The sequence below is a fragment of the Vidua macroura genome, chromosome 2 (genome assembly GCF_024509145.1).
Source record: "Vidua macroura isolate BioBank_ID:100142 chromosome 2, ASM2450914v1, whole genome shotgun sequence".
Taxonomy (NCBI): Eukaryota; Metazoa; Chordata; class Aves; order Passeriformes; family Viduidae; genus Vidua; species Vidua macroura.
The window spans coordinates 73,394,279-73,464,967 of NC_071572.1; the positions used below are offsets into that span (position 1 = coordinate 73,394,279).

A 70,689-nucleotide genomic window follows, 5' to 3' on the forward strand; every position below is an offset into this window, starting at 1 on the left:
GGAGCTTGCATATTTTTGGCAGTTCCTAGTCTTCCATTACTTAGCTCGAGACATATTGCTTATTTGCCGATTTTAGACAATTGCAGGGCCTTCAGATCCCTAGCTCTGTTAATCACTTCCACTTCTCTGCAACGAAATAGTCAAGGCTGAGCTGTCACCCTGACTGAGCAGCTTCCCAGAGAAGTTCAGTGCTGACCTGACTGGCTGATGGAAATGTGGGACTAAGGAAAGCACACTGATGTGGCATGCCACAGAATCATGGAATCATAGAATGGTTTGGGTTGGAAGGGACCTTAAAGATCATCTCATTTCAACCCCCCTGCCACAGGCATGGACACCTCCCACTAGACCAGGTTGCTCAGGGCCCCATCCAGCCTGGCCCTGAACACTGCCAGGGACGGGGCACCCAAAACTTCTCTGGGAATGGCACACAGTGTTACTGATATCTGCCCAGTGCTGGTTACACTGCCTGTGTCTTCATGTGCCAGCAAGAGATTTATTTTCCTGAGAACAGGAAACAAGAATGAATGTAAAAGAAGGGGGACCTGTCAAAGGAGTGCCCCTTGGCTGGTGCTCTGGTAGCAATGCCTGTGCGGAGCTGCTGTTTATTTGGAAAGGTGGTTACAGATGTGAGGACGTGTTGGCAAGTCAGCACTTCTCATGCACTGTGGCACGTCCTGGACTTGGTTCAGGTTGTCAGAATCCTTCAGAAAACTCAAAGTCCCCAAGTGGACTCTATAGAAGCCAATGAGTCTCTGGCATGCACCCAGCAGGGTTGGGAGGCTGCGAGAGCAGGAGGCACTGCTGTGCTGTTTGATGAGGTGTGTGCCAGCTGGCTGTGGGGCACCTGCATTTCAAGTCTTTGTGAAACAAAGTCATCTCTGGGGGAGGGAAGAGAAGGGGAGGAACAGCAACTTGTACATGATGCATCAATGCTGCAGGCTGGGGGAAGTCTACTCCCTACTGCTGCATCAAGCAATTATAGTTGTCAGCAATGCAGAGCACGGGGGTGATGCTAATTCCAGTATTTTCTGATTTCTGAGGGTTCACTTGGCACCTTTAAGGATGCACCCTTGATGATGCATTACAAGCCGTGTAATTTTTGCAATGAAGCAGATTTGCACCCTTGTTTTCAGGGCTGCCACACAACAGAGTTTCCTGCAGCCAGTGTTCCTGTGCCAGCTGGGACCCAGCAGGCTGAGGGACACAGCTGTAACCCCCAGGCCCCCAGAGTCCCTGAGCCAGAAGTAGGGAGGTGTAACAGCAGGACAAGAATTTGCCGGAGTGATGTTTCTGTGTTGCTATCCAGTTGCATGTTAACCCTGAGCTTTGTAAGAGCCTGTCTGGTTTGTGACTTCATCTTCAGCAGATGAGCTCCTCTTCCTTGTTGTCTCAAATACTTTGGCTATTTCTCAGCATTTTCCATGCTGCACGTTCCACCACAAACACCGCCGGCAGCAGCAATGACTGAAAACCTCTTGGAAACTCCAGGACCGTGGCTTGCAGACCTTGTGTCAGCACAGTGAGTTAAACTGGGGGGTTTGGGGCAGGGAGAGGATGTCTGGTCAGCTGAAAACCCCATAGAGATGGAGGCCACTAAGATTAGGTGTGAATTCCAGTGGCTTGTCAAGCAGCATCCCCAGAAAGCATGTGTCTTAAATAATTTGAAATGTGAGCAGAGATGATAGAAAAATGCTTCCAAATCCAGCTGGATATGTGTTGCTAGAAATTAAACAGCATGCTGCTTAGGGAGGAGGCCACAAGCAGTTCTGCTTGTGTCCATTTTGGGGTGGTCTCAGGAAGGGGTTGACAGAGCCCCTGAGACACGCCAGGTTCACTGCCTTCCTTGCAGTGCACCAAAGGAAGGTGTGATACGTCCATTCCCTAAAACACACGCCTAAAGGAGAGGGTAGACAAGGGGGACACTCGCTCTGTTCACACGAGGAGTTGGACAGTCCTGAGGAGCCTCTCAGTAGAGGGGACAGCCCTGCCCAGAGGCCTCAGAGCCATCACACAGCAGACAAGCAAAGACCCCCTTCCTGTTCAGCACTAACTCTTCCAAACACTACTCCAAGATCCCAGTGCTGGGAAGGGAAGGGCTGTAGGTACTGGCCCATGCAGAGCAGGGCACAGATGCCCATCTGCACAGACAAAAGCACCTAGGAGTGTTCCGATTCAAACCAAAATTCTCTGAATTGCTGACTTTATTCACAGGTTAAATCATCTTCATTCTGCATTTGTACTTTATTTCAGTGGGTTTACTGTCATTGGCTGAGAAGTATGTGAATCTGCTGATAAATATAGACTTTACATTAAAATTGGCACTCTTTTTAACCTGGTAGATATGTTAATCTATTCACATTTGTACAAGCACCACAGAGCTATAACTTGCATTAATTCCAATACTTAATTTACATTTTATTTTGTTAGGAAATAGTGAATGAAGCATTTTTTACTTGACATTTAGAAAATGGAATATTTAATTGATTGCAAAAACAGCATTTAAAAATGGTTTCTTGAATTATTAATACAAACTAAAATGGAGTGGGTACATAAAAGCCTGCTTGAACAAACTGCTGTAGCCTTTTTAGGCAGGTTTGTTTCATGCAAGAACAACCTGATCCAACCACAATTTTATACCTAATGTGAGCAGGGGCTTGGACTACAAAGCTCCAGAGAGGCTTTTTCCCACCTCAGTCTTTCTGTGGTAAGTAAATGGGTTCTTCCAATGACTGCATCATTCAGGCTTTCAGAATGAGGAAATGTCAAGGTCTCACACTTCTTTTCCTTGCTTGTTGTCAGTGTGTAAAAAATAATTCCTTTCCTACTCCCAGTTGGGGTTTCAGTTTTGAATGAGTTGTTTCTTCAGTGGCAGCAACCCAGCCCACTGAAATTAAATTGCACACCTGCAAAAACAGACCGAAGTGGACACCTTGCTGAACATTTCTATCACACCAAGATGTAGGAGCTTGGTGTTTGTCACAGCTTTGCCTGTCCTTAAGCCTTGGGCACAAATGTGTTTTTTTTTAACACTAACACTCCTAGTTTCTTTTATGTATTCAGAAAAATAAACATAAATTAGCATAAATTAATCAAGATGTTTGACTATTTTTATAAATGAAATTCATTTTATTGGATAAAAACAGCTTTATTTCTCCTGATACTGTAACTAATAGGAAGCAGAGTTGGAGAAACTTCCTTCGGTTGTCTTTGGAAAGAAAGGTAGGACATTTCATTTCCTTCTATTAGTCTTTAACTCTTTCAGTGCTGCAGTCTCCCTTGCCTACAGCCAGATCTTTAGAGCAGATCAGGCCACTCAGGCTCTCAATGTCTTCACATTAGCAGGGAGAAAGTAGGGCTGTGGCTGATTATAAAAAGCAGAACAGCTCAGAATTCTTCAAACCTGGCAGGTCTGGGAGGAGATGGGCTTATTTTCAGTCTCTATGAGCAAGCTGTCTCTTGGGAATGTCATCCACTGCCAACCTGAGACCTCTGGGCTGATTTGGGCAACGTTTGAATTGAATGTACAATATGATGGTGAGAGAGTGTCCACCACACAGCTCTGAGTGGTGGTGAGGTGAGTTATACCTTAAGAGTGCTTAAAGAAAGGCTGAGTGTTGCTGAGCTGTGGGGTGAGTTTATTCACAAGCAGGAGAGGAAGGTGGCCCCACTGGTGGAAGGTGACAGTCGTGGCTGGGATGGCTTCTATGCACATCATGCCATGGACGTGGTGGTGGCAGAGCCTGAGGGATGGGAGCCTGAGGAGCACATCTGCTCCTTGGAAAGGGGAATACTTTGCTGAACATCCTCGTCAGCACATTTGCCCAGCTACTCAGGAAAGATGCCCACAGATGGGGCAATCAAACTGGGCAAGATAAATTGGTCATTTGTGTGCAGGACCAATTATTATTAATAAATGGGCTTAACAAGGCTGCAGAATTCTTCCCTCTCATCACGCTCTATGGCTCCAGCCTCCTGAAACTCAGACTTGACTTCACTCATCAACTAGGATATTTCCAATCACTCTAAAAGGGCAATTTCTCCAGCACCATTTTAGAAAGTGTTTATGTTGCACTGACAGCTGTTCCAGGAAATCTGCAAGCTAGCCAGTTCTGTAACAGAGTTCATGATTACTTTAACTGAGTATATTCCTGCTTTAAGCACTTCAATTCTAGGAGAAGTAAACTTCTCAGATCCCATTACCAGTACAGTGATCCAGGTAACTATTAACAAGGATCTTAAAAAAAAAAAAAATCAAGTAATTTTTGACTGATTTTTTTGGCAAGTTCCCATCAAACTGATTTTATTTTGTTGACCTGGATTTCTTGCTTGTTTTAGAGAGAAGCAATTTACTTCCCTGCTCTTCCAGTATTTCACATCTGGACTGTTGTGGCAGCCTTCTTGACATCATTAAGGACCAGAAGAGAGCTGGCTCTTTTCCAGCCTCATAGGTTTTCCTAAGCAATCCGGAGTCTGACAGAGATCAACCCACAGATGCCTCCGGGTGGCTTTCACAGGACGACAAACAACATTTATTGAGGACTGATGATCAAAAAAGTCTTTGCCCCAAGAGGTGCCATTTAAAACCGTTCTTTACTGTTTGCCAAGGAAGTACACCATCCCCATATGACACCAGCACCAACACAGACTAAATATTTACAGAACACTTCCCCTCCTCTCATTACAAACAATTCTGCTATCTGCAGTCAGTAATGGACAAGTGCCATGTTCAATTATATCAAAAACAAAAGGCATTCTAAAAAAAGCTGCTCATGTTTCCAGCCTTGTCACTTACAGGCTTTGTTCCCACTGGCTTCATTTTTGTACTTTGCATTTTCTAGCTTCTACTGGTTCTTTTCCTCCTCTGGTGATTAAATATTGCACAACTATTGCCCTTATTCCCTCTCTTCCAAGGTTAGCTTTTAATGTGATTTCATTTGCATTTATACTTGCAAGCCACTTTAAAATGCCCAGGTTTTATCCAAATTTTGGTCTAAGTTGTCTCATTGTGCAAGTCAGAGCATTCCCTCAGTGGCAGCAGAAGTCCCTGGAATGCTCCTTGCTGCTGGCTAGTGCTTCTAACACCTCTCTGGCCCACAGTTCCTAGAGAACTTGCTGCTAATGCTGGCCATTAAATCCCGTGTCCTATCCATCAAAACCAAGCTGCTTGGAGCAGTTTCCATCCTTCATGACCCCTGCCCCCTGCCCAAAGCCCATTTTCCAGTTCAGGCCACATCCACCATTTCTTCTGTCAGTTGAGCACCAGTGGATGTCTGAGTAACCCCCAGCTGAAGAGATGAGTCCTGCCACAGCCTGCTCATCCACTGGATTATGGCAGAGTCTCCCTGTTACTAAAACTGTAACAGAGACACAGCCAACATCTTCCAGAATGTGCTTCACCTCTGTTTAAGAAAGGAAGCCCCAGGAAGTGGTGTAATACAATCTGGGGATGGAGATTCACACTGTGGCAGGGGTACCTCAAACCATATAAGCCACAGCCTGGGGAAGAACTCATCTTTTTCTGTGCAGAATGAACAGAAAAACAGAATGAACATCCCTTCTTGAGGCAAAAGCAAAGACTGACTCAGTGCTAACTCACTTGAACAGAAAACAACACCAGCTTCTGAGCTGAGGGCTGCTAGGGTCCCCATGCAAGGTGGGAGTAGCACTGATCTTAAACCACAGTCCTCTGAACCCGAGCAGAGCTTTGGCTTCATAACAGCAAAATCCCCCATGGATCCTCATACAAGTAATCTGGGTGAGGAAAACGTTCCATGTTTCAGGTGAAAGGCTTAAACCTTCCTGGTGAGCAGATCACAGGGAGGAAGAAGACTTGGTTTGTCAGTCTCCAGGCTGTGCCAATGGAATTGATAAAGAGGAGCTTCGGTATGGGCCATCTCCTCACAGTTAACTGCAGACACTACAGACCTTCAGACTGCAGATCTTCAGGACTTGTTTTGGAGCCTAATGTTATGTTAGTAACAGCAGCCAAAATTTCTGGCAATAAGGTGATTGTGACCTTCTGGGAAGCAAGCTATCAGCCTGTCTGGAAAACCCATCTACCTTCTTGGAAGCATGTGGTTTGTCCTGATGGCTTATCTTCTCAGCTGTGCTGCCCAACAGACAGTGAGGGTCGCCTTTGCCACCTCCACTCCTCCTCATTTAAGAGAAGGCAACTGATGACGTAAATGATCAAACAATAGTGGGAATAAATGTTCACCTTGTGAGGGCATGACTGCATGAGGGATTGGTATTTTTCACAGCCACCAGAAAGCTCAGTAGCTTTCTGCAAGTACATTAGGTACATTTTCAAGCCTGACTTATGCAGAATGTCACTTCTTTGTGACAGGATTGCTACATGAAAAAGCTGTACCACATTTACCATTTACAATAAATGCAGAGCTAAGAGAGAAAGAAAAACTAGAGAGACCAATTGCTGCAGTTTATTTTGGAGGTGACATCAAGGCAAACAGAGCATTGGTTTCAATGAATTTTATTTCATTCTATATTATACAAGTGGGATCTGAATCCCCAAACTTCCCACCATCAATGTCATGGAGAAGCACCGCTACACAAGAGGAAGGCAGAATTTTGAAGCCGGAAGACAGACTGGACCAAGCTGTTTCTCCCCACGTGGTCAGAAATTCTTCCTCCTTCACACAGTGTGCTTCCCAGACCAGCAGGTTTACCCCAGGAATAAGAGAGACAAAGCTAGCTCTAAACATCCCTCTGCCTCCTCCTCTCCCCAACAAAAGAGGCTGCTCAATGCCAGCAGTGGAATGGTTAAAGACAGGGAGCACATCAGGTTTTCAGTCTCTCAACCAGCCCACTAGATTAAGAAGTAGCCTGTACTCCCTCTCTCCTGAAAAAGATCCAGGAAAATGAATGACCTAAAATGCTGAAGACTTACCTCCTTTCCTTCCCCCATCCCATAGCCTTGTTCTCTAAGCAGAGAACAGGCAATGAACTCTGAGGAGGCTGAAGGAAAGCCAAGGAAAATCAGGGGCTACCTGAATCCCTGGGAATCTGGTGGCTACCCTGGTGCCCTCATTCATTCCCTTTGAGGTTCAGAGACCTGTTTGGAATAGTACACAGAGAGGGCCTCCCTTAAGGACTCAGAAGCAACCAGGGATACAGAACACACAGGAACCACCGTGAGGGTACACACCATTCCAGGGATGGCCCAAACCACAAAGAGGGCAAGACTTCCCTTCAGCCAAGGCCCCAAGGGCTGGGGGAACTGGGACGAGGCCCTGGCAGGGGGAAGAGAGCTCCTGCAGCAGTACTGAGGTCTCATGTGAATTTACTTCTTCTTCCTCTCCTGGGAACAGCGAGGGCAGAACCTGTTAGAAAGGGAAGTACAAAGCCAACATTTAGGGCACGACATGAGCCTCAAGTGCATGGTCCCAAAAGACTTTTTCCAAGGTCCCTGACAAAGCCTTAATTCAAATTTTCCTTTTAATGATATCTTCTAAGTGTGTATATATAGTACTTTTTCCCCTGCCACCAAGGACCTCCCCTTTCCAAAGGTCAAATGGCCCCCCAAGTTGCTTCACTCACCATTTTCCTCTTGGTTTTGTTGTCAGACCCACACAGGCAAAATGAAACCATTCAATGGAACACTGTTGGGATGAAGAGCAGCCAGTTAAAGAGAAGTTTCCTTTTGAAATTGTAGCTTTTGGGCTACCAGAGTTTCCCAGCATTTAATCACAAACTCCCGAAATCCCTAGCAGTGATCAAGGATTGAATATTCACACCAAACCTACACACTGTTAGCAAGGAGAACTCCCCTTCTCCCTTGCTAAGTTTAGGGACAAGAAAACATTTTAAGGAAAACCCTGAAGAGAGAGGCACTTCAGAGATCATTGCCAGCCACACCTCTGCCCATCCCAACTACCTGAGGTAAGCCCTCTCCTTGTCACTACTTGCTGTCCCAGGGCCCACCCGAGCAGGACAAGACTTTCCATGCAAGACTCATCTCCACTCCCTTCCCCCCCATTTCCACCATGTGCAGGCTCTTACATCTGGGTTGTCACAGCCAATCATCTCCCCATAGGAGACCTGGTGGCAGAGGCAGTAAGTGGGTTCATTGGGGTCCACGGGCATATCCAGTACATCCGAGGGGTGCACATTTCCAAAGGTGACAGAAGGCATCCCATACTCTGTGCTACTGCAGGACAGGAATAAAGTAAGTCAGCAAAGTAACTGGCTTTGAGTACCTTCATGTGTCCCAAGACAGTGCCCTCGCGTGCCAGAGACGGATACTTCTCTTATTTAAGTACATACACCCAAGGGGACCTGCTTTCCCCTTCAACCCACACTCCCCTAAAAGAATAAAGAAGTTTACTTCCTCTTGCTTCCCAGGAAGGGACAGAGGATACACAGTTCCAGTCTGGGGATCTCAGGGAAGCCTGGCTAGGCCTGCCTTGGTCTGATTTCTAGTGCTGCTTCTCATTCCCTCAAGTCCCTTAAACACTTACGTGCGGACGAGCTTCAATTTCTTTTGGGCAGTTTTTGGTGCTTCCTCATCAGAGTTTTTCCCTTTAGAGCGAGCGCGGGCAGCTTTTTTCTCTTTCTGGGCTCGGCCCTCTGATAAGAAGAGAAAAAGGTGTTGCATCTGTCACCCCACCAAAACAGACACCTGACAGTGACAACTTCTGCAGCAGTAAAATACACTCCTGCTTTGAAATGTATATTGGCTTTGGCCGTGCACCCCATCTTAATTTATCTAGCAGCCTTGAATACGCTCACACAAGAAGAGCCCAGGTCACCATCTTTTTACCTGTCCTTCAGACTCCAGCGCAACAGTCTTTGATCTGCACCACTCCAGTGCCTGCCTTCATCCCCACCACTTCCATAGTCACTTGGCTGCCTCCTGAATCAATCTGCAGCCCAGTGGTGGTACTCACTCTTCTTGCCCTTGCTGGAAGAACTGTCATAGTCACTCGACTCTATCTGCTTCTCCTTCAGGTCTGCTTCAAAGCGAGCGAGGTCTGTGTCCAGCCGCCGGATGTGCTTATCGACCTGCAAAGACAGCAGTGGACAGGGGTTACCACAGGACAGAGCCCAGGAAGGCAGAGAGAGGACAAAGAGGGGACAAAGGGGCAGGGGGCTTGCACTAAAGAGCTGAGGAGCAAGAGTGGGCATGGCCTAAAAATGAGAGATGAGGGCCTTCCGAGATGGGTGGCTTTAATTCGGGTGTTCACATGATAAGCACGAGACACTTCCCTTCATACCATCTCGTAGGTCTGCATAGCCAGCTGAACCTTGTCGTCCCCAAATTCCTTGCACTTTCCATAGGCCTCTTGGATTTGCTTGAGAAGCCCCAGTTTTTCCTCTGAAGACAAAGTCCGTGCATTGCTGATATACTCCGTGGCCAACTTATCGATCTCTGACTTGAGGTCTGAAAGAAGTGAACCATTAAATACACAAACACCACACACACCACAGTGCCCTACATCGGGAGAGACTGAATGACTGGAGCAGCTCCAGGCCTCCTCCCCTGCCTGGGGATCCCCATGACAAAGGCAAAGCAAAGCAAAATTGGTCAAGCTACATACTTCTTGTCTTGGCAACAAAACCATCCCTGATCCTCACCTTCTGTCCTCTGATCCAGATCTCGCATGAGCTGGAAGTTTCTCTGTAATTCAAATGGCAGATTCTCAATACCTGCAGAGAAAGGAGAATACATGGAGAAATCAGGTTCTTGTCCACGATGCCAAGGCAGGAACAAAGCTAACCAGTAACACACACACCCCTGGTGCACATCAGCCTGCTTCCATTTGTTGCCAGCCCCAAAGGAGACGGACTATAATAATGTGATATATTTAATGCAGAAGCATAGTTCTAGAATACATATTAGTTAGCAGAAAACTGCTGCCATGCAGAAAGGTCCAAACTAAGAAAGCAGAAACCCAAAATCTGTAATGAGTGTCAGTCATTATAAATGTCTCCATCTGAAAATTCCACTCAGTAATGAAAAAAACACCACAACAGCTGGTAAATAAAGCCATTTAGTTATTTCTACACAAGGATGTAAAAATTAAGTTGATCAAATGCTAGTCCACTGAAAGTTGAGTCTGTTTAATGCATTCATTTAACATACAGGGGACAGGAGACACTTTGGGCAGAGCAAAGATCAAGTCTAAGATGGGATGGGGAACAGAAAGCAGTCTTAACCCCTTGTAACTTGTTGTGCCTTCTGCACTATCATCTCAGTGTGGTGTGTCCAACACCTGGAAGGATGCCACACATAGTGAATAATAAACATTTGTAGGGCTCTGAATGAGCAATGTGAAGTTGATAGTCAATTAATTTTCAATGCACTATGCTACTCACCCCTCAGGCATCACCAGATGCTCAACTGGCAAAGCTGGTAAAAACAATTCTCATTTTTCCATGCCTGTCTAATCAAAATGAGATCTAGTGTCACTGCATTAACCTGAAGTCTAAGCCTGATTACTATTACCTTTATACCTAATAAAAATAATAAATGTCTCTTGAAGGTTTAAAAAAGAAGGTGTTGGGGAAAGCTCTTCAACACAACAGAAGCATGTCTGAGTTTCCTGAACTCACTCTGCAGCTCACATGGAGTGCAACTGGAGGTGTGTCTGGCCATGACCAAAGCTGTCCAACACATCAGTCCAGGCAGCAATCTCTATTTTCTCTGCACATATTTCTACAGCAATTAATGCTTTTCCACTTCCCTGAAGAGCAACCAGTTGACAGGGAAGGTGCTGTATGCAAGAGGAAGGTTTTAACAAGTTTTAACAAGTACTACATAACAGGACGTGAAACTAATTCCTGTAAGAGTTAAAACCAACTGTGGGCCTTGCTAAGCACAAAAGTTGTTCCTTTTACTTAATTTTTGCCCAAACAATGTAATAAGAAGTTACATACAGAATCCTTAGGAACAATCAAGCTGCTGCTTCAACAGATTTCTGTTGCCATTTCTGATTTAGTTACCTGAGAAAAGCTCAGATAGTAGGTGTCCTTAAGTAACCAAGTACATCATCCACAGCACATACACATCATCCCTGCATTCAAGGACAGTTAGCAGCGCAAATTCAAATTCTGAAAAATTACTAAGTGGCAAAATTAAGTCTGTAGGCACATCCTGAATTTGATACTTCCATGTTTGTTCAGCATGACAAACTTCACACAAGGTTTAAGCAGCTGACTACCGCACTACTGCATTACATCCCTACGGTTCGAAAAAGCATCTCAGAACACGACGGGGACACAATGCTGAAAATTATTATTGCTTATAGAGGGAGCTTGTGGCAGGGATGAAAATCAGCTTGAGAATCTAGAGACCATGCCTTTTCCCCTCCTGCAATCCCCAGCCTCATCAACTCTAAACCTTTCAATTTATACAGCAAATGAAACATGGGTCATACTGCAGCACGCTTCTTTTCATTCCTCTCCAAAGCACCTGCTGCAGAAGACAAGACAGGTATCCTCTAGAGGAAAAGAGAAGCTCTTCCTGCACTGCACACAATATGTCAAATTTATATTGAGTTTATTAATCCTGGAAGATCACAGCTTCTAAATTCTGGACTTTGTGTTTTTTAGAAAAGATTAATGTAATTTCTTTTTCTCTTCTGAAAAGGACAGATGGTAAAAGCACAAATTCCACCAGGTACTGTCAGCTTTCCCTCAGCAGGGCTAGAAACCTTTAGATAGAGCAAGCTCCTGAGCCAGCACAAAAACCAGTAGGATGCTACTGTGTGGGCAGAACACCCCCACACGAGGTTAGGGTCACATTTCACAGTGATATTCTTGCACCAGGAAAAACTCAAGCAGCAGTTTGATTCGGCTACACAACCTGAAAGGAACTGTGCTCTAGTTTTTACAGCCATCACTGCAAAAATCTGCCACCATCACTGATGCCAGCACATGCCCTTGTCTGGACAATATTTGTGTGTCTTTCTTTTGCCTCTATGTGCCCAGCCTTGTCTGTTCAGCCTATGCCCCTCACCCTTGAGAGACCCTCTCTCCCCAGGGCCTGCTCCCTTCAATACCAGCCCCTCAGCCAGGCCAGTGGCTCCCCTGCTTCATTTCCTGCCTCGTTCCCTACCTCCAGCTGAGCAGAGCCCCCCACTCCTGGTGGCTCTCACAGTGTGGGGAGAGCTGTCACCTGGCTCTGGTTCTGGCTGAGCAAATGCTCAGCTCAGGCACTGTGGGCAGATCATTTATGCACATCTGAGCCGTGATCTTCCAGAGGCTCATTAGCTGGGCAGGCTTCCACTGGGGCTGACAAGACAAACCCCTGTCAGTTGAATTCCTTCCCTGATAAAACCAGCAAAATTATTTCCTAAAACCACAGCAAAACATTTCACTCTGCAAATCTATTACTGGACAAATGTTCTGCCACTGCTTCGTCAATAAATGGAGAAAATGAAACAAGTGACAGTACAGTGACTTTTTAATCAGAACTGCTACAAAGATACTTTATCTGTTCAACTGAACATGGAAGGAAACTGAGCAGACCATTACAAATTATGATCCACAGAGAGTCTGGCAATAACAAAAAGCATAACAAGATAAAGCTGCAGATAAGCAAGTTATAACTGAGCAACAACTATTTGTATGGTACATAACTTAATCTAGCTGTGGGGATGTTTTCTACTATCTGCAGCTTAATTCCAAAGCTCTTGCATAGCCTTAAACAGAAGTGATTCTCTGCATCACAGAATTTATCACAGGGGCTAGAACACCTGCTGAAATTGTTTGACCTGTGCTGTGCTGGTTATCAGACATTATCACTCTCTAAGTGCCATTAAAAAAAAAAAAAATAGATTTGAGTCTCCATTTCCTCATTCCTACCACCACACTTTTCCTCACTATTTCTAAAAACATTCATTTATTTATGTAATTTCATTTCCTCCTGCTTTTCTCCTTTTTTCCTCTACAATTAATTTTGCTCTTTCATCTTAGTAAGATTCATCTAAAATTATCATGACTAAATACTATCTATCATAAAATACCCACGTAATTCTCAGATCATGAAACTGATAATTGTAAAGAAACACCCTAGAGGCATCTTTGATCACTAGAGAAGAGTGATGATACGCAACAACAGACAGAAAAAAAAGGAAAAGCGAGGCCCTCTTTCCACACAAATGGCCCTGCAGCAGGAGAGGAACAGGAGGATGGTGAACATGTACAGGGAAGAAAGTGCTAGCAAGGCCAGCAGCTTGGCCCAAAGCATTGGCTGGCATTAATGCAACTGTGTCACAGAATGGGTAAGCCTGGAAGGAACCACAGTGGGTCATCTGGTCCAACTTCCCTGCTCAAGCAGGGTCATCCAGAGCACCTGGCACAGGATTGCCTCCAGACAGTTCTGGAATATGTGCAGAGAAGGCGACACCACAACCTTAATGGGGGAATCTCTTCTAGTGCTTGGTCACCCACATAGCAAAGAAATTCTTTCTCATGTTCAGGTGGAACTTCCTGTTCATCAGTTTCTGCCCATTGCCTCGTGTCCTAGTGGCTTGGCACCAGTGAGAAGAGCCTGGATCCACCCCCAACATCCTCCCTGCAAATACTTATAGACATTGATGAGCCCCCTCTCAGACATCTCTTCTCGAGGCGGAACAGGCTCAGCTCCCTCAGCCTTTCCACGCAAGAGATGCTCTAGTCTCCAAATCATCCTCATTCCCCTCTGCTGGATAGGCTCCAGGAGCTCCATGTCTCTCTTGGATTGAGGAGCTGAGAACTGGACACCGCACTCCAGAGGAGCCTCACCAGGGCTGAGTAGATGGGCAGGATCCCTGTCTCGACCTGCTGGCAATGCTTTTCCTAATGGACTCATTGCACAGATCCATACAGAAGCCTGGTGCAGCCCTACTGATTCCTCTCATTGTATGATTATCCCAAAAATCACTATCACAGCTCTCTCAGTGAATTTTTTTCATCCCTTTCTTTTCTTGTTTTCATTTCTGATCATAAGCTAAAATCTCTCTACCTACCTTCGTCTTTTCCCTTTTCAAATGTTATCCCTTCACTAAGCCCATTATTCTTTCATCTCTTATTCTCCTCTTTCCTTGTCATTGTTTCCCCTCATTCTTCCACACACATCCATAACCATGCTGTCTTCTCCCTTAAGAACCACACACTCTCTCTCCAAAAGTCAGAATCCAACACCACTTTTTTCCCTCTCCAATAATTATTATTTTATTAACTTATTTTTAGAAACACACATGGGCTGTCAGGTGCAGGCAACTGATATTTAAACTTCAGCTACTTAACTCAGATGTTAACTGTGACACACAAATGCAGAGAGCAAGCCTACACAGCCTGGTAACTTCAATTGTGCTTCAATCCTCCGCAGCACATCTGTGCTGTGCCAAACAATGGATTTGTGCTGCCCAAAGTCCTACAAAAAGGATCAATAGCACCAAGGACCATCCAAACACACAGTACCTTTCCCAAGACATCTGTTCACCCACCATGTTTAGATGTATGTTTAAATTTTATTAAAAAATGGGAAAAGACATTTTGAAACATAACCACAGTTGCTTTATTGAACAGCTTAGATTTCAGCAAACACTTTAGACACCACATTGCTGAAGGCAATTTAAAAAATTCCTGCTTGTGCCAGGGACTGCCACAATGACAGGGTAGTTCTTTGCCCCCCCAGGACTGCAAACTGGCTTAGATCTTGCTGGGGAAGCACATTGGACTTTTTGGTACTCCATGATTCTCATAATTTTGCAGCACTTGAAGTACACTGCAGGACAACTGGCTTGCAGCAATCTTCAGGAGCTTCCTTGCTCCCTCATTAGGGAGCAGGGTGTCTTTTATATCCCTCCTTTCAGAGTGTATCAACCTTTTAAACTACTGCTTCTACTCTGTCCTGCATTCTCAAGTAATCAATCATCTTCCTAGGCAGGTATTTATTGAAACTTTTACACAAGCACCTTTATTGAAATTGATGCTTGAGCACAATATATCCCTTTCCCTCTATTCAGAGACAGTTCAGCCCTGCTGCAATAAAACATTCTAACCTGTACCATTATCCTCACAACACCTTGGTAAGGGATAACCCCACCTACAGTTTTACAAAGAGGGTGCTTAGGTGCATGGCAGACTGATTTGGCCACAGCCAACCAGGAATTCTGTGGCCATATCACATATCCCAAGCTCTGGGCCAATGCACTGCACACCAGTCCACCCAAACACATCTGCTTCAGACACTGTCCAAAGAAATGGGCACCAGTCAGCAGTGACAGTCAAGGTCAGTGACATGGAAACCCAATACGCCCCCAAAGTGGGGGCTCATTTCTTAGGAAGAGAGGGCTCTTTCTGTTGTCCTATTACAGTAGCTCAATGCTACAGCATCCACAGACAAGACAGCAGGGAATGTTGGTAAGTGTCAGAAAAGGGATCTTTATTGTTAAAGATCAACCTTGATTTGAAAAGCTTGGAGGGCTTGGAAGACTGACACAATGAATGAGACTCACAACATTCCTGGCATTTCCAGCCTGCCACAGACCTCCAAAGGCAGGGACAACTATCAAGGAGACCACAGGGCTGTTTGCCAAAACAATGACATCAGATTTGCAGTTGGGTAAGTGAAGAACTACAGAGAAAACACAGCCTGCTTTGCCATGAAAAGCTATCTTGTATCAGCTCCAATATGAATATCAGCCAACAACAAAACCAATTCTAAATGAACTGGTCATTAAATGTATCAGCTCAGTGTGGGCTGTGCCAGTAGCTTTCACACAGAAACAAATGATGCCTATGAATCACCAAATTCTCTCCCCTGCATGAAATCTTTTGTAATTTTCCATAGATCATGTGTGGTGCATCACAGGTGGAACTAATCCAAAATCTCTGTAAGGTGAAAGGCATCTTTCACTACACTAGAACAGTGACAAGTAGAGAAATGATTTATTAAGACACTTGCATTTCTGAAGAATGATGTGAGAAACTGTAGAGGCAGGGACAAGGATATGGCTGCATGCTACACTGCGGAGGGGATAAGAGTAATGAAGGTAGGGAATGCAAGAGATAAAAGAACTGCTGGGGAAATTGGAACACAGCCAGGTCTGGGAAGGAAACAAGGGCTCGCCTACAGCAATTTCCAACATCACACCCATGTCCTCTAAGAGCTTTACGAGGATTATACTCATCACCCTCTCATCTGATGAATCCATACAGAAGAAAATCCAGGCAGATGTAGCCATTCTGAAAGAAAAATCCTATTTTACTAGGTTAGTTAATGTTATCAAGGAATGAAAGGACAGTCCCATGCCAGTTGTAGGAGAAAGATGACTTCCATGAGGACATATGCTGCTTCTATCGCTCTGTGCTTATGCTGGCTTAAGTCTTCTAGCAGTGACAAGCCCTGAACTGGTGCATCTCTATGTGCCTACTGACAAATGCAAATAGAAGGAGCAAAGGAAACTCAATGCCTCCCTAACCAGCATAAAAAAAGGGGAAAACCCAAGGTATATTGACTACATAGCACCATGTTAACTTACCAGTTGAGGTCGCCTCACTTAAGCCTGCCATCTCCATCACCCTCTGCACCGAGGCAGACATGTCCCAGTGCCTGCTCCTGGAACGTCTCCTGACTGGTGGCCTCCAAGGTACCAGAATTAATGTAATGCAGCCATCTGAGCAGCCCGGCCTGTGACATCCTTCTGCCTCTCCAGCTCACCAAGGTTACCTGCTACTCCTGCTGCTCATAACTCTCCCAAATGCTTATGTCTAATTTAGATGAAATGCTGGCTTTGATTCCTCAGGCAAGATGAAAACAGTTCTTGTTGTAGAGGGGAGGTACACACCTTGGTATGTTGCTATAAAAGATTATTCACGTGTTGTCACAAAGTACATGTACTTTATTCTGCCACCCATTAAGTGGGTAAACAGGGAAGCACTGAAGGCAGAAAACACAGGTGGTTGCACAGCAGCTCCCTCTACTATAAAGACAATCCCTACACTCATGGCAGGTTCACATATAAACAGAGACTTGATTTGGGACTGTTTTCTGTGTGTTTCAATGATGTCTTTCACAAAGGAGCTCTACAATCCTCTTGAAACTTCCAAACACGAAGAAAACTCAGGGTTTACATCTCACCTTCTGGAAAACCCGTATTAATCATATTATCCCTTTCTGCCCCTCAAAGCCTCCACAGCAGTGTTTCCAACCTCATACGAGGGCAAACACTGAGCCAAACACAGTAACTCAAGCTTGAGCAAGCACAAATTCTTCTCATGAGTCTTTATGCACATTCCATCTTTTAATCACAAAACACTGTTTTCTTCCTCCTTCTTCTATTCCTTTCTACATCTCTAACTCCTTTGCACCCATAGGTTTTCCCTTACTAAAGCTGCACTCTGTTACTGCTTGAGGGAGAGCACTTTTTAAATCTTGCTTTCTCCCCTCAAAACCAGGCATAAAATAGTTTAGAAACCAGGAAGAGGACAATATTTGAAGACATGGAAATCTTTTTATGTTTAAATTCAACCACTGGAGAAAAAGAAAAGTGAAACAAGACACATTCCTCTTTTCCCATTCCCTGAATCCTTTGGCTCAGTAAGTAGGATGAAGGAATGAAGGTGATCAGAGTAGACAAGATACGGAGTTTCTCTGTCAGGATGCTCATTACAGAACGAATGTGTGTATTTTTCTGTTGCAAAAGCAGCTGCCAAGAGCATAACACATTTAAGACAAAATTGCTTTGTAATTAACAGCTTAAAGCCAAGGAAAAGGGCATGCCTAATCCTAGGTCTAAACCCAGTTTCAAAATACAGCAAGGACTTGAAAGCTGCTGAAATACCTGACCTAAGAAGCTTCTAGACAATTTTTCCTAACTCTTCTTGTCTAGTCCACAAAAAATCATGGAAAAGAACTTCAAATGTCTAAAGTAGAGGGCTCGAAAGATATGAACTGAAGCAACTGGGGCTGTAGGCCTAACTTTGTCGGACTGCTCATGCATTTTAACATACAGTTTTTAATTACCTACTCACATGATGTTTCATACAAGGTGTTTCTCATTCCCAGTGACTGAGCACTGATTCAAAGTTTTATTTTATTCTCTCTGCTCACTACAGAGTCACACGCTCAGACTGAGAGCTCAATCTGGAACCTGACTTTGTAATCAGCTTTTCAAGGTGTTTACTATTGTGACAATAAAGTGTTTTCACAATGCTGCAGTGGAGTGGCCCATTTCCCTCACCAACAGAATGAAGGCCAAGAGATTTACTGAGGCCAAGAGATTAAAGCCAAGAAGGGCAGCTAATTACAAACTCTCCTCTCGAAATGTGCAAAAATGCTTCATAGCATGACTTTTCAGAATTATCTGTTCAAGGCAGACTCCAGCTGCAGCTATGAGAATTCTGCACATCTGCTCCTCTGACTAAAAATTTCCACTCATAATCTGAGGGAAGCACAATCCAAGCAAGGAAAACCTGTACAAAGTGGGACTCACAACATAAAAAATCCCCTCCAGATTCACTTTGTCAGAGTGATATTCAGTTGCTTCAAACAGGAGGCCTCCTTTTTTCTTCCTTTCTTTCTTTTCCTTCCTTTCACTTAATTCCTCACAAACCTTCCTTTATTCAAAGATATGAAGAGGTCCTACAAACAACTGCCCTCTTTCATCACACATTCCTCATTCATTCCCTGAGCAAATCCAGACAGAAAACCATAGGAAAGAGAATTTCAGTGGGAAGAAAAAAGACATTCAACTGAAAACTGTGTCTGCAAGAGCACTATACTACTAAAAGAATTCAGTTCCAAGACACAGATGTAAATTAAGAATTAGACACTTTTTAGAAGAGATGACCAAAAGTTCTGGACTATTTTATTTCTATCAAATTTCAGGAAGTTTTAGGATATAAGTGAACTACATTAAAACAGAACTGAATGTTTTTTAAACACTGAAATAATGTGAGAAAAAAAGGGGAGCAGCAAGTAGGAAACTGAATGCTGTCAATCAGTTAGCATCAAGAAGAAGAAGAAGACTTGTGTCTAAAATAGTGCATGCATTTTCACGGAGTCAGGAGTTCAGGCAGAAGGCCAGGAGAGGAGAGCAGGCTTAGAGAAGAACAATATGGGTAATTAGAAATAGATGCTATTACCTATCAGCAGCCTAACTTACTGAAGACTGTGATGGGTGCTCTTTGATGCCAAGTATCACAATACATATATGCTTTCCTGAAAGCAATCTAGAACAAGCACAGCAAGTGTCTTATGAGTAGCTAATAACAGCAAATAATGTTGTACCAGACAAAACTGAAAAAGGCCCTTTAGAGATCTAAGGGTAAGCAAAAAAGGCTAAACCATCACAGCAAGGAATGTTTTGTTCTTCCTAAAATCTTTGTAACCAGATACTTTTACAGACTTTTAGATTGTGCAAATCGCTTTCATTATTTTTTTTAGCAAGACACCTCAACAATAACAGTGGCTCTCTTGTATTAATGTCCACCTTCAAAAGGACAAGAATCTCTAATCCAATCACAGGACTGCAAATCTCAGCTGAGAGAGAAGACTTTGGCATTTCCTCTGCATGCCTGTACAAGAGAGGAAGAGGAGTTCCCAGGTTAGCTGATTTTAATTGACTGTGATGACATGATCCAGAGGTGTTTGACTTTGGCGGGAGCATTCTCCAGCCACCAACCTTCCCTTCTCTCCAACTGTGTACCTACAGTACCTCTCCACACTCAGCACTGCATCCTGCTCGTCTCTGCTCACCAACTGCAGATCCCAGGCTTTTGCTCCTTTATCTCTGCTCTGCAGCTCTTACCCAAAATACACCTCTGCCCTCCCAGCAGGGGAACCCTGCACCCCCCCCCCACCCTGTGCACTTACTTCTTGTCCATCTGCTTCTTTCTCCTCTTTCCCTGTCCTCCCAGCTGAGGAGCCTCAGTCAACTGCAGCCTTCTACAGCGGAGTGAGAACTGCACAAGAACACAAATCTTTGCTCCTCTCCAACCTGCCTCCTCATTCAACTCTTCTTCCTGGCTTTCACCTCCTTCCTTGCACCTCATAGATCCTTGCCTGTTCACAACTGCAGCTTCTTTTCAGCTTTCACTGAAATTTATTATAGTTCTTGAACATTTTTAGAGACATTTCCTTTCTTAAAGACAAAAGATGCAAGGAACGAGACACCCTGTGTCCATATCAGCACCTTATCATGTCTGTGCTGGAAAAAACCCGGTGTAGCAGGACATCTGAAGAGCCAAACGCTGGTTTTTTTTCCATGCATATGCAAGCAGACAGTGAGAGATTTAACTGGCTGGGTACAGTGAAGCAGAAGACACACTGCCAGAACCACCCAGCTTTAAACACACCATCCCATGAACATCCTCCCCTGTCTCTAGTGCCAACACCAGACCAGCAGAAAAATGTGAGAACAGCATTCCTCAAAGAACAGGTTATTCAATCTTAACTCATTAGCCCATTCATTGAGAAACAACTCCTCCGATGGACCTGCTCGGCTATTTTAAGAACGCGTGGGTAAAACATACACTGAAAGTCTCATCCCCAAAGGGCAGTTTGACGAAGTTTTAAGCACCTTAAGGCAGGATGGTAAAATAAGAAGTATCATCGGAGGGCTCTGATAACGTTGCCAACTCCATTAGCATTTACAGAGCTCCTCTTCGGCCAGTAAAGCAGGGCTGCATTTGTAAATTGACAGCGTAGAAAACTACCGTAACTACCGCCCCACAGATCCAAAAGTTATCTGTGGCTCGATATCTATCCCGGGAAACCACTGACAGCCAAGCTCCCGCTCCCGAGAGGCGGCTGGAGCTGCACCGGGCTCCTTTCTCATGGGACAAACCAGCCGCGGGGTCAGGGCTCCCGCAGCAGCTGCAGCCGAGCCCTGCCGCACGGACGGGGCCTCTCCTCACGGCCCGGGGACCGGGCGCCCGACGGCCGGGCCGGGCTGTACCCGAGAGGCGGGGAGAGCCCGCGGGCGCCCGGGGCAGCGCTCGGCGCCCGCGGGGCCCCGCCCCTCGGCCCGTCCGTGCCCCCTGGGCCAGCTCAGCCGCGGCCTCGGCCCCGCCCCGGCGGCTCTTACTGTCCAGGTAGTGCTCCAGGTACATCCCCGCCGCCATCTTCGGCCCCACACACCGGCGCTTCCGGCGGGAAGCGGACGCGCGCCGTCCCCGGAAGCGGCGCTGCCCGGCTGCGAAGCCGCTTCCGCCCGCCTGCCCCGGCACTTCCGCCCCGCTCCCGCCGCCATTTCGGGCTCTGCGGGGCTGCCCCGGGCGGTCCCCGCCGAGGGCAGCGAGGGTGACCGGGGCACTGGGGTATCGCTCCTACGGGAAAAGGCTGAGGGAGCTGGGCCTGTTCAGCCCGAGAGGTTCAGACGACTGAGAGGAAACCCCATCTATGTCTATAAGCGTCTGAAAGGAGAATGTGAAACTCTCCTTGGTGGTGCCAAGCACTAGGACAGAAACGGATGCACAGGAAGTTCCACCTGAACATGAGGAAGAACTTGTTCCTGTGCGGGTGACTGAGCACTGGGACAGGTTGTCCAGAGAGGTTGTAGCTTCCCTCACTGGAAATACTCCAGAAGCATCTGGAGGCAATCCTGTGCCGTGTGCTCTGGCATGAATGACCCTGCTTGAGCAGGGAGGTTGGAGCAGTGACACACTGTGCTCCCTTCCAGCCTGGCCCATTCTGTGATCTGGGCGAGGAAGCGCTGTTGACTCGTTACTATGGTTTTCCATTCACCTCGTAATCCACCAGTGCCGAGCAGCTGCTGCTGTGCCATGAGCGGAGATGGATGGCTCTCCGCTGCGACAGGACCGGTACAACGTAACACTTCCAACAGGCTAACAGAGGCAATTAAGTTAAACTCGTGACTGTGCTCTCTTTCTCTTCGTCATGCCAGAAACACCTTCGTGATCATACACGAGCCACTTGAAGGTTTAGAGCCGCTCGTGCTGCGGAGTTGAGGAGCCCTTCCCCAGCCGTTCTTTGCTTACATGCAGGGCGTGGTGTTGCGAAATCACGTGTTTACGGAGGATAACAAAATTATCTTACTTCTGTTGATCCTTAGGTTTTTCAAGAGGTCAGCACTCGTTTAGCATCCTATCCAGTTTAGGAGGCACTGGGTTTGATAAAGACTACATTTTATCCACCTTTCTCCTGCCTACTCACCTACAGCATCCTGATTTTTCCCGACAGTCTGTGTAATGAGAGCCAGTGCTCAGGACTGAATGTTCCCAGATTCTGGCCACAAGAAGTGGTCAGATTTATTTTTCTCTCTTTTCCTCTCAAAGATCTTCCAAGACACCATGCCTTTACCTTTATATATGGATATACTAGGATTAAGTCTTTGAGGAACCTGCACTGCAAGACTGAGGAGCTGTTATATAAAGGAACTGCAGCTGTTTGAACTATGAACCATCTTGCTGTTAAATTACTGGGTTAATTCAGAGATCCTCTGTGTTCTGACGATGGAGTTTTCCATTCCTCTTCCTACAGTCATTTAAGTTATTTATGACATATTTTTAATTATTCAAAACACATTTCTTAGTCTTTTCAGCTCCCATGTGGAGCAGCTGGCTTCAGTTAGCTGAACATTATTGTTAAGCCTCTTTAAAGTACTTCAAAATTCTCATATAAATTGCCTTATACTCTTAATTAAGGGGAAGGATGTGGCTGTTACATTAAAAAAAAAAAAAAAAAATCTGCTCCCTGTACCATGTCACAGTCCTAAACCACAATCTCCCAAACACATCCTGCTTGGGGCTACCAAGCTGAATGGAGCTGATGTTAAAAATCAGACATTCTTAGACATCACTAATTTGTTTAAGAGACCACCTGGGAAACCCATCTTATCCTCCAAGCCAAGGCTAGGAAGATGCCAGAAATACAATTTCCCTCTGGACTTCTTGCCACTGCAGATACAAATGATAGGGCAAAGAAGAGGCACTTGCCTAAAATCTAAATGGCAAATCTCAGTAAAGTGTACAAACATGTCTCTTAACTGCATGAACTGCCACTGTGAATTTGCAAAATAAAGGGGAGGTAGTTTTGTGTGCCTGTGTGGTCTCACAGCAATAGAAACTCTACCATTCCAGCAAAAACTAGTTCCCGGAAGGCTTGTCATTTTTGCTTTCTTTACAAAGTCAAAGAAAGGGTTTGCATCGCTCAGGGCTCCAGAAGCACCCTCACCCACAGAGGAAGTGTCAGCACGGTAGTTGTTGAGAGGAGGAATAGTTTTTTAAACACTTCTGCACGCTGAAGTCCAAGCACAGGCGCAGATGATTGTGCATGAAGGTGCTTTCCCAGCTGAAATAAGCTCTAGAGAACCAGGCCCATTTATGTCTAACCCTCACCCAGCCTCACATGCTGATCCTTTGGCAAGTGCTGTAGGAACAAAGCCTCACAGGCTAACCCCTGTGGTTATCACATTCCTCCCCCTCACCCCAGGTTGCTGCTACAGCTCTATCCTGCAGTTAATCCTGTAGGGAGCTCCTGGTTCCACAGATGACCTGCGGGATGAGCGGTGCTGCCCAGGCCTCAGCACCTCCCACAGGGAAGCTGCACGGCCTATGGAAGCAGTCTGCAGGAGTGGTTCTCAACCTTTATTGATCTACAGATGCCTGTGTGTTTTCCCTTGGAAATGTAAACATCTGCATACCAAATTCAAACCTCCAGATTTCAGTTAGCTTATAGACTTCTTAAATGTTGTCCATGGACTGTGAGGTGAAGGCCAGTGCTTGAGAGGGATCCTCATGCAGAACCCAGCAGGACAGCTATAACTTCTGACCCCTGTTCAGTTACCTTTTTGCTGTTGAGGTACATTCAGCTCTTCTCACTATTTAACATTCTCAGTTCAGAGGTCTCTGAACTTTTAATTTCCTATCTTCAGGAAACTTGAGAGGTACCCACACTTTGTTGTCACAAACGGCAAATAATTGATCTGCAGCACTTGGCCCCAAGGAGGTTAATTAGCATTACAAATGAAAGAGGATGCCAAAGGCCACAAATTATAACTGTGTCCATGTTTCAAAAACATACCCTACTTCAGTAGCAAAACTAGGCGTAGACTCTAGTTCTTTGGTGTCACGATTTCTTTTCTTGCATTTTTCCATTCATTACACAGACACTACATGAAATCGAAATGTTTGTAGGACCAAGTTACTACATCTCTCTAGTACTTTGGTGTTCTACTATACAGAAACAAGAAACCATGCACACAAATTTAATCTGTTGTACCTGAAAGGACGATTGAACAGGTACCTATCTTGTAGTTAAGGAAGTGTACAGAGCAATTTCATTCTATGTTCTGAAACTGCACTAGTAAACTTGGGCAGCTTTCAGGTACATTACCTGCAAAACATAAGAAGAAAATCCTAAACATGATATATATCCTTTAGTTGATATAAAGATGATAAAATAATCAATAAAAATATAGAAGACAGACAGAATCTCATAATTATATTCTATATTAGGAAGAAAGTTGGATGATGTAGACACATCCATGAGGTAATGAAATATTACCTATTGCCAATGAGATTTAGGAAGATGTTTAGTTCTACTCATTAAATAAAACATCCTAGAAGTTGCATAGCTAGAAACTGACAATCAGTAATTTGAAAAGAATTATCTGGTAAACAGATGGAAGCAATGGGCTTTCTTTTCCAAACAACTTTGAAGTTCTGAATGTGTTCCAGACCAGCCTATACTTTGACTTAGAAAGTATTTGCAAAGCAAGTGGGCTCATCCAGGTTGCTGTAAGGCAGTCAACCTAACACTGATGTGGCAAAATCACAGTGGCATTGACAGGGCTTGCACTAAGCTAAGGAAAGAAACATACTGCTGTTTGTTTTAATTTGAAGGAAAAGACCTAATTAAAAGAACTGGATATCCTTGTATGGCAGTCTAAGTTTGGTGGCTCAAGATAGCCATCTAGGCCTAATCTAGCAAGACTTTAAAGCTGGGTCACTGAAAGGGAAAAGAAAGGCAACAGATAAGAACTACATGATGGAGCCAAGCCTTATTGTGAGACACCTCAACCAGCTCAATTTAATTCAGCTGTTTGGAAAGATGAATACAGTGACTTGATCATGGTCTGTAATTTATTACACAAGAAGAAAGACTTCTTATAGCAGAAGACTTTAATGTACTCAACAAAGGCATAGCAAGACCCTATGGATTAAAATTTTAAAAAGTAATAATATAGAGTGGCAGTTTCAATGGCAGTGATAACTAACCAAAAAACTGGAACAAGGGACATGGTTGATTAACCATAAGGCTTTAAATTATAAAAGTCTTAAATCTTTCTTGAAGATTTAACTGAATTATAGACCAGCAATACTATCATTAGTCATGGCTGAGATTCTGTTACTGTTTGTGGGTGACTTTTCTAAATGATTTCCAGCCTACATGATGTTTCCTTTTAAAGCAATGACAATTTGTAAAATCCAACTAAGAACAGAAAATCAGCTTGGAAAAGGACACGAAGAAAAAGTGCTATTGCCTTTCAGCAAAGATACAAGATGCAACCTAATACAGAACTCCAAAGTCATTATCAAGTCTTCTTGGATACAAACATATAGAAATGAATGGATTTGCAGCACAATGAAAATGCAGGGTCAAAGAATTCAGGGAACTGAACAAGGACCATGGGATCTTTTTAAGAGAATATTCCACTCTTGTGAGTGGGAGGGAAGTAAATAATTGAACCATTGTTGGCTTGAGTGCACAAAGCTGCAGACTGCAGAACCTCAGGCTTCATCTAAAGAGGGAAGAATTTTGTACAAGTTGATACATTTTGTGTCTTGCAGGTAGCTACTGCACTTTTTAAACCATCTGGAGCACTCTGAATATGTTAAACAACCATGGGAATCCAAAGAGGAAGACCTAATCCAAACTGAAGTAAGTGACAGAGATAATGAGGGTAAGGTATCGTCAGTTATTTCCACATCAGCAACAGGACTTGGTAAGCAGAGAAATTCTCATTGATAAGAAAAAAAAGGAGGCCTGGAATAAAGTGGCATTTCTGAAGCTCAGTGGGAAAGTCCCTTAGTAAGAAATAATTAGTTTCTTCCTGGGCAACAGCAAAAGCTATAGGCTCAGGAGCAAACAGCACAAACACAAACAGTAACACCTTTGAAATGACTGGTTACAGGAATTGTACAGCCTCAAATACATATGGATGCCCATGCTAGGTATCAGATTCCAAGAAGGGAAAGGGTAGCAGACATCAGAAAACAACACCTCAAACCAGGGACCAGGAAAGGCAATTCCAAGCACCTTTAACATATAAAACAAAAAATCATTGCAAAAAATTTTAACTTGTGAGCCATTCCCCAGGGAATTTAATCAGTCAGCAAGGTATTACTCTGACTTTTAAAGACTTCCCAGCTTAATTCAAGACACTGCACCCAAACCAAGTAATTTTTCAGACTTCAAGATGATGCATTCAAGATGAGAGAACAACTTGAGTGAAGCTGGCAGTTTTGTCCTGTCCATGTGGAACATGGACATGCAGAGGAGAGCCACACGTAGTAATAAACCTGTGCTGAGTCTGATAACTTCCAAGGGGAGCAAAACTATAAACTGAGCTGTCCATGGGAAAAAAAGAAAGAAGGCAGAGGAATATGAATTAAACTCTCCTGTAAGAAGAAACATAACAGATGGAAAAGGTGAAGGCTAGACAGCAACCAACATAAATTAGGCACTATAAAAATAGAGACAACTCTTAAGAAAAACTTTGTGACTAGAAAAACTAGTGGTAAAAGGAAAGGAATGTTTTGCTCTTTCATTCCTTTCAATCACAAAATAAAGAAAGAAACCTTACTAATAGTAGTGATCTATGCTAGATAAAAATGGTGAAAATGCTAGTGACATGGAACAGGAGAAACCAGTCAAGAATTACTTCCAATTCCATCTAAAAAAAGGAACAGATTGTAGCAGTCATGAAAATAGCAACTTCTATCTAGTACCATAGTATCAAAGTAGGAGATGAGACAACACCTACTAGGGATGTATATTTTGAAATCAGCAAAGAAACAGGAGGCCTGAAAGAGTTTAGTAATTAGCTCTCTAGCCCAGTGATTCTGATCTTTAAATTAAACTTGGGATATTAGACAAATACCTTAAGACACTCATGACAGTACTCCCAAAAGACAAATGAAATGACTCAATGACAAAATTATGGAAAAATTGTAGAGATGAAGAATTAGTGAACGAAAAAATAAAACCTGTAACACAAAGGTTTTATGCAATACAGATTCTGTAGTTAAAAAAAACAAAACAAAACAAAAAAACAAAACAAAACAAAAAAACAAACAAAAAAACCAAAACAAACAAAAAAACAAACAAAAAAACCCCCCAAACCCTAATTTCATTCTTAGATGACATCATTATACATTTGGTTTAACAAAGGGGACTGCATAGGTGCAACATACTTAAATTTTTATAAGGCATTGACCTAGCACCATAAGTCAGAAAGATAAACTGTACATAATCAAATACTAAGAGGACTAAGAAATGCTCAGCCTGCAAGTCTCAGAAAAGAGCTAATGAGAAGTTGCACTCAATGCTTTTCAAATTAGCATAGGTCAAATGCAATATTGCATTTCAACCTGGATCTGAAAGTAAAAATAACAGCTGATAGAGCTTGCGGGTGACAGAGCTATGAAAGCTGTGAGTAACCTGGTCCATCAGTCAGCCAGGTCCTTTCACACAGGCTGGACTTGGACACAGCCCCACGTGAAGAGCCAAGAAATAAGAACCCAGAGCATACTTGTAGAGAAGGGAAAACACTGTCATGGAAAGCTAAGACTGTGGATGATCAGACTTGACCAGACCAGACAAGCAGCCTCTGTGAGCTCCTCTATAATGTTGTGAGAAGAGAGAAAATGCAATCCTCTGCAGAATTAAGGCAAAGAGCCAGGGGGACCTCATCCACAGCACTGGGGCTTCAACACTCAATTCCAAAAAGAGTGTGTTTATAAGTCAATGAAAAATTTGACAAGATGTAGAAAAAAAAGACAAGAATAATTAATGGACTGGAAGAAATCCCTTACAGTGGAAGATTTACAGAGTTCTATCTGTTTACCTTGTCAAAAAGTGGATTGAGAAGACACATTAGAGTGTTTAAATACAAGTCTGAGGGGGAAAAGTCCCATTCAGGCTCTCTGAATCAGAGATGAATGTTTCCAGAACTAGGAACCAGAAGCCAAAGCAAGGAGAAATCTGGCTTAAATATTTAAACAGTGAAAACATGAAGCCCTTGCAGCAGGCTACCAATGGATTTTGTGTCCCAGTGCCTCAAAATCAAGCCAATGCATTTTGTCAACACAGTTCAAATACCTTCCAGTTCCTGGGGCTCAGTAAAGCCTAAATGGATTGAAATGTGACCTGTGAAATGCAGGAGTCAAAACAGACAGCTCCTTCTAGCCTAGCCTATGCACCTACCAAACACTCCACCCGTTTGCAGCCAACCCTGGTGACTGAATGCAGAGAAAAAGGTTTCTGCCACAGGCTCCACAGGTGCAGAGCTCCTTGCTTTCCTTGTGCAAACCGCAAAGTGCCAAAGGCAGGGATGAGCCGCCCTCGCGCCTGCCCGCACGGCCCCTCCAGACTCAGGGCAGCCAGAGGCTCCTGCAGGGGTTGGGTGCAGGGGGAAGGAAAACACGTCACAGGGGCAGGGTGCTTGCAGCAGCACCTTCAAGGAGCCTTTTACACCAATTTATTTCTATACAGGGTGGTTAAAAAAAATAAAATAGAAGCCCCTATTGGTTGTTCATACAGAAGTCTGGGATTCTATAGGCTTTGGGTGGGTGACTGATTTTAAAACCCAACAACACATGCTTTTTCCCTTGCCTTCTCATTCTCTTCCAAGTCAGCCTCCATGATCCAAAGAAACTAGTAAGTAACACACAAGACTAGCAGTCATGTGGACCAATTAAAAAAAAAAAGAGGAAGGAGAATTGAAGACGAAGAGAAAGGGAAAAACAAACGAAGATTGAAAATAAAAATTCGCCAGGATAATGCGTTTTATAAACACAGAGATAGAAACAGTTACAGCAAGGACAGAGCGGGCCAGGGGTGGGGAATAGATATTTATATATATATATATATATAAATTCAAGGGGCCTTCAGTTTATTCTTGTTGGCTCCCCCTTCTCATTAGATTGGTCTCTCTGTGGGGATCTTCATCCCCTTCTCTCCACTGTCCACCTTTTGGGGATTCTCTCCCATGACCAGGGTCCAGAAGAGGCCACCACTGCCACGTGAGTCCAGCCCGTCTTGGCAAGAGGGAGCCTGGGAGAGCACTCTGGCAAGAGATGAGCAGGAGAAACTAGCCTTTCCCTGCTTCCTGCCAGCCCCTTGAAAAGACTGGTCTATTCCTCCTCCTCCTCCTTCTCCTCCTCCTCCTCCTCCTCTTTCCCTTTGGGAAACTGGGGGCAGGACAGGTATGTGAGTATCAGAACTGCTGTCATTCCGCCTTTCAGGAAAGGGAGTAAAGAGAAGGGTGATGATTATTTTGGCAGTCTCTTACCCTCCCTCCAGTTGCTTTTTGGTTTGTTGTTGATGCCTGCAGGCTTTTCTGAGGTGGGGGGAAAAGCAGGAGGGAGAGGAGGAGGAGTACAAGCTGCTAGGATATCATCCACAACAGGCAGGAAGAGCAATGAGCAGGAACCCACATTCCTATGGGGCCATTGTGCTGCTCAGACAGCTGAGAGAGAGAGGCAGCAGCCAGTTCAGACAGACTCCTCTCTACTGCTCTCCACCAGGGAAGGAGAAAGAATGCAATACTCCACAGCCCTTAGGCAGTGTAGGCACCTGTCCATCCCAGAGAACATGCCTCACCTCTCCCCCCTCCACTGGTCTCACCTTCCACTGGGGAGAAGGTTTCTCCCATCCAGTCCTTGGGGCAGGACGAGTGACCCCCTCCTTCCTTTCACAAGCAGGAGGGACAGGAATGGATATTTTTCTCTTAGACACTCAAGGCAATCCTCAAAAAACCCCATCCAGCTGTGAACCCTGCCACATTCTTCTGTGGCCTGCTAAAAACATGTGTCCAAGCCCCTGTATATACAAGGGCCATCTCTCCATCCCATCCACCATGCGTGTCTCAACACGCAACCCCACTTCATACACATCCTACAGTGAGAGAGAAGGCAAAACAGGGGCCTTTCTTTGGGTTTCAAAGGAGGGGCTCTTGCATGAGGAAGTGATCCCAGCACAGGAAAGGGGCTCTTGCACAAGGAAGCATCCTCCTACCAGGCAGGCTGTTGCACAGAAGGAGCACCCCCTTGAGACAGGCTGTTGTGCAAGGGGCTGCCATGAACAGGGTTACACAGCCAGAAGAGGCTGCTGCAGGAGGAGAGGCCAGAAACTGTTGCACGAGGAGGGCCGCTGCACAAGCGGTGCCCCTGGCACAGGCTATGCACAAGAGGTGTTCTGCTCCCTGGGTTGAGGTCTCTCTAGGAGCTGGAGAGGTGCTCCACTTGGATGGTGCTGGTGCTGACAGTGAGGCAGATGTCCTTATGATGCTCTGAAGTCTTGTAAGGAGTCAGGTCAAAGGAGCACTGGGGGGGAGGGTTGGGTTGGTTAGTGTCTCCAGAAGGGCCCCCTGCTGCCCCCCCGCCCTGTGGCTGGAAGTGCTGCTGCTGCTGCGAGGCCTGGGCTTGTGCCTGAACCACCTGCTGCTGTGGGTCAGGGATGTTGTGTTTCCGCATGTGCTTCATCAGGTACGTCTCCTGCAACGGGAAGGACTGCGTGAGAGGAGGGAACGACGCTCGCAAGAGCCAAGCCAGTAGGGAGGGACACAACAACTCAGGGGACTGCTCCCATTGGATCTACAGGAGCTGCTCCTTGGGAAGTTGACCACTTCTGCTATCCTCAGGGCAGCAAACACTCACCGAGGTGTAGGCCCGGCTGCAGATGGAGCAGGTGTAGACCTTGGCGTGTTTCACCGTGTGCGTAGCCAGGTGTACCTCCAACGAGGCAGCATCCGTGTACGCACGGTGGCAGTTGTGGCACTTGAAAGGTTTGTCTTTGTTGTGCTGCCGTCTGTGGGACTGGGGTGCAGCAGCAGCAGGGAGGAAAGAGAAAGCAAGCGTGAGGAAGCAAGTAAGTATTAGTACTGGAGATGGCTTTACCTCAAATACCCCGTTTACAGCCAGGCCCCAAGCTGCTGGCTGATGAGGAAGGTAAATCTGGCTCCTAGCACAGGGACAGAACTCCCTGCAGCCCACCACACCTTCCCCACACATGCCCTTCCCTCTCATGCATACTAGGCATTTGAAGAGCAGAGACTCTTAATGCTCCACAACCCCCATCTTCTCAGTTTCCATGCAACTCTCAGTCTTTTCCTGGTCTCTCCTTTTCTGCCCCACTATACATCTGCTCCCTGCATCTAATACCTTCAGGACAGGATTTGCTTTAACTGCTTGCAGGTGTTTACAGCTCTTTGCTCTTTGGCAAACTACAGTCCCTCTCCTCCAGGATACTGCAACAGGACACACCACCTCTGCTTCCTATATCCCTACCCTTATGCCCTCCATTTCATTGTAAAACAAACAAAAAACCCACCCAGATACCCAGACTTTATTGGGTGTAACATTTTGCAAAAGTCTTGCCCCAGCTGAGTTAGAAAACTGCAAAACAGATGGGGGGAACTTCACTAAGTTCTCACCGCTTTCAAGTCAAGTTAATTTTACAGGATGCGACCGTTTATGCGACTTCTTTGGGCCACTAAGTGCCACAAGTCAGGAATCTCTTCCCTGCCCAGGGCTTCAATAGCTTTCTGTATTCTTTTACTCTCCTCCCAGCTGCCCCACTTATTCCACCTCCTCCACCACAGGCACCCTTGCCAACCCCTGTCAGCGAGCAGGACACACCCAGCCCCTTACCTGCAAGTTGGAAAGCTGGGTGAAAGCCTTTTCACACCCAGGGTGAGCACATTTGTAGGGTCGGTCCCCGGTGTGGATACTGTTGAGGAGGAAGAGCACAAATGGGAGGCAGTGAGCAGGCAGACAGGGCAGACTGCCAGGTCCTGCTGCTGTGTGAAGGGGATGATGTTGCCTCCAGATGCTGTTCTAGCTGGACAAAGAGAACTCTGCCCAGCTCCCGCATCCAGTTAGAAGTTGAAGACAGGCAGTCAAGCAGATTTTAGAGTGACTAGGATTGAGGAGCAAGAGCTTATGAATGCCTGGACAGCTCAGCACGTGAGCTACCTAAAAATGTATTGGGAAGGGGTATGGAGGTCCAGGCTCCCTGCTCCAATCTCAGGAGTCCCAAATGACCAAGAGGAATCTGTTCTCTTGCTTCCACAGTACCAAGAAAGCAGCTCTGTTCCCTCCAGGATAGACACATCAAAGTTTTTCCTTTTAAGTAACAGGCTGAATTTACCTACAGTGTTAACCTGTCCCTGTCCCCCTGCAATGCCAGGAGCAGCTTCCACACACTCAGTCCAACCCCCGTGGTGCCAGGCTGGGATCCCCTACAGCCAATGCCTCTCTCTCTATCGCTCTCTCTCTGTGCCGCCCGCGGTGCAAGACCAAGGATCCCCAAGGACAGCATGTGCCCACCTTAGCCCTGACGTGGTCAGTGTCTCCTGCGCAGCCTCCACTCCGTCCACTCAGGTGGGTCACCTCCTTCTGGGGGTGCAGCCGGCCGCATTCCCCGCCCGCCCCCCGCATGCTTGGCGCGCGTGCTCCAGAGGTGCATGCCGGCAGCGCGGGGGGACCAGGGCCAGGCCCCCAGCCTCCTCTGGCCCTTACCGTGTGTGCTGCTGCAGGTGGGAGAGCTGGCGGAAGGCCTTCTGGCAGTAGCGACAGGTGTAGGGCTTGGCCCCCGAGTGGATGCGGAGGTGCTGGGCCAGGTAGGATGTGTTGGCGAAGCTCTTGGAGCAGTGAGGACACTTGTGCGGCTTGACAATCGCCGTGTGAAGCTTGGAGTGGATCCTGCCGAAGAGGAGGAGGAGCAGCAGCAGTTGGACATGACCGCCATCTGGCTAGTGCTGATGGAATGAGGGCACAAAGGGGGTGGGACAGCACCACGCTATCTGCTACATGAAGGAACTCCAAACACAGCATGAGTTCTCTTGGTCTCAAACTGTGCTCCCCTTGGATTCAAGAGACCATGGTCTGTCTGCACCGGGGGAGGATCCAGAGAGAGGAACTATAGAGCTTGGACTGAGGGGCATTGGCAGAGCTGTGTGTGGGAAGCCTGTGGCTGAAATAGCAGGGGGGCTGCAAGCCTGGACTTGAGATGTTTGGCAGAACTATGCTGGGGTGACAGGGAACAGTCCTCCTATGCCCGCTCTACTCTCACACTGACACAACCAGCCCTACCTCCTGTCAGAAAGCATCGCTCCGCTGCCGATGCCTCTCCGGCGGAGCAGCGCTAACCTGAGCGCACCCAGCCCCTCACAGCCAGGGACCAGTCTCACATGTCTGATACCGTTACTGCCGGTCTGATGTGTGTAAGACCTGACCAGCCTGTGACAACCAGCCAGGTCTGCCCAGGCAGTTGCCCACTGAGGTGCTCACAGCATGCTGGGATGACGGCAACATGCAGTGCAGAGGGCCCCAGCCTCCTCTGGCCCTTACCGTGTGTGCTGCTGCAGGTGGGAGAGCTGGCGGAAGGCCTTCTGGCAGTAGCTGCACGTGTAGGGCTTGGCCCCTGAGTGGATACGAATGTGCTGGGCCAGGTAGGAGCTGTTGGCGAAGCTCTTGGAGCAGTGAGGACACTTGTGTGGCTTTGTCTCCGTATGGGACTTGGAGTGGATCTGCATCTCCGACTTGGAATAGAAGGTCAGCGAACACATCCGGCACCTGGGACCGGGGCGAGGGGAAGAGACAGTGTCACACGGGGGTAAGCCCCAATATGGATCAAATCTAACTGGATGGGATCTTCCACACTGAGTGAAAAAGGGGTGTTTTCCCACTATGTGGTACTGGGGAGGTTTCACCTGGGACATGGCTTGGCTGTGAGTGGTTCAGTCCCAGGGGAACAAATTTAAGCTGGGAACTGGTGTAACAGAACAATACTTCACAGCCAGACAAGTGAAGGCGTTGGAAGGTGTTGGAAGGAACCAACTGGCTTGCAAGAGAGACAGGGCAACACATTGGACATTTTCCAACAGCAATCCTAAGGGGATATGAATAATGCCCAGACAAACCCCCCACTTTGTTAATCTATTATTTATTTCAGTCAAAAAAACCTTGGAAAACCTGGAAATCCCAGGTTATAGTTCATATTAGAAGTTAATTCCATGAACTGTGAAGTCTGTGATAGCAGAAATGGCCAAATCCACTTAACTCTGCTCCCATTTTTGTAGAAGACACTCAAATATTTAGAATACAAAATGCTGAGAATAACAGTAGTGCTGCTTTCCTAGTGGGCCTCACAAAGATACTCTGGATATAAATGTGGTATTTCATTGGTCTAGTGGGCTTTCATCATTTCAGTCTTACTGATGTGATGCAAAATGTTTTGTCTGGGTGTTTGGATCCATCTGTTCCCGTAATGATCAGAAATGTATTTGTTAACACACAGACTCTCTGAACAAGAAGAAGCAGTTGGCATCGCTCTGCTACGGATGCTGCTGTTAAAAAATGCTCCTCCACTACGACACCAGGCTGTTAAGAGAAGCTCGTACTGTTTTACGGTTCAAGATGGCAAAAGCTTTTGTGGTTGTTAATTTGACAGATAGAAGCTGCATCCAAGTTACTAATTTCTTCCCCACCCCCCCATGTGTGTCAAACAAGGGGTAGAGTTAAGGTTTATCTGAATTTAGGATTTTCATTTACATTAAAGACAAAATATAATCTCCACATGTAACTTCCAGGGTCACATTTGAGAGAAGAAATGCCAGCCAGAGGAAGGCTAGTTAACACAAATTCAACTTTCACAGTGGTTTTGTCTGGGAATTTCCTTGAGTTTATATGGTGTTTACAAAACTGCTCAGCAACAAAAGTCTCTGCAGGTATTACAAGCCACAGAGCTGATCCTGCTCTTCCCCATATCCATCTCCCCTCAGGAGGATACTTCATTGCATCTACTGTTGTGACTCTGTTGAAACCAGAAGCTTTATGATGTGTGTAGTCTGATTAGCGTATGTCATGTAAGCAGAATTTATCCAGCACTTACCTTAACTTCCACAGGCCCTTCTGAGCCATAGCTTGATTCCAAGCCATTTAGCTGGAAGCCATACCTCTCTAGTAAGCACTCTAACACACACCTGTCATAACATTTCCCTCCTCTCCACCTTTGCTCTTTTACATTCATTATCATCTCTCACAGTTGTTCCCACGTGTCCTACCTTCATCTTTCTCTTAATCCATTTTAATTGCAAGCCCTAACAGAACATGCAAACTAAGTACATCCTTACATAAATCCCTCCTCATACACACACATACACCAATCCCTGCTGGAATCAACAAACAGAAGCAATTTGGCTGTTTATCCCTACATCAATTAAAGATATAAGGCGTAAAAAGGTACATCAGCATCATCTTTTTTAAAAAAAAGTAGCTTTTGGTTTATAAACCAAACTATCTCAAGTCACACAGTTTGTTCCAGACTTCCTGAAATGCTAGACTTGAATAGAGCATATGTATTCTGCAGTAATCAAGTTATACTCATACATGATGAGGACTGTGTATCCTTGAAAGCACCAGCGTTAGAAATAACTCTGAGGTGAACACTGAACTGAAAAATACCTTTGAGTTGCCAAGTCCAGTTCCCTGCTAATGCAAGCAATTACAACATAATCTCATGCTTGACTTTTAGCAAGCTCCTTCTCAGCAGATGCTGACTTCCATTACTCTCAACTGAACCCCGTTCCACAGCATTGTCCCTCTGATAAGGAACCATTCAATTGAGAACAAGCTCCCAGTGTGATGCTGTGCTGCTCACCAAAACAAAGGGGAATAGCAGGTATCCTTTTTGTATACAGGAGGGGAGCAACTGTTCTTGCCAATAGCATGTCTAATTCTGAAGTCTATGTCCTCAACAATTACTGAAAAACTCACACAGGCTCAGCAAACCTAAAGAATGATGGCATGTGGAAAATTGGCTTTGCAGGAAAGATTCACTGACTCCACTCAATCTAGGTTTGGAGTAAAGCTTAAAAGATAACTTGGTCAATATCCAAATAAATCTACCTAGGGAGAAAAATATCAATTACTAGGGGCTTATTTTATGAATAAGTAAGATATAATGAGGAACAACAACTGACACCAGAAATGAAAAAAAGAGGAAACAGGCCTTTTCCAACCGTGAGAATAATGCATCTTTGGAACAAGGCTTGGAGGCTACAACATGGTCTCAATCACTTGGCCCCTACAAACAGCATTCTGAGAATCCAGGTACCTTTCTGAGAGAAATATCCTTCTAAGGGTTTTGCTCTAGTTTAAAGAGAATGCTGGGCACTAATCTCTTCTGTGCTGTACACAGGACTCTATATTTTAAATAGTCTATTCTGTTCTGAAAAATTAATGAACTTTTACCATGCCATCAAGTCTAAGTAGTCCCATGCATTAAATCTATAGTGCCATAAAGCCATCAACTTTATCTTCCATAACTTCTGTGCACCCTTTCCTTTACTTATCTGCTTTGCCAGGTATCTGCCTTCAGGTCAGAAATTCTTTAAAATAAACTTTAATTCAGAGAAACAGACTGTATGTCCCTTTCTATTTTCAAAATAAAATTATAAAGAAGTTTTCAAAACATCACTGGCACTTGCATGACAATGACAAACCTGATTATTAGCAAGAACAGGCCTCAACAACAATAACAAAAGCCCCCAAAACCCTAACCTCCCCAAAATCAAAACAAAACCCTCAAACAAACAAACCAAGGAACTCCTGTTGTCTGAATTTAGCAGCTATAGACATTTTGACATTGTTTTTCAAACAACATTTAGAATTAAAATCTTGCAAGAACTCATTTTCTAATCATCTAATTAGCATCAACCCTGAGAGAGCAAGAATGTTATGCAGCATTAACAAATTCATGAGCCTTTTGACTTAAAAAAAGCCATGGAATATAACAGAAAGCTGCATTTCAGAATTTTATATTGTGTGGTATCAGGCTTTTTCACAGGAACAAATGGTCCATTTAATTAAGGGCTTTGCATTCTGCCTCAGACAACATCAAATATTAAAGGGGAAGATGCAATCAGCCCTCTAGTGGGCAAATATGGATTTAAAAAAATGTTAAATCTATATGGATAATGAGAATATCCCATCTGACACTAGCTGCATTTCAGTATTCTACTTCAGTGAAATTCTGGCAGGGGAGAGGAAAAATAGGGAGTGCTCCTTGCTAAGCATGAATGAAACACTATATGAAATAATTGATTTCTACCCCCCCCTCTGTTTAATATCCATTTTTAATAGTCTTCCCACTGTGCTTCTAAACTACCCCTCCTTTGGCTGCATTCTTTCTGACAGCAAGAAACAGAAATGACTGCAGCATTCCCATTGATGGTGTGACACAACATCCCCTGCAGCTGCTTGTTATGGCTCTGTAAATTCAGACAGCCTTGGAGAAAATATCCTTAATAAAACAGAGGTTCATATCAACAGTTAAATTAGCACTCAGCCATATGCCAGAGATCAAAAGTAACCCCTTCCAATGTCTACAATGCCTTCTTTTTTATAGGAAATGAACACATGCAGAAAATGTTCATGTTAGACATAGACACTCTCAAAAATCATGAAATGCCAGCAAAAGGTGGATGTACTTCTAATTCTACTCCCATATGAAAGTCATCACAATGAGTCATAAAGAAAATGATGCTTATAGCAACTAGACTACAACTCTGTGGCACACAGTACTGTATTTTTTTCCACTTTCCATGGAATGTTCTGCCTCATTCATCAGATGCTGTTAGGAGATAAAATACCATCTGAAATACCAGCTCATAGTAAAATTTGCCCAACATGGATTAACATCCTTTTTCAATCAAATGCTTAATTAATCAGTATCACAGTTGTGAAAACTATGTAAGCTTTTATATGGCTCTGAGAATTCGAATTCCTAGTATCTACTGAGAGTAGTCTTACAAGTTAATTGGGCCCTTGCTCCTTCTGTTAGGCTACACATACAAGTTAGACCATCAGTTAAACTAAAAATCAAACCAGGAAAGTCTGAAGTTAGACTAGATGATAAGAATAAGTTTAGGCTGTCAGAGTCAGCAGTTCATTTAAAAAGGAAGGAAATGTCCTGCCTTTGCAATGCAGAGTTAATGAAGTAACTAATGCAAGCATAGCATAATAATGGATGCACAGTTCATGATAAATGCTAACTTTACCCTCACATTCCCCCATTTTTTAAGCTGAAGTTAAACACTTTCTTGTTAATATTTTGTAAGAGGAGGGGAAACAAGACAAAACTAACATCCAAGATACACAGGTACACTTGGGCAACACCCATATAAAGCCAGTGAGTACGAAGATGCCAAATGAAGGCACAGGAATTGTACTTCTGCTTCCACACTGGCACATCCAGCATCAGCTCCTATTCAAAAGCCAACACTGTGCTTCCACTGAACAGTTTACACTACTGGAGTGTGTAACAAATCTATCAGCTATGCTCAGAGATCTTGGTCAACTTACTTTCACAGTCCTTCAGTCACCTGGGGGCTTGGCACAGCTGCAGAAAAGCATACTCTCATATACTGGCAAGGCAAAGAGCAGTTTAAAGTGCTCTCATCATATGGCACTTTCCCAGTTCCCAGATTTGAGGGCATTCCTGCATTTTGTCCATTTTTCCAAATGACCCTAAAAATACCTGACCCAGAATTCTGTGGTATTTCAGCATACTTCACAAGTTGCCTGCCTTCTTTTAATGACTCAATCATTTATGCTTTCAACAGTTGCACCTTAAACTTTTTCTGTCACAGTGGTCTTGCACTGGGAGCTTTCATGATGTCACTTAATTCCTAAAAGTCTTTTTCACAGTCATTGCTTTCCAGGGTACTGCTCCTCCATATTCCTTATCTTTAGACCAGAGACATTCAATAGTCCAACAAAACACTTCTGTCTGATAATGTTTTCCATTGTGTCCAAACATCCGGATCTCAGTCCCTGGCTGCTGGAGACATCACGCTGTCCCAAAAGGCTAAGTCTTCCATGGGACTGTATTAAAATATATTTTGTCTGAACAATTAACAATCACATAAAGATCCCATTTCTTTACAGCTATCCAGCATCATTGCTTTTATCTTTACGTTATCAGCTATGACTTGCTGTTGATGTTCAAATCATTGAACATCAGGCCTAAGACACTGTCCTCCATTTTTTGAAATCAGTCACTATTAGCATAAAAGACCAACAAAACAATAAAACACAATAATGTGCTTCCTAGTATAGTGATAACATGCAAGAGCTAAAATTAAAAGAATACAAAAGGCCCATTAGAAAGCACAAGGAAATTTGGAAACACCAGATTAAGGTCATCCATGTCACTATAATTTGGCTCCGCAATGCAGGTGCGTTCTGATACAGCTTTATTGATTATTTCCACAGAACTGCACTCTTATTATGTTGCACAGACAGATACTTAACAAGCAAGCATTCAGTTTTTTATACCACCACTCTGGACAGCCTTAAGCCTTGTCGACCACATGCAATTCCAACCTCGTGAAGCAGATCACTCACCTCCTGTACCCACCACAGAAATATCAGTGCTCCATAAGCACTCATCTATCCTCACAGTGTCCCTGTTTTAGTTTTTGTAAGGGAAGGGAATCACAAAAGACACAGTGAAACACAGTAAGAGAGATGTACCCACTAATTCCAAGTGGCCAAACTGGTATCTGTGACCTCTTTTTTTCCTTTAAAGGAAGATTCCTATTACATACATTCATATCACTGCTCCTATAGATTTCTATGCTACTCCTATGAGATGCCACACTTCTGCAAAGCAGAACAGGGTCTGACCTGTAACAGAGGAGTGTTAAATGATACTTAAGATTATGGTTTTGGGAACACCAAATGTTAATTATTTCAGGATAACTCTCTATGGTCATTTGTAGCCTGAGACAAATGCAAATCCACTGAAGATTCAACCTAACTCATACTTGCACACACTTCAAGGCAAGATTATCTGTAGGGCTGCAGGATACCACAGCAATCTGTGGCAGAGGCAAGTGTAATCAACAGTTCTTCATACTAGCAAATGCCTTCCCCAGATCATCCTCCTCAATTCCACAATCCCATGTCAATGCATTTTTTATTTTCTTTTCATAGAATATTCCTTTCAGGTTGAGCAAACATGCAGGTCTCTGACAGGCTATCATGCACTAATATCCATCAAGGATGGTATCAAAGTGCATTGACTCAACAGGGCTAAATTAAGGTATAGTAAGATAAGAGGCACAAAATACAGTTTTAAAGCTCCCTCTCTCCCAAGTTGAAACTGTGACTATCCTCCTCATTCCCTTGCACACACTCATTCCATTGACAAGTAACATGCCAAAATCTGAATTTGTGACTGCAGAACTTCTGTCAACTCCTTCTGTTTGGCACTATGAGGAACCGCCAAGGGAAAGCACCTATGTGTTCAAACACACAGTTACAATATCTCAGCAGAAGGGAGAGAACTTACCATAACACAAGGTTTTACCTCATTATACCCTCAGGCATGTGGCCAGTCAAATTGTCATTTTCTAAGCTCCAAGCACTGCATTTATATACAAAGCAAAGATTATGTATACAAACTGCATGTGTATATGTAAATGTGCATGTGCAACAGTATTCCTTAGAGCTCTGAGATCATAAGCCAATGCCAACCAATCTGGAAAAGGGCTAAGGAACTTAAAAGTCAACACAAGTCTCAAAAATATGCAGCTGAGGAAAGAAGAGAGACTCTCTTGGAGTCCTCTGCTTGAGGGAAAGGCTAATAAGCTCACCCTTGATTAGACATCAGAGAATCCACACAGGAGAGAGCCGCTGGAAACCAGGCATCATTAGTTCCGCTGCTCACGGAACTACTTGTTAAAAAAAGCAAACAGAAATTCCAACGTGTGGCATCATACTGACACCCACGTTGGTCATCAGCAATCTTAAAATCCATTGCACAGACCTCTGCCACTGCAGCTAAAATGATAAATGACAGCAACAATACTTTGTCACCTTTTTCTAGCCTAAGAGGGAGATGAGGTTCTTTGCCAGAGGAGGTCACGTTCTTATGCTGACATCAAAGCCATGGCAAAACTTAGAAGCACTGGGTTTAATATTTCTAGGCTTTGGAGGGAATGTGGTCAAACTTTCTGCCTGACACTTCAAACTTAATTCCCCTTTTGCCCTTAGCCTTCTAGCCCAGAGCAATTTCTATTCCTGCACCAAGGCCCAGACCCAAGCTCTTTACCCACATGTCCCAGCCTCTTGATCCTCTACTGTAGGGGCTCTTCGCTACTTCATTCCCTCAATAACCTAACACTTATCTCCTCTCCCTCATGCTTCTGCTTGTCTGTCCACATCCCATACTCTTGTCCCTCTCTGTTCTGCTAGTTCTAGGTACCTCATTTTCCAGCACCTAGCAGGTCTGGTTCTTTCCTCCACCCCTCAGTCTTTGCTGTTTATAGCTTATTCCAGTGCTAGCTGTCCCCTCTCTCCCTTGCAAAGAGGTTCCCCATCACATCCTCTACTGCATTCCCTAGTTTGTAGGCTCTTGTCTTTTCTCTTCTCCTTTCTGATTCCCATCTCTACTGAGTTTCCAGATTTCCTCAGCACTAACAGCCCCAGTCCCTGCCCATACCTCATTCTAATCCCTACCACATTTGAACCAGGCAGTGTCTTCTCATGCCTTGCTGTTGTCTCCATCAGAGGGGGAAGTTACTGTCCACACTGGGCACTAGAGACTCCTTCTGAGGCAGAAGGAAGAGCAGCTGTGCCTGAAGGAAAAGCATGTTTGGCCCTTCAGTGCAACACTAGAAGATGCTTAGAGTTGCAGAAAGAGTAGATCTATAGTCCAGCCTCACAGCAACTGAGAAGAGTTAGACTATATTAGACTCCACAGTCTCCTCTGTGGAGATGGACTGTCTGCTGAGTGCCTGGAGTCGTGCAAGCCTCAAGAAGCCTCAAAGAGAATATTACCTTCACATACTTCCACCTGCAAACTATAAATCATCTCAGAGCATGGTTAATGGATTTTTTCCAAGCTTAAAACCAGCCAAATTCAACAATATTGTCACAGGCATGTGTGGCTTACTAAACTCATTAGCAGCCACCACATTACAAATTAATTCAAAACCATGGGAAGTTCACTAAACAGTAATACTAAATCCAGTAGAGGGGAGAAAAAACAGGCTTAAAATTAGACATATCTGAGAAGATGTCCACATGCTGTATTCCAACCACTGGTCCCCCTTGTGTACATGATTTACTCTCCAATGAGGGCCTCCAACCAGCTTCCTCACCTTGAACAACTCAGTTTACTAAGGCTTCTGTACACTTTTGCACCTTTGACTCATCTCTGAAGTTTCCTATGTCCCTCAGCTGCTCATTGTCTCCCAACTTCCCTGCTGTTCCCCAGTGAAAGTAAGAAAAACCCAAAACTAAAGTGGAGAAGATAGAGCTTGTTGATTACACGATGACAGTGAGGCCCTTCTCAAGCTAATAACCTTTCTGTTGGTATCTGAGGCTCCAGAGCACAGCTTGCAAAACATTCCAGACTATAAACTGGTATTCATCCTAGATTTTACTTAGTACCAGAGCCTAGCAATGCCTATACAGAGCTCTCTTCCTCTTACAAAGAAACTACTTAGAGAACTGTCAAGAGAAAGAGAATTGATGACCTGGCCCAGAGCAACTGAACCACTTTATCAGTCTTGTCCACTGATCACATCACACCACAGACTTCTTAAAGTGCACAGGTACAGGCACCACACCAGGACTAAAAAAAACAATCCTACTGTATCCAGGACCTGTTTGCTACCTTTTCCTCAGCACCTTTTAAAGCACTGGGAAGAAGCCATGTGCTCCACAGTGCCAGCTTCTTTCTAGAAAGACTCTTGATGCTGATCTCATTTTCCAAAGAAAAAGCGAAATCTACAAAGATGTCAGGGAAGATTAACTAACAAAGAACTGACGATGAATCCAGACAAGACTGAAGTGACATTACTCATGAAAGAAAATGCTTCACAGGACTGGGTCAGATGCTGTCCCCTGCAGGTGCAAGCATTCTTCCAGTAGCACAATGCAAAGCATTGCATGTGACAGACTAATCCTAAGGACAGACATCGAAGATCTGCAAGTACTGCCGTCATTAACAAAAGCCTCACACCTTTCCTTACAAAGAAAAAAAACAAACAAACAAGAAACAAAAAAACCAAAAAAACCCCAAAAAACCCAAAAAAACAACCAAAAAACCCTAGTCACAGAGATTCTTCCACCACTTTCACAGCAGCCTACTAATTCACTTCTAGAGATGATACAGCAGTAAAACAGTTGCCATTTGCTGGAGCAGGCATTTCTACATTTAGTAGAGAATGGGATGAGCTGCAGTATATGTATTGAGGTTTATGCTCCAACACCTCCCACATCTGTCTGGCTGTGCTCCTCATTCAAGGCCTTACTCTGTCTTTATCACCACATTAGGAGTCAGGAATTACAAATATTAATCACCTGCCCAGACATTCACAACAAGAGAGCTCACAGAGCTCAAAAACAAAGCTTAAACAAAAATTAAATTGGACAAAATAATCCCAGGCTTTAGGAACTGGGTATTAAAAAAAAAATCACACTGATCAATGTAGTATAACACCTTCCAGGAATCTGAGTACATTATTCTCAGCATCTCATCATGGGAATCAGTGAAATCATACAAACGTAGTCATATGAATGCCAAAACCAACTCCTCCTCCAGCCTGAGAAAGAAGCAGGAGTAGATGAACCTCACCCACAGTCTTAATTTAGCTAGCATATGTCTGCTTACTGTAGTGGCGGGAACTACTGAAATCATCCTCTAGAATACAGAAGGATCCCAGTACTCCTCCAAGTTTTAACTTGTGAGTCTATTCATATGCATATTATAGAGAAATTATTTTACTATGTTGCACAAAGGTCTTCTCTCCCACAGCTCCAAAAGAAGACAGTGCTTTCCTTTATTTTTCCAACAATCATTTTTAGTTCCAAACTTGTACATGGGAAGCATCATCCAAAGAGCAGATTTCAAGGAGGGCAGAGGTACTTCCTCCTGAAGTACCACTATTGGTGGTCTTCAATAAATCTCAATTTAGCTCTCTCATACCTAATCACTGCTCAGAGGAAGGCCTGCTTAGGGTCGGAGCTGGTGAAAGAGGTATCACACTCAGACTAAACATAAAGAAACCTTAAACATAAAGAAATTGCATGTTGCCACATATACACTCATCTGTTTTTTCCCTGCAAAGCCTTCTTCATCAGCTGTTACACAGACTATGCGTGTTCATAAAGTTTCTGCTGAGTCACTCCACCTGGTCTTGGGCATTTTTTTTCCAAACTTACAAGTAAACAAGGAGCTATAATTAAAGCCCTGGTTCAGCTTTAATTCTAGTGTTCACTGCCAATTGTGTCCCCTGTAAATACATATTTAACAACCTAATTAGCAACCCAGACTGTAAGCAGCTTGAGTAGTGTGGATCTGTGGCTATGGCCCAAAATAAATGGTGGGATTACAAATAGCAAGCTACCTAACACTCCCACCCTTCCGCACCATACACTGATTATATTTTCAAAGTGGAAGAACTGGGACATTGGCTAAGATAAAAAGGCTGATCCAAGCTCTAGTTTTGCACCCATTTAACTATGTTGATAAAAAAAAATTAAACATTTAAAAAATGCTATAGTTAAAAGTGAAAAAATGCCTGGGGTGGGTGCACAGATTCTGTGTAGATGCCTTCATATTCTATGGCATAATTCCAGAAAGAGAACTAAATCTGTACCAAAACAAAGAACATCTAGGATGATAAAAGGAAAACTGTTTGATATGGGATCCTGGGCACATTATAGGCAAGTGAGAAGACTGTTTCAATTTGGCTACTATTTTGCCTCTTATTTATCTTAATCATCTGTCAGAAACACCTATCACTGAATCACCCATAAGTGCTCCTGCTTCCCACCTAAGACAGACCATCACATTTACTGCCTACCACTTTCTGCTCTGTCTGGTTCCCACCTTTTCTGAAACACCCACACTGCTTATCCTCTGGTTCAAGTATTCCCTCCTACCTTATCTCTCCCTTCCCCATCACTCGTAAACTCAAGCCACATCCTTCCAAGCTCAGAAACACAACCTCAGGGCTCAGAACTCTTCTCCCTCTTATCTGACACACTCAAGGTTCAGAAACACCCTTATATTTAATTCAGAATTACATTTTTTTCCCCTTATTTTGTTTGGAGTGCTGAGATGGAAGGATATCACATGGGGCAATAAACACAGGAGAGACACTACCACAGTTCACTTCCTGCTCTGTGTGTCTCCAGTTTGTGGTCTTTACACTGGACAGACTGAAGTCCTAACTGAGGAGCACCCAGGTATACCAGGGCTCTCAGCTACACCAGAAGTGCTCCAGCTGCGCCAGCCAGCACTGCACTCTGCAGTACACCAGCCATATTACCTGGCTGTGCCATCAAGGATGTAGTTTAGCCTCCGTAACATCCTGGTCATTAACTAACCTAGTAGCAACTATATATTCAGGAAATCAAGACTGCCCACTAAAAGGAAATCCTTAGTTTTGGGTCAACCCATCAGTTTGTAAATATTCTTAACCCAGAAGAAAACTCAACTCTTTCTGCAGCTCAAAGATTCTCTACTCAGGGACACTCTAGGTACAAGGCAGAGATCTTTTTCCCCTCTTCTTCCCCATGTAACCCTCTGAAGGGTTACAGCCCTATCCCCATGCAATGTTACAGTCAAGGTTTAACCCCACTCCCCACCTGTATGTCTTGCCATCCTTGTGCTGGTCCTCATCATCCTCGTTTGTCAGCACAAAGGGGTCGCTCATCTCTGGCAGCCCCGACTCCTGCAATCGTTTCTTCTTCCGGCCCCGGGGTGGTTTGGGGGCAACTCCCCCACCCCCGCCACCTTCAGCAAGGGTGGCTGTCCCTTTCTTGGACAGGTCTGGAACCACCTGCAGGGCTGCCTGGGAGCCAGGGGGTAGCGCAGAGACAATCATGGGAGCTGAGATGGGAAAGGTCTGGGCAGAGGCGGCTGTGGTCACCAGAGAACCTGATGGGGAAGTTATCACCAGACCAGGACCTGCAAACAAAGGAAGGTGGAGGAAGTCAGTTATTACATCTCCAATTATGCCCAACCTCCTTATCCCACAGAAGCATCTACTTTTGAGTACAACACAAACAGAAGAGTAGCTTCCCCTCCAAAAGCATTCCCAGTCTCCACTGCTGGAAGTCAAACTTCCATAAAAAGGGTGGCTGTATGGAGTGCCTAGAGATTCACAGTGAAACCACACCAAGGCAGGCCACCCCATCAGTAAGGCTAGAAATAATCTACAGGCCAATAAGGATTCTCCAGGACCTTGTGTTTCCCCATCCCACAGTCCCCTTTGTAGGCTGCCGAAGCCTTTGGAGTGCCCTACCTGCTGTCATGAGCCCAGCAGACTGCACTGGTACCACGGTGATGTTCTGAGTCACAGGGGCTTGGCTGTGTGGTGTCAGCTGCTCCGGCTTGGTGTCCGAGTCCATGGAGATACCAGTGGGCAGGGCCACAGAGGTGGGGACTGTCAGCAAGGCAGGGTAGTGGGGGGGAGCCAAGCTGCAGCCCTTCTCTGTGGGCAATAGCTGCTCCTTCATCTTGTTAATGAACATGGTGTTCTCAATCTAAACGGGGGAAGGACAGGTTCTAGCATACCCTGGCACAGCTTTGCCCAGCATTTGGCTGAGCAGGAAATGCAACAGAAACACGTGTCGTGCAACACGCATTGTAAACTTCTGAACATAACGGGGTGGAAGATCTTACCTGTCCCGAGACGGTGGGCACTGCTGGCCAGAAGTACGGGGAGGAGTTGAAATGAGATTCTTCCATCCTAGCTGGGCACAGGGGCAAGAAGAAGGGGGAAGGGAAGAGGAATGGAGGATAAGGAAGACAGACACACATACACAAAAAACCCATTAAACTCAAAGAGACTCCAACATGGAACTGACTCAGTCTAATGCTGTGACAGTTCCTTTATCTCCCCTGTCTTTCTTGAGCAACTTCTCCCCGCTTTTGAGCTATTTGCCCAAATAAAAAATAGTATTTTCAGGGGAAAAAGGTGCCTGTTATTCCCATGGGCTTGGGTCCATCTGAAACACCCCTTGCCCAGTAGTCCTCCATGCAAAAAATAGGACTGACTAGAAACCCAGAACATATCCAAATTTTCCCAATTATCATCCACCCAAGTACATGGCATAAATGAAGTCTGTGCATCTGCAAGCAGGCAAATACAGATGAAAACTGTTTTTCACCATCACAGACAGTCAGACCCCACAGGCAGTGAAAATTTTGGACCTTGCCTGTCCCTTCACCCCAGCTCAAGACTAAGGACCCAGATGCAGCAAAGGGACATTAGCATTGTGTTACACAGGAAGAAAGACAGGCAGAGAGAGGGAAACAGACTTGCCCAAGATAACAGACAGCCACAGCAGACCAAGAAGTCAAACTCAGGGCTCCTAACTTCCTACTGCCCACCCTAGCCCCGCTCTTGAAACACAGAAATATCCTTCAATATTCCTGCTCTCCTCCAATGAGACTAAGCAGTAGGAAAATAACCTGATTCCCCTGCTCCTGAGATACCCTATTTCCAAGTGAAATTATGTCATGGCTCTCCATTGTCCATTTTCTTCCCATCTTTGGGACAAGACTCTGTAGGACCCTGTCCCTAGCCAAGTGCCCACTGCTCCATCTCAACTCTGCCTGCATTCAGAGGACAAAAGAGAATTTCCTGAGCACAGAGGTATAATCACTTTGGGAACACATGACTGAAGAAGCACTTTCCTTTCTAATCCTTACATTCCTCTGTGTAATACCGTTAGTGGACAAAGTCTGTTGCACTTGCAAAAACATTACTCAAAACCTAAAGAAATTAACAAAACAATATTTTCTGAAACAGAAGATACATCTATTCCTAAACAAATATGGCAAAAGCAGTAGGTAAAAACTATGCTCAGAATAGATCGGGCAGAGAGCACAACCACTGTAGGTTTTTCATGCAGCTACCTGCAAACTGTCCTACTTGTATTTCTGTTATGGTCTGCCAGTGGTCTAATAATTGAACAATATTGTTTCTGAAGGGCCTATCTCAATCATCAGGGGAGCTCAGAGGGATGCCCCTAGTAGCATGAAACACATTACAGAAGTATATCAAGACAGAATAAATACATGTGGATTTGTTGTGTGGGAGCCAAAATGCAAAGATAATTTTCCTCTATGTGGAGAAGCAGTACTTAAATGAACCAAATTACCCGATAATTTTGTTTTTATGAATTGCTCATGCAACAGCAAGGCCAAGTACTCCTGCCTCACTCACTCACTGCAAATCAACCAATAAACACACTTAAGGATAAATTATTTACCTTACGTTGGTGGCATGCAGTCAGACTGCTTGCTGCCTGACTGAATTACTCTGGATTTACACCGCTGTGATTCAATCAGAGGCTGATGGGGCAAGACTCTTACCTTCCTTCCTTTGCTTTCTTTTCTGAGCCAAATTAATTATTAAGTACACTGCCCACAGCACAGCCCAATGCATGTAACGCTTAATTACATGACTTTTTGCTTCCATAGGATGGGCACACATGAGGAGATAACACATCCTTGGCAATTGAGCACCACCCAAATCAAGAGGGGTATTTTGTTTGGAATTTCCAAGTTTGAGGCTTTTTGTTTGGTTTTTGTTTCGTTTTTAAAATAAATAAGCGGTTATTTGCTTAGCTTCCACGTCAAAAACAACAAAGTGAACCTGACTGTCCAAAACCACAAAATTTCACATAATGATCAGATGCATTTTCCAGAGAAACTTTGTAGTTGTCCAAGACTCTGCTGGATGCAACTGCAAACTTCAGGAGTTAAACAGAAATATGCCAATTTAAGCAAAAAAAACAAAAACAAAAACCCTCACAACAGCTTTCTTATTTAAAGAGAACAAATAAAAAAAAGGCAAGTTCATTTCCAGATTCCAAAATCCAGACTAGCAGAGGCCAGGGCACTCAGTTGCTGCTTTTCTCCATCTTGTCTTCCACCAGAACTTCACAGAGAATCTAACTTTTGTTTGCTTAGCTTACAAAGTGTGCAAGTCAAACATGGCTCTCATTGATTCTTCAAAGGACTGCTACACTGATTTGATTAGATTCCCTTAGAATCCACCTCCCTGTCAAAAAATCTTCACGTTTGATCATATTATCTATCAGGCCTCAAAATTCTCACTTGAAAGGCTGAAGTGTGATGGAGTTATAAGAATGTGGAGGAAAAGGAGAAATGGTGTAAAAGTTGAAGCTTTCATGCAATTTCACTAGCAAGCCAGTCTTCCAAAGGCAGAAAACAAAGGTAAGATTCCTCCACCAACCTACTGTCCTAGTACCCAGAGCTGTCCCTCCCCTATCCCATTTTTAGGCTAAAAGGGTATTTTGAAAACATGCACCCCTACTGGCAGCCCCCACTCAGACACTGCTCACACTTACTTTACCAGAACTCTGCTCGTAACCCTTCCAATTGCTCTATAACTACCAGACATGGGCTGGAGCTTCAACCCTGTACCACAGCACGCTCCCACTGCAGGGCCTTCATCATCCCAGCTTCCACAAACAGGCCAGAGATGGGACCTTCTTCCTATTCACCAGTCTAGTATCAGACAGATGTCAACGTACCCTCCTGATATAAACCAAAAACACTTTCTGTGTACAGACCACAAATGTACATACACCAAAAAACAACCGAGTGAACCAGAGAACCCACAAGGGACAAGGGATCTGGAGTTTAGACCTCACAGAGGACTTCACAGAATCACATACTTAACGTGCTGCATTAATACCTCTTGGCAGGTCATCACTTTAATCATAAACAGATAGACAAAAGCACGTGCAAGTATATGGTGAGATAGAGGCTGTGTTTCTGGAAGGCACAATCAAGGTTGGATATGCAGGTATTTATTCAGAGGTTGACTTTTAACATGGGTTTCTTTAATCTCCAGATGCCTGGCTTTTATTTCCCATTGGGCACGGAGTTTTCAGTCAACAAAAGGCCCTGAGAGTAATGCTCGGGAACAATTTAGATTGTTGTTTTATGTCAGCCCAGGATCTTTGTTCAATGACAAGGAGCTTTTAGGCTTAATTGCTGCAAAATACTAAGGATGCCGAAAGCCACACAGGCTGTTAGAACAAAAGCAAAAATGCTTCCCCGGTAATCATAAGCACCAGAAAGTTCAAATGCTGCTACACCTTTAGAAGAAGTGCATTTGAACACACATCAGGAATATCCCAATTGTACCGGACAAAGTCCTGGATCCCAAACCCGCACACCAGAGACAGAACTTTGGTGCCGTTCCCCGACACTTGTGTCGCCTCCACCCCGACCGAGCGAGCCTCTGTTGGAACAGGTGCCTGGCAGAGGGCATACCCTGCGCCTCAGCTCCTTCCTGGCGGTCAATCCCTGCTCCCGCACCCTGGAGCTCAAACGCCTTCACGCCCCCAGCTCCGGGACCCGCGGCCCATCCCATCTCCTCCCACCCCGCGGCAGCCCTCGGGTGAGGGGTGGGGATCACTCACGCAGCTCCGGGAGCTCCTTACCCCTCTCACTCTCCCTCTTCTTGCATTTCTCCTCCTTCCAGGGCCGGCTCTGCAAATAAACCGCCTCGGTTACCGGGGCGCCCGGGGCCCCGCATGGCAGCGGGCGGCGCTCCGCGGGGCCCGGGGGTCGGGGCACCCCGGCCATATGCGGGGCAGGCGCTCCCCGTGGAGCCCGGACGCGCCTCCCCCCGCGGCGGCCGAGGGCGGGGCCGGCCCGGAGCGCGGCTCCCCCGTGGCGGAGCCCCCGACACCGGGACAGACGGGCGGACGGACAGACAGACAGACAGCCCGCCCTCCTCCATTTCCGCTTCCAGATCGCCCCGGCCCCGGAAGTCCCGCTGCCCGGCCCCCCGCCTGCGATCCCGCCGCCCCGCACATTACCGGGCTCCCCCCCAGCAGCGGCCCCGGCCCGGCTCCGGCGGCGGCGGCCTCCTCACCGGAAAGACAGCGGGGAGGAGCTTCCGGGTCAGGGGGCGGGCCGGGCCTCGGCGCTTCCGGGTCGCCGAGAGGAGCGGAACGGCGTCATCAGCGGTTTCGCTTGAAAACGGGGCGGCGGAGCGGCGGCGGCGGTCCGGGGGAGTCTCCCCGAGGCGGGGTTACCGGCGATGTGGCCGGGGCCGGAGGTCGGGGCGGGGGTCGGCTGCGCGCGCGCGCTTACCGGAAGCGCGGAGGGCGCCGGCGCGCGGGGCAGCCCGGGCTGGCGGAAGTGCGGAAGTGCCTGTGGCGGGCGGGGGGCGGCGTCCCCGAGCCCGGCCGGCAGGGCCGCTTCCGGCCTCGCGGCGTCACGTGACGCGGGCGGGCAGAGGGGGGAGAGGCCGTCGCCGTCATGAATATTCATGAACCACCGTGAATACTAATTCGGCCGCCGCCGCCGCCTCTGGGTCGGCGCGGGACGGCTCCGGTCCAGAGGAGTTTTCCCGAGCGCTGTGCCTGCCAGCGCCTGGGACGGTCCAGGCCCGCCGCGATGATCCAGAGGAGTTGTCCTAAAGTTTGGCTGCCAGCGCCTGGATAGGTCCCAGCCCGCGCTGGCTCGAGCGTCTCCTGGCACGCTGTTAAACGTGTTTGTCCTGCTCAGCCAACAGAAAGGACTTCCCGCCAGCTGGCTTTGTGCCAGAATGGGCAAACCGGACCATCTCATTCCCTGCCGGGAACACGAGGGCAAGGCCGGGCGTGGAGGGGAGCAGGGTAACTCTGTCCCGGCAGCCGGAGGCTCCGTGAAACCTCACCCAAGCACCAATTGTTCCCGTATTCTCGTAATGGTAACCGTGCACAGCTTGACCCCAGACGGGGGCTGCAGCTCACCCTCGCTGCCGGTCCCTGAGAACTGAGTTTCACAGACTCAGCTCACCCAGGTTTCTTCTGGCAGTTTCCCGCTGCCTCCCGTGCACCGGCGCTGCCGGGCGCAGCGGGAGGAGCAGCAGGCGCTCGGTGCCGAGCCTCTGGCACAGCGAGGCTGCTCCTGCGGGACACAGCCGCTCCGCCACACCGCTAAGCCGGGCTGGCCGGGCAGCCCCGCACCGCGCTGCAGACACCCCATAAAATCACCAAGCCGCGCGGGCTGTTGCTGCTCTGCTCCGCTTTAGACACTTCAGGATCAGATGCGCTTCGTTCCGCTACTCGAGCAGGGTTAACTTTGGCGCTGGGCCCATCTCCAGGTCAGGTTAGGTTAGGTTAGGTTACCTTCCTCACCTGTGATGTTGCGCGCCGGGCGTTTGGCTGAGCTGTTTTCAGTGCTCTGACTTGACAGAAACCTTTTTTTTTTAACTGTTGTGTGAGTTTTCTGCCAGCTTGGCACGCTGGAACAACTTTTCCGAGCCAGCATGAGTAAGAGGGTGGGACCAGGGAGAGCACAGGCACAGCAGCCAGCGGTTAGATCGGCTCGGGCGATCCTGAAACCGCAGCATCCGGAGCAGCGGGCAGAGGGAAATCTGCTGGCGGCTCCGGCCACAGCGCCTGCATTGGTCATCTCAGGCGGCACCAAACTTCCTCCTGGGAGGAGTCAGGATTAGCTCTGCGTTCTTCAGCAGGAGTCACATGAATGCAATTGTTGATTTATTTAAATAAAAGGAGTTGGCAACCTAATCAGTTTGGAAATTAATTTCCTTGTTAATTTGGGGGTTTTGACTTGCTCATGAATATTCACAAATGCTCATCTTGTTGTGTGTTTTTTTTTTTTCTCCTATGTAATTTATTTTTGTGATTGTCAGATCACCTCTGAAGGTGACATTTCTCTCCTCGTTCTGCAACGCAGCAAATGTATTCAATCTTATGCCTTGGAAGAGGAGCTCCAGCCTGGCACTGACATCTCTTTTACTTCTCTCTTCTTCATCAGAGTGTCCCTTTATAGCCACCTTCATCCCTTCATGCTGCCTAGGAAGAAACAGAGTGAGTCTCCTCGAAGAGGGCTGGCCTGGACTTGATAACCAGGCGTGCTTGTCAGAATGCCCTATACCTAGCTGGCAAGGAAAATTGTCACTTGAGGATTGGGACAAAGTGGTTAATTTTTCTTAGGGTGCCTGGAGTTTTTTGCTCCCCCTCCCACCCTGCACTGCCGAGCACCCTTCAGCAGCACATGAGGCAGCGTGACTAACATCTGCCACAGACACTTGATTTGTCTTATCTCCTTTCCTTCGGAGGCGGCAAAGTCAGAGAAACACGGGTGTGTGTCTCTGGAGAATACAGCTGATCTCTTTACCTTCTTTCCCAGCTCTCTGTTCCCTCCCTTTACTTGTGCTGGCAGCTCTTGCTCCTTTCCACACCAGGGAAGAGCATCCTAGTTGCCACTGCGGGTTTCTCCTGGTGAGACATGCCCGTGTCCCACGTGTGTGCGTTTAGGGCTCCTAGGGTTTCATTAACACTGACAGGCTGGGCTCAGCTAAGGAGTGTGGTGAAAACCACTGGTGCTGGGGGCAGGAGGAGCAGTGTGGGGTGAAGAGGTGCCCTCCTTACGCTGTGTTCATGCACAGAGACAGGCTTGGCTGAGAGCTGGCCGCACAGCAAGTAACATGAGGTGTGTAGTGGAGACCCACAGGCCCAGGCCAGTCTCCAGACCAGCTCATTTCTTTAGAAAGGCCAGCTTTGGTACAGCCTCCAGCTATCCAACTTGCTTGGAGCTGTATGAGGAGGGGTGGCCAGGCTGCACCAGCCATGTGGTTCACCCAGCAGCACTGCCAGCCCAGGCTGGGAGCTGGGGAGTGGGTGACAGAGATGTTCACAACTCTGCAGCAAGGAAATAAGCTAGCGGCAATGTAAAGTGACTGCAGGAGGTAACAGAGCCGTGGAGCAGGTGGTAGGGGGAGGTTAGTGGGGCCTCCCTCCTGGGAGCAGAATCATGTGAATAACACAGCCGGGTTCCCACCTCCTGCTGAGGGCACCAGCTCCTGACAAGCTCAGAAAAGAAAATGTGTGGAGAAAGCCATCTGGTTACCAGGACAATTGCTCTCTCAGAACCTTTGTAACAACTTCTGCTGTGCAGCTTTGGCCCGGGAGGGTGGCAAACACACACCTCCACGCTGGCTGCCTGTTCCATTTCCCATCCTTGTTGCCTCCTCCACAATCACATCTGACTGTCACGTTCCCACCTCAGCGCTTTCCTTCTTTATCTACTCTCTTGATTTCTCCAGCTCTCTTTTTTTTTTCACCACCCCAACACAAAGCACACACCCCTGGCCCTTCAGTTGTGATTACAGACCATCCTCCTGTGGTGCCACTGTACTCTCTTGTGCTTGAACACCTTTTGTTTGCTGCCTGTGTGTAAACTGCACTGCTCATGGTGGCTGTCCCAGTAACATGGGTGGTATTCTGTGTCACAGGATCCTGCTTGGCTAGCTCCTACGGCTGGTAAACCTGGCCTAAGGAGGCCTGATAGCCTCATTAAGCTGGCTCAAGTGGTAGCTGAATTTGTTGGGGGTACTGACCAGTAGGCAGAGATGGACAGATAGACTTGGAAGCTGTGATGATGTAGTGACACACATTTTAAGGATGGCGGCTGTTCATTCTCACTCAAATTTTTAGCTGCTTGTAGGACAATATTTGGTTTATTCTGCAGCTGGTATTTTAATCTTGAGAGTATATTTCTCAGCAAGACGTGTTGTCCTCACTCTTTTCAGGGAACTGACATCTCTTTGGCAATCGGCTGATTAAATCCCCTGGCAGCACACAGCAGAGAGCATTTCAGCACGTCATTCTTGGTAGGGTTTTTTTTTTTTTTTTTTTTTTTTTTTTTTTTTTTTTTTTTGTTGTTGTTGTTGTTGGGTTTTTTTGGGGGGTTTTTTGGGTTTTTTTGGTCTTTGGTTTTTTTCTCCTGCTGCATGGAAATAGATTGCATTTTTCCCTGCTTGGTAACTTTTCTGTTTAGTGTTAAAGCTTTTAGAAATACGGGGTAATGGAGGGTTACAGATGCGTGTTATCCTGCACATGCTTGGTTGCCTGAATCATTTCATTATAGTGGCATCTTGCTCTGTTAACGGCAAGACCAGAAACCACACACCTGGGATACACTCTGGAATTGGAAGCACATGCAGCAACAATGCAATCCTTTTTCAGTGAAAGAATTTAAGTTTCTCTGAAACTGGGAGAACTGGGAACTTGGAGGTGGGTCCCTGTTGGGCAGGAATGTAACAACCTGTGATTGGATCAGCCTTGGCTCCAGGCTGAGGTCATTTGGCCACTGTAGTGTAGCCAGGGCAGATAGTTACTGAAACTTCTGGCCAATGTGCCATGAATACAAATCCCATAATTTCAAAGGAGGAAAAAGTACCACTCATTGGATGTGTAAGGACAGCAAGAATGGCTGAGGACCTTCACCACAGGGCAAAAATCACAGTTACGTCAGAAGTGCCTGAGAGGGTCTCTCCTGAGTGGGCACAGCCAAAGCACAGCACATGGGCACAGGCAAAGCCTGCTCTAGTAGGGCAGTAAGTTCTCTGTGGCAATAACCCCCTTATTTTATTAGATCCCCACAAAAATTATCAAAAAGCATTTTAAACATGATTCAGCTGTGTGCCCTTCAAGCAATGAAGGTCCCCTAGGCTGCATTAGCAAAGATGTAGTCAGCAGATCAAGGGAAATTATTATTCCTATCCACCTGAGCGGCGTGAGGCTCCACCTGGAAGATTACACCCAAGCTGCAGCATAGCCAGGAAAAGGCCCCCATGGTGGAGGGTAGAGCACACAATGCATTAGGAGAAGGCTGGGGGAGCTGGGTTTGCTAAACAGGGAACACTGAGGGTGTGTCTAGTTGCTGTCTGCTCCTATCTAAAGGAAAGCTGTAGAGAAGAGAGAGAAGACCAGACTCTGAGAAGGCAGCAAACAAGGGTCAAGAAACAAGGGACAAATGTTGAAATAAAGAAATTCTAAATGTGTGTAAGAAAAAATTTTCTTCCCCTTAAGAACAGTTCAGTAGGGGAAGATGTGCCTTATAAAAAATTGGGATATCTCCATCCTTGGAGATGTTCAGAAGTTTTGTGAGCAAGGCCCTAAGCAAGCTGGTCTAACTTTGGACTTACCCTGCTATAATTGGGCTAGAGACTTCTAGAAATCCCTTCCCACCTGACTTTTTGTGTGGGCCATTTTTTTTGTGCTGCTCATCTGCCATGAGCCAGTGTTCAGTGTCTTCACAACGCTGGGAGCCAGAAGGGCAGCATGCTTGTTTGGCCCCGTGGAAATGCATCTGTGCTGACAGCAGCATTAGCATCTGTAAAGCCTTTCTGCACGAATGTCTCTTCTCCAGCTGGCTTGCCACCCTCTGTAGCACAACTTGTCCCATTTTATACTACAGATGAATCTCCTAACAGCAAGATCTGGTTGGTTTGGGGGTGACTCCTTAAGCTGTGACACCCATGTTTTTTGAAACAGCAGCAATCACTCAAATGGCATTTAAAACTACATTGCAGCATGTAAGAGTTCCCTCCCTACACAAAACCCTCACCCCTTCAGAACCAGAGATACTTTAATAACTCCTTTACATTCTTGGTTTAGGTGTCTGCATGTTTCTTTGCAGTTGGAGAATCTGTGATGAGTTTCAGGGGATTTCTGTTCCCTTTCAGAAGGTAAAGAATCAGTTCTCAGCCCCCCATTTTTGAGAAACTTGCCTCTGTGATAGCCTAAACTGTGGCTTTCAGCTCACCAGGAGAGCAGAGGGGTGGGTGCCCAGGTGATGCACTCCTCACACCACCTTCAGTGCTCTCACCACAGTGCTGCTAAAACACCTCTGGGTCTTTACAGCTGCCTCATGTCATTTCTCAATAAGAAGGATGGTGCTGAAAAAGGTGGGAGAAGAGGACAGAAGAAAGGGTGGAGAACAGTAGTTTGATGTATTAAGGCAAAAGCAAATCTCAAGAAGCTCTGTAAAAGCAAGACTGGAGCTCACCACCTTACCTTGATATTTGTGGTTTTTTTTTTTTTTTTCAAAGACGTCTGAGGAAGCAGCAGTTTTGGGAGCAAAGATTTGCAGCATATCTATCAACTTCAGAGTAAGCATGTCAGGGCTGGGAAGAAGGAGCTATATTTCAGGAAGAGAGAAAACAAAGTACTCTGGGCAGCTGCAAACCCATTAGTCTAGTCTCAACAGAGTATAAGGTTAAGAACAAATTACAGAAGGAAAACAGAATTAAAGCTACAGCAGTAAGTGGAAAATGGAATCAAATACAAAATGGGTTTATCAACAAAAGCACTGTGTGCCCTTAACTTGATCCTTTTCTTTACCTCCTTTCCCTTACCTGGGTGAAAAAAGAAATTGGTAAATCTAATCTAGTTGGATTTCAGTAGGGCATTTGTTGCAGTAAGGGCTGGAAGGCAGCTAGATAAGCTGAAGTGAAAGGAATTAGTAGGAGAATTTTAGGTGGGTAAAATGCCGGGGAGAGGCAGATGATGTGTGGAGTCAAAAGGGAACTGCCACCATGGAGGAATGTCACTGGCCGTGGGAATAATTCTGCTTGCAGTAATGGCTCTAGCTCAGCAAAAAGCAGCATGAAAAGGAAGTTTGCTGATTAAATGCATTTAGGAGAATTACTCACAGTCTGAAGCAGAGAAGTGCGAGGTCCTGTTCTTTGCTCCTGCTAACAGGAATGTCTTTTACACACAGAGATTCACTGGTTAGAAATGATAGAAGAAGAGACAGATCTGGGTGCATTCATCATTCACAAGATGATTATGAAGCCCCGATGTGACGTGATCACAAAGACAACAGCCTTAAAGAGATCATTACATTAATCTTATTTAGGATGCTGTATACAATTTGTCACTCATATTCAGAGGTGGGCTTGGGGCTGGCAGCAGTGTGGGGGAGCTGGAATAACAGAGTCTGTCTCCGTGCCTACCCTTGCTCTCCATATGAGCGGACATGGAGCCTTCCTTTGCTTAGCAAAAGGCTGGAATGGATTAACTTCTCTCTAAAAACCCATTTTATACACAAGGATGTGCACAGCAAAATGAGCCATCATAGAAGGGAAGGAGCTCAGCCTTAATTTAGTTGGGCAGTCCTTTTCTCTTCTGAGTTTGGCTCTTTCTAAGGCTGCACAGATTTACCTCTCCCTGCAATTTGCTGTGCTTCCTTGGCAGGCAGAGCAGGTTAGCACAACAAGCACAGCATTATAAGAAAAGATGTGCTGAACACAGGTCCACAAGCCCACATTTTTCTGCTCCATCCCCCAAAGAGTTTTTCCTTCAGGGGTAAGAGATCAGTCCAAAGTCTTGTGATCTTTATGCAGGTAACTTCTTGGTGTTTCTCCCAGACAATGCCTGCTCTCATAAGCTGTCTCAGAAAGGAAGTTTAAAACCCAGCATCTCAGAAAAGGCTCTGTTCTTTGGAGAAATACACAAAAGCCAATCTGAACTAAATGTATCACATGCCTCTGCAGCAGAACTGAAAGGGTTTCATCGTGCTGGTTTTCATGTTGGAGAAAGAGTGGTAGGTCTTGAACCTGGTTTACACCTGGATGGGATTAGTGCTGATCTAACTGATCAGCACTGACTGAAGGTGGGGGGTTGCAGTAAGTATAGCTTGCTGCAGCTTGCTTCTGACAATGATTTCTGAGGTTTATTTAATTTAATTGGGGGAAATGAAATTGGGACGAGACCTCGGGCGATCATGTAATTCAGCCTCCTGACCCGACGACAAGATTAAGTAAGCACGACTCATTCCTGACAGATATTTGTTGAACCTGTTCTCAACAGCCTACAGTGACAAGGCTCCCTGGCCAATCTAGTCCAGCGTTTTATTGCTCGATAGTTAAAAAGCTTTTTCTACCACACAGCTTAAGCTCTCAGTGATGAAAATAAATCTACCGATTTCCACAGCCCCGCTGAAAAGTGTCTCTCCACCCTGACAGAGCAATCTCCCCAAACCAGCTGTATATACTTTTTGGCAATCGTGTGCATCTTCTGGAAATTCCAACTGTGTTTTTTCCCCCACTGTTTGTGCCTTTCACTCTATCAAAAGCTTTGGAGTCAAGACTTATCACATCTACTACACCCCCCCAGTCCGCCAGAGCAGTTACCCTGTCAGACAGTGAGATTAGATGGGCTTAATGTGATCTTCCTGATGAATTGAAGTTGGAGGGTTTTTTCAGGTTTGAAGTGCCCATCGGAGGGGAAGCTAATTAATACATGCAGCTGCTGCCTGACAGGGATGAGAAAGAGGCTGGGGGAGAGGGGCCTGGGGCTGTGGCCAGCTGAAGGGGAAGGAGGTAAATCCAGCCAGGATAAAATGCAGTGCTGGACAAGTAGTCTGCTGTTGGGTTTCTAGGGATAACAGAGTCTGCCAGGAGCCCTGTGGGTAAGCACAGCAAAGTGTGGAAGGATGGTCTGCTACAAGTGTTTTCACAGTGTGTAACATCAGAGATGCACCAAGTCTGTGCACCGTGAACCCCTCCAGAATTCATTATGGACTGAAACATGCTGAGAGGTTTTCAGAGTTAAAAGGCTTGGGCTGCATCACTCTGGGTGGCTTTTTAGATTTCAGCAGCACTTGCACCTTTATTGTATCCCAGAGTTTTCACAGCATCTGGAGCAGATCCCTCTGGGCAAGGCTCCCAAGTTTCAGGTAAACATCACGTTCAGGGAAGTACTTTTTTAGATGTGTTTACAACATCAGCAGGGAAAACTCACTAGCTGCCTTGCTTCCTCTCACTGTACTGCAGACAGCTTATCTCCCAGGGTTACTTCATCATCCTCCTTGTGCAGTAGTTCCCAAAGAGCTAAGCTCAGCAGCAGTAGTGTTAGCTAGTCACAGAACATCTTGCAATCTTGCCACTTTTTCTCCCCCATATCACATACCTGGACACTCCTTTTTCCCCAGCAGGCAAGGCACACAGCCATATGGCTGGAGGGAACAGCTCCTGATGAGAAGCAGAGCTAGTTGCAGAGCGTTTCCCTGTCCATCATGTCCTTTTCTCCCATATCAGCTTCATCCTTCCTTCATTCCACCTCTTCCTGGGATGGGGAAGTCATTCTGTCCTTGTTAGAGGCAAGCCTGCCATCTGCTGAAGCCATGACTGTATCTGTGCCAGAGTACTCAGCCATGGGACACAGGGCAGACTGAGGACCTGCAGTCACCCGTCCTGTCACACAGCTGCTGCAGTTTTAGCCCAATTCAGCTATTGCTGCCTGAGACAAAGCCCAGGCACAGCTTGGGGTGGCACTCATCAGAAACCATTCCCAGTAAGTGGTTTCACAGAATCACGGGGTGGCTGAGGTTGGCAGGGAGCTCTGGAGGTCATCTGGTCCAGCCTGGCCCTGCTGAGGAATCACCCAGAGGGCCTCTATCAGCCAGGAGTCAGTGCTGGGTACTGGCCTCCCGCTAGACATCGTGCCACTGCTCACTCTCTGTGCCCGGCCATTCAGCCAGGCTTCAGCCACCTCACTGTTAGCTCATCCAGCCCGTACATCAGCAACTTGTCTGTGAGCATTTTGTGGGAGATAGTGTCAAAGGCCCTGTTGAAGGTGAGGCATTTTATCATAGAAGGTTATCAAGTTGGTCAAGCATGACTTCCCCTGGGTGAATCCATCTATTCATGATGATTTTCTTGTCACCCACGTGCCTGGAAATGATTTCCAGGATTACCTGTTCCATCATCTTCTCAGGGATCAAGGTGAAGCTGACTGACCCTGGATCCTCCTTCTTGCCCTTCTTGAAGACAGGAGAGATGTTTGCTTTCCCCAGGTGTTCAGGTACTTCTCCCAGGTGCTATGACCAATCAAGAGTTACCGAGAGTGGCCTTGCAATGACTTCTGCTGGCTCACTCAGCACTTGTGAGTGCATCCCATCAGGATTTGATGTATTTCTTCTGTTTCAGAGGCAAGCAGATCCAACTGCCTGTACCCATAAGCGTGTTCTGCCTGTTTGACAGAGCACTGTCCCTTTCTCATTTTGCACTCTCCATCCTTATGTTCCTCACACTCCACAGTGCTGTCTGCTTTCTGGGTAGTTTTCCACTATTCAAGCTGAGTGCACAAGAGTTGTAAACTTGTTCCTGGGCCTTCTTACTAGACCCAAAAGCTCCTGGATTATTTATTGATTCTCCACATGGAAGTTTCTCTAGACAGGGCTTTAGGGAGTCCAGCTGTGGCCAGGTGTTCTGCCTGGAGGAATGTGGGACCCAAGGGCACATGTTTCCTGCCCAGTGTCTCACTGGAAGCAGCAAGTCCTTGGATCAGAGCAGGTGAGTCCAGAGATGCAGCAAGTAGCATTCTGCAGGTTCAAGTGCTTCCTTCCCACTCAGCTGGCTGAGCTCCTCCTCTCAGACAGGCTGGCATAATGATCTCCACATCCTCAGGGCAGTTCTCAGTCTCACCTAGATACTCAAGAGTTCCTAGAAAATCTTTTGCATCATTGCTGGGCCTCATTTTAGCAAGGATGCTTGTGTTTTCCAGGAACTCTCTCAGCGCCACGGTCACCTGGGGCTTCATTTCCTCCAGCCTTGCAGGCAGAGTGAGCATCTGTCACAGAAGCCTCGGCTCTGTCTGAGGAGCAGCTGCCACCTGAGAAGTCACTCTTTGCTTGTTCCTTGTCTCCTTTTTCTGGAGTGGAGCCCTCCAGGCCTGCCAGCTGACAGCCCTTTGCTTTCCCCAGATCAGCTCCCATCATCTGCACATCCTTGCTATGGCAAATATGGCCAGCTGCCCTTTTGGGTCAGCAAGAAGGCAGGTACTGCACACAGTACACATACAAAAAACTTCAGAAAGTAGGGAACAAATTTGAGAAATGCTACTTGCTCCCTCAAAACTTCTGGAGATAGGAGCCCAGCACAAAGCCTAGTTGGACAGAAGGATGCTGAGCAGTCTGTCTAGGGCAGGATTTGTGGCTGTCCTTGACACTGAACTTCCTGTAAGTCACTCTTTAGAAAATATGTACCCAGCAGCAAACACTGTAAGAAAATTTGTTTTAAACATTAGCAGTTTCTAATGCACTAATGTTTTAATGCAGTGAGAAAGGTGAGCTGGAAATGGCAGCAGCATGGGTAACAGGGCAGTGGTGTACAGAAGGAGTCCCTCTGGCCATTCTTTGCTTCTGTGCTTGAAACTTATGCAATCACCATGTATTAAAATTTCCAAAATCTTCAGCCCTGGCTCTTGTGCACTGTACATCTCTGTAGCCGTGCTGGCAATTCTGGTCTGAATTCCCTTAATATGAAGCCTGGGATGGGACTGAAGCTCATGGCAGCCTTCTAGCATCCTTCACCTTAGATACAGCAGCCTCTGTGGTAGAAAAAGCATGACTGCAACTGCACAAAAGGGCAAACAGCCCGATGCCACCAAAAATCGCAGGAGTCCTCCCCAGCTGTGGTTGTGCCAAACCTGCCGGGCTAGCTAAACTTGCTGCTGGAGATGGCTTTCCGCCACCCCAGTGACTCCGCAGTGCAGTGGGTCAGGTGAGCACTGGTCTGCTCATCCCAAAGCACTGATGCCACATGGCTGCGTTTTTATGAGCTGACACTTGCCAGAAAGTTGCTGCCTTCGGTGCTGTTGCAGAGTGGAGTGCCTGGTGAAATCTTTACCCCAGGACGTCCTAATCACATGTAATCTCCTTCTGTCCTTGAAAGCGGTGCACTGAAAGAACCTGGTATCCCATGGGCAGAAATACTTTGCCTTTCATCCCAAAGCTGGCAGCCAAAATCCCCACCCCGCCTGCCCCCAAGGGCCTGGCTCTCCTCTCCTTGCTCACCCCCTCCGGTCCCAGATAACGCTCCCACTGATGATCACAGAACACTTTATACTTGACGCAGTGAATGCAGACAGAGAGCTGACAGTCCCTCTGGCAGCTGCCAGCTCAGAAGGTGCACAAGTAAGGTTGCCTGGGCATGTACTTTAGCTCTAAATGCCCTGTTTTTCCACAAGTTTGCGTTTGATGAACATAATGTTCTGGGAATGAATGAGCTATCACCAAGCAACATTAACTCTGTGTTAACAAAGGGTTTTGACATTGAATTTAAGCCCGAGGACAGTGCTGGCACAAGAATGAGTTATCACAGGCTGGGCCATGGGTACACTGAGGATGGAAATTGGAAGGAGCTTCCCACCTGCCTGTGCAAGGATCTGGAACAGCCTTTCAACAGCAGCAGTGAGGCCAGGAGACAACTTGTTGTGGGACTGGAAGTCTCTGAGCAAGAAGATGTGATGGGGCTGCCTGCCGCAGGCCAGGAGATCTCTGCCAATCCTCTCTTCTTACGCAATTGCAGGACATTTTCATAACGACTTTGCCCTCAAAGCAGCTCAAGCCAAGCTGGGTGCCTGGGGCTCGCCTGGAAGTAGGGCTGTATGGGGCTGTGGGATGGTGTCCTGGGGATACTGCAGAGTGCTGTAGGGCTGTAATTTCCCAAGGAGTGAGGATGTGAATCCTCCAGCCTCCAGCATGCAGAGAGCTAAGCACAGAAATTGGAGGGGACAGTATGTGACAGGCAGGCCCAAGACCAATTGCTTCAGGTGATAGCTGGGTGTCTTGCAGATCTGAGGGGATTTCTGATGAGCAGAAGAGGGCTCCTCCACACTGCAGCCCAGGGGAGAGTGAGCTGGGCACTCAGGGGCTTTGAGGCCAGCTCCCCCACTGGCTTACTGCCCAGCCAGGGTACTGATTACTGGCCAGGGTCCATCCATCACCCCTTTCCCAAAGTATGCAGTCAGCTGAATGAGACCACCTTGGCACAGGATGGCAAAAGGAGATGAGAGAAGGGGATGCCCCAGGAGCATCTGTCAAGGGGAAAGATGACAGCAGCTCTCCCAGGACAGCCACAGGCTGGGTGCTACAGTGAACCAGCTGCACCTGCCTGGGAGCACCACCTGCCTCGCTCCTCTCTGCTGCCAGCCCTGGACACCAGCAGCCCTGGGACGTGGCCCACAGCTCCAGCCACCCCTGCCTCCCAGCACCCACCTGCGCTCTACTGCTCAGCACAGAAATCCTTGCATGAAACACTTCACTGCCAGATTACAGTGGGTTATATGAGCCAGGGATAAAAAGGGAGTTACGGGAAACTCAGTGGTTGACTGTCTCTTTTCTGTTCTTTAACAGATGATTAAGGCCTTGCCAGAGTGAGGTCTACATCATTCCTCAGCGATGAAGGTTAGGGGTTTCAAGCCTAGTGGCTGACTCATAACCAAGAAGAGGAGAAAAAGGAAAATTAGCATGAAGAATGTTGCTTAAATTGCTTGATTGTTGTTCAGAGATTAACGTAGAAAATATATTGCTGCCTGTGTTATGGCTGCTGTGTTTAGTAGATGTTCTTAATGGAATCTGATCTTTTTAAGAACATGGAACACCTCTGTGTAGAGCATTTGCCTTATACCTGCAGATTCACTGCCAGAAGGGGCAGATTGTTAGCAATCTTTTCCAGAAAGCATCTTTAATTTCTGATGTTGTAACATCAGTGCTTTCTTCTAAGCCTACATGCCTTTGAATACCTTGGTGAGCTGTTGAACCACTGGATGGAATGTCCTTGTCCAGAGTCTAGCCTGGCTCTGCAGGTATTAAAATTTGCTCCCCATGAGTGCATGTCTGCAGACCCTTCTGGGACATGAGTTTGGTGCTCCAGCTTTCCCATTAAATACTCAGTTTTTGGCTGCACTAACTGGCAAACTCAGCAGAGGCCTGGAACACGACCTTCATCTAAGCTGTGTCACCTCCAGCGCACATTGCTTCTGGATCAAGGCTGAGGCAGGCGGGGGAGGCTCAGGCTGCTGCTCCTGAGATAACTGGAAGGATCAGGGAAGCTGGGTAAGTGCTCAGTCTAAACAATGGCTTCAGAGTCAGGGCTGTGATCATACTCAAATTAATTTCAAATATGCACAGTAACACAAGAAGCAATTTGCATAAGACGTCACATGGAGTTGCATACAATTTCGCATATTTAAACAAAGTACAATAAAGCACAGCTCGGGCGGGCATGTGAAATCATTTGTGCAGTGAACCATGCAGAGAAACGACGTACAATTATCACCAAAGAAGAAAACAAATGGCAGCAACCACCCAGGATGCAAAGGGAACTCAGAAGTTGTGAAACACCAGCTTCTTCCTTCATCCACCATCCTGATAGATGCTCGGAGTCAGGTTATCACGCACTTCTTTTCCAGCAGGCCTTCCTGGTGCAGAGGATGCTGCTCACTGTTTCATACCACTACTCACTCCTTCCTTCACATTTGCACCCTTGGCTTCAGCTTTGCTAAGCACTTTCTTCAGGCATCATTCTTTCTGGCCTTCCCAGTGCATAGATTTCCAGGTCTGAGGGACTTTCCCCTCACCAGGCACTGCTCCGGTACCTGTTCCAGGTGGTACTGTCCTTGCCCTTTAGTGGTAGATGCCAGAGGCCAAAAGACTGGCTCTGGGAGCACAAGGGCAGACTCTGACAGCCTCATTTTTGGTGGTCTCAGTGCTGTGTGTGTTCGGAGTGTGATCCCTATGGCTTAGTTTTTGGTACCGCTGTAGGTCACGTGAAGTGGACTCCATCTCAGCTCCTGGAAAATGATGGCCAGACAACTAACATAGATAAGGGAGCAAGAGCAAGAAGAGGGAACAGCATCCCTTAACTGGGAATGTATCATCCTTTGGAGCAAACATCAGAGGGCTGAGACCTTTAAACCTGCAAAACGGACTTTAAGCCCCTGACCTACATTTTGTGACAGTCCTGCATCTCTCCCATATGGGTTGGGTCAGCACTGTAGCAGTGAGGCTGAGCTCTGAGGGCTGACCCATGAGCACGTGCTTTCCCTTCCCTCACCAGGAGGCAGGGGAAGATTCAACTGCTGCTCCTGAAACAGCTGGAAGTAGAGCTGTGTAAGTGCTCAGGCTAAACTGGGGCTTCAGTGTTGGCAGCACCCTGGTCCCTGTGAGCTCCCAGAGCCCTGCTTCACTCACCTTGACTTCATTTACCCAGTGCTTTCAATGCCCCCTAGCTCTAAATTTCTATTCTGATCCCTGCCTTTGACTCTACTTCTCCTTCCAGCCCCATCATTTAATCCTAGCCACAATTTCCGGTTCTGCCCACTCTCTCCTCACCCTGCCTTTTCCTGTCCTCCTTCATATTCCTGCTCCATCATACCTCTCTTTAGGCCTTTGCTTGACAGCCTCAGCTCTCTATATTTTAGTTAGGCAATTTGTTTCTCTCTGCAGGACTGCCTGAGTATGAACAAAGAACTGTCACCAAAACCCTGGAAGAGGCAGTGTTATGCTCAGTCACTCTTTTGTCCCAGCCCTCCTCTAACTTGCAGGTACTAGGGGAAAATCTGTCTCTTCCCCATGTCCTGCACTCAGAATTACTGCACTACATAGGGAGCTACAAGTAAGCTGGCCAATGTGAGTAGATACAGGAAACCCACATTTGTCCAGGACAGTATTTTTGGTCTTCAGTTTTGTCATGGAGGCCCTGATGCTGGATATAAGAGAAATCTTATTATAAAGGAACCTCTTAGGGTTCCTGCTGTGTATCCAGCCAACGCAGGGTACACAGAGTGTTGGATCTCATTTGTGTGATGTTTGTTGATTTGTGTAATCACATAAGAAAAAAATTGCCAAAGCAGAAAAAAGGCATGGGAAAGAAACCAATTTAGGCTTAGATAACTCATCCTGGTATTGCCAAATGTGTCTGAATAAGACCAGCACAAACCTCCACTGTAGGGGTATTTAACCACTGCATTCATGTTTTGGTTAATGAACTCGTTCAGGCAAAACTGTGTCCTAACCTGGCTAGATTGACTCCCCTGACACTAGCAGAGGACACCCACCACTGATTGCCCCTTGGTTTGGGAAGAGCTCAGAAAGCTTCTGCAATCTGTGTCAGTTTACCAAGGCTTAGAGAGCACCTGAGACAATCACGATGCCTGCGATTCTGGTGCATCCTTTCATAGACAAACTAACAAGGAAACCAACTGGCTCCCTAGCTAGGCCAGGCTGTAACTCAGATTTGACCAGTGCATGCTGTAGGCATCACACCATGTTCCTCTGATAGAAAACAAGTCACCCCAGGCTTGTTTGCTTGCTTGTTTGTTGAACCCTTGTGGTATGTCCAGCTGTCAACAAAGTCTGAGCTTCAAACTAGACTGGCTGCCCTAGAGCATCTGCTCTCCTGCCACTGGAGCGCTAACTAGAGCCACAGAGAGGCAGGGCAGGGCCCTGGAGCAGGAACTGGCATTTGCTTCCCTGCCAGATCCCTTGTGAGGATTGATCTGAGGCTGAAGATGGTTTTGTGTGCATTCTGGTCACTCCCAGAGAAAGCTGGGCTTTGGATCAATGTGGAATGCGTCACTGAATGGCCTATTATTCACTGAGTGCAATGTGCACTCGGAGACACAGCAGCCCTCAATAAAGATTCAATTCTGCCTCTAAGGATCAAAGCAGGAATGAACCAGGGAACTACTCAACTCTTTTACATGATGCTGAAATGAGAGGTTGCTTGTTTCAGGGCGACTCTTTATGGCAGTTTCAAGTTGTGCATTTCTCCTAATTAAATGGCCATCCACACAGCCAGGTCCCTTTAGTAGAGTGCAGAGCTACCTGTGATTGAAGCTCTCCGTTCCCCCTGCACAAAGGCTCACACTTGAGTTAGCACAGCTTGTCCACGCTGCCATGCCTGCTCCACACCCTCCTCGAGGAGCACAGGGATGCCCACAGCTCCACAGGTGTTTTTCCACCACTCCCCTCATGCCCACACAGTGTCGGGATGGCTCTCTCACAAGGTGCAAAGGAACACTAAGGAATGACTTCCAGCAGCACAGGCCTGGAGAGGAGGGCAGAGCCAGAGCACATGGGGTCCTAATTCCAGCCACAACTCTGGAGAAGGTCCTTGAGCAGGTGAGGTAAGCAAGTGTTGTTGGTTGCTGCCACACCCCTGCAATACAGACTCTTCCAGCTGACAGTTGCCTGATTTTTTTTTTCCCCCCATAATGGGATAATTTATAGCAGGTTACAGAAGGCATTCAGCTGGAGGGAATCCCAGATTTTGGAGATGGTTTCAAAATGTTTTTCTGAACTACTCTCTTTCCCAGGAAATCACAGCAGTCAGCAACACCTCATACTTGGTTTTTGGCCACTCATTAGAGTGATTTTTATGTGTCTTGAAGTCACTGTGCAGGTTTTGTATGTTGTTCTTTGATTTAAATGATTGCGTTCATTCCTCCCATATCTGCTATCCTCATTCAGAATGCAACTCCCAGTACTAGCTCCCTGCTGGAGAACAGGATGTGGGGGAGATGCTAGGGAAGGAGGCAAGGCTGCAGACAGGAAAGGAATGGAGATGCTGGAAAAAGAGTCAGAGCTGGGACCAGACTGGAAGGGTGGGAAGTCAACATGGACAGGTGGATAGGAGTGATGTAGGGGGGAGTGGTGATGGGAGGGGAGGGGACTAGACCAAGGAGTCAGTGTTTCGGGAAGCCAGAAGAATAAGGGGCAGCTTGTGGAGCTTCTCCTGTGAGTCAGAGAGTGAGTCCTGGTGGAAAAGGGTATGTTTGGCTGAGTGCCTGCAGCCCCAGCCTGCACAGAGGGGGCACCAGAGCAAAAGCATCTGATGACAGAGAGAAGTCAGCAGGAAGGGCTGAAGCTCGGACTGGAAGCAGATGAGGTTTGTACAAAACATCTCACTGCACCAGTGAGCACATGAGTGTAATTCCAGCACCATGAGAACCTATCTCCACCTCTGTCAAGTCTCTCTGGCTTTCCCAGCCCCAAAGCTGTTGACTGGAGAGGATCTTCCACCTAAAGCAACAGAGTGAAAGTCTCTGCTCTCCCACACTCAGCACAGGGGCAGAAGAGGTGCTGCTCAGCCTCTTGTGTGCCTGTACCCTGGGACAGCCACCACAGGAGTGTGTCTGCTCTCTGATGGGCCTGGGGCCACCACCAACCCACAGATATCCTGTCTAGGGCACAGGGTGCCATGTGGAGCGGTCTGGCACTGCAGCAGGAAGGGTCCTTCCAGTGGGCAGAAACCCCAGTCCGAGGCCAGGTCTGGCCTGCGTAGCCTGCTCCTTCCTCCAAGAGTAAAGCAGAGGATCAGAGACACCCCCAATGCCCAAAGGACTCAGACAGGGCAGAGGGAGCAGGGGCTGGGAACCATCCCGATCCCCAGCAGTCTTCAGCCACTGCCAGGGAGCAGCCCTTTGGAGTGGCCATCAAGCCTGGTGCGGCCCCAGTCCCGATTGCCGCTGGGCTTGCGAAGTGGAGGAGTTGTAGGAGACAAGGATGCTTAATTACAGAGCAGCCCTGGAAACCAGCAACAGCAGCAGCACTGTGGCCAGGAGGGGAGGCAGCAGGGCTGTAAATAGAAATTGCGGAGGCAGCCGCGGGGAACAGAGTGAGGGAGGCTTCTGTGCCTGCAGCGCTGCATGTCCCTCCCTTCCCCTCGGCTTCTGTCACCTCTCCCGGACACCCTGGCCCTCAGCGGGACAAGCAGCCCCAGGGCGTGCCTGGGAGGCAGCAGCTCCAGAGGCACCACAGCTGCTTGGGTGGGGAAGTGGGTGAAGAAGGGCTCCTCCTCCACCAGGCGCCACCTCCCATGGAAATTCACGAGGGTGGTCAAAGGGCCCCTTCAGTCGGCAAAGAGACCAAGGCAAGATGGACACAGGACCAAATTGCCCCCTCTACTCCCCAGAAGAGAATGTGGGATGCCAGCAGTCTGAGCCCCCATCCCGATGGGGTCTGCCCAGGGTGCACCTCTCATCCCACCCTAACTTTTCCAGTGTGGCACCTTCCACAGACACAAGAGGTCTGCTTTCAATATTTTGCAAAGTTTTATTTAAAAATGTTGAAACTAACATCCCACAAGATTTGAATATTTCACCACAAGGAGAAGAGAAATCCTACAAAAATATATATCACAGCGCACAAGGGCAGGGGAGGGGGAAGAGCGAGACTGAGCAGAGGAGCAGGAGGAAGGCTGGAGGGGTGGATGGAAGCCGTGGCAGAATGAGACCGAGTGGCAAAGGGAGAACAAGAGAGGAGTAGGGAAAGCGAAACGATAGGAAGGGAGAGAGAACCAGGAGGGAGACCATGGTACAGGACAAGAGTGGGAAGAAGGCAAACAGTGGGAGAGGGAAAACAACAGGAAAAGAGGAGTAGAGAGCCAGCAGTTGGTGAAGGAAGGGGACCTCTCTCTATGGTCCTGCCAGGGTAGGGCCAGGACTACAGTGGGACAGAAGGGATGCAGCTGGGGAGCTGGAGTTTGACCCAGGACTTTTGTGCTGCAGGTCTCAGCTCTAAGGCTGTGCCACAAATGTGGTTTGTCAGAGTGAAAAACCAAAACCGTTTAATTCAGAACAGTCTCAAGGTGGTCCTGTTTGAGAACTTGCAGGAAAGGAACAAACCACTCCTTTCCAAGCATTTTTCTTCATTGGGAAGTGGAGTGGGAAATGAAGGGACCAGATTTGCAAGGGCACTTAGGTGCCATTGAGGAAGAGGTAGATAGCCCTCTCTGAATTTTGGGATGCTTGGCAGGATGTGAGTCCCTGGAAACTGGACTGGAGGAGTGGTGTGGAAACACACACCAGAGGCCTGCTCCC

General features: G+C 46.4%; 3 protein-coding genes across 20 annotated transcripts in view; all 3 read right to left on the reverse strand.

The window, feature by feature from the left end:
* Positions 1–6,477: 6,477 nt before the first annotated feature.
* On the reverse strand, positions 6,478–21,117 carry ING4 (inhibitor of growth family member 4). Of its 2 annotated transcripts, XR_008435738.1 has the most exons (9): positions 21,042–21,117; positions 9,598–9,669; positions 9,237–9,403; positions 8,910–9,024; positions 8,481–8,589; positions 8,023–8,170; positions 7,561–7,622; positions 7,169–7,343; positions 6,478–7,075 (listed from the first exon to the last, which is right to left on the reverse strand). XR_008435738.1 is itself a non-coding variant. In XM_053970570.1 (8 exons), exons 1-8 carry the CDS (start codon positions 21,076–21,078, stop codon positions 7,304–7,306), a joined length of 750 nt encoding a protein of 249 aa, XP_053826545.1. In that variant the 5' UTR covers positions 21,079–21,117; the 3' UTR covers positions 6,478–7,303. The 2 variants fall into 2 exon arrangements, 1 of the variants encoding a protein (XP_053826545.1); XM_053970570.1 differs by having other exon boundaries at positions 6,478–7,343.
* A 7,851-nt stretch (positions 21,118–28,968) lies between these two features.
* ZNF384 (zinc finger protein 384) lies at positions 28,969–51,437 on the reverse strand. 13 transcript variants are annotated; one of them, XM_054001981.1, is made up of 12 exons: positions 51,153–51,436; positions 50,716–50,764; positions 49,612–49,801; positions 46,913–46,979; positions 46,533–46,773; positions 45,874–46,195; positions 40,866–40,943; positions 33,553–33,777; positions 32,722–32,904; positions 31,852–31,930; positions 30,859–31,017; positions 28,969–30,696 (listed from the first exon to the last, which is right to left on the reverse strand). In XM_054001981.1, the coding sequence occupies exons 3-12, from the start codon at positions 49,662–49,664 to the stop codon at positions 30,421–30,423; spliced, it is 1,683 nt and encodes a 560-aa protein (XP_053857956.1). In that variant the 5' UTR covers positions 49,665–49,801; positions 50,716–50,764; positions 51,153–51,436; the 3' UTR covers positions 28,969–30,420. The 13 variants fall into 13 exon arrangements, with proteins under 13 accessions (XP_053857956.1, XP_053857948.1, XP_053858000.1 ...); XM_054001973.1 differs by having other exon boundaries at positions 51,097–51,436; XM_054002025.1 differs by having other exon boundaries at positions 46,913–46,983; positions 51,097–51,436.
* Positions 51,438–69,899: 18,462 nt separating this feature from the next.
* PIANP (PILR alpha associated neural protein) overlaps positions 69,900–70,689 on the reverse strand; it is a 13,797-nt gene continuing 13,007 nt past the window's right edge. For all 5 annotated transcript variants that reach the window (XM_053971327.1, XM_053971328.1, XM_053971326.1 and 2 more), the window contains exon 7: positions 69,900–70,689. This exon is cut by the window's right edge and continues 3,457 nt beyond it. The gene's annotated coding sequence lies outside the window, so the exon portion shown is untranslated.

Excerpts from the sequence above, each read along its gene's own strand:
- ING4 (XM_053970570.1), bottom strand. The coding sequence starts at position 21,078 with ATGGCGGCGGGGATGTACCTGGAGCACTACCTGGACA. Across the intron at positions 9,670-21,041 it reads CCTGGAGCACTACCTGGACA|GTATTGAGAATCTGCCATTT; the intron begins GTAAGAGCCGCC and ends CTTTCTCTGCAG. Across the intron at positions 9,404-9,597 it reads TCTGGATCAGAGGACAGAAG|ACCTCAAGTCAGAGATCGAT; the intron begins GTGAGGATCAGG and ends CACTTCTTTCAG.
- ZNF384 (XM_054001981.1), bottom strand. The coding sequence starts at position 49,664 with ATGTCTGGTAGTTATAGAGCAATTGGAAGGGTTACGAGCAGAGTTCTG. Across the intron at positions 40,944-45,873 it reads AAGGATGGCAAGACATACAG|TTCCGTGAGCAGCGGAACTA; the intron begins GTGGGGAGTGGG and ends TTTAACAAGTAG. Across the intron at positions 31,018-31,851 it reads CCCAGCTTTCCAACTTGCAG|TCCCACAGACGGCAGCACAA; the intron begins GTAAGGGGCTGG and ends GCTGCACCCCAG.